Source organism: Nicotiana sylvestris, chromosome 6, assembly GCF_000393655.2.
Source record: "Nicotiana sylvestris chromosome 6, ASM39365v2, whole genome shotgun sequence".
Lineage (NCBI taxonomy): Eukaryota > Viridiplantae > Streptophyta > Magnoliopsida > Solanales > Solanaceae > Nicotiana > Nicotiana sylvestris.
The window spans coordinates 160,571,011-160,643,099 of NC_091062.1; the positions used below are offsets into that span (position 1 = coordinate 160,571,011).

A 72,089-nucleotide genomic window follows, 5' to 3' on the forward strand; every position below is an offset into this window, starting at 1 on the left:
ATGTCCCTGATGAGAACTATGAGAACCATGACACGATGATGCCCCACAATAACCTGGGCGAGCTGACTGAGCCTGCCTGAATGGACGGCCTCTGCCCTACTGGAACTGACTCCTCGAAGGAGCACTACTAAAGCTACCAGATCTCTAAGGCCTCTTGGCCACCCTCTCCACACTCCTGGTGACGAACAAACTCAATCTCACATGTGATATCAACAACCTCCTCGAAAGTAGCACCTGTCACCCTCTCCCTAGTCATGAGAATCTGAAGCTGATATGTGAGGCCATCAACAAACCTCCTGATCCTCTCTCGATCTGTGGGAACCAACCAGAATGTATGATGAGCTAACTCAGAGAACCGCATCTCATACTGCATCACAGTCAACTCTCTCTGACGTAAATGGTCAAACTGCCTGCGCAGCTCCTCTTGGCGAGACTATGGCACATACTTCTCCAGAAAGAGAATAGTGAACTGCTGCCAGGTAAGGGGTGCTGCACCAACAGGCCTACGCCTCTCATAAGCCTCCCACCAAGTGAAGGCAGCTCCAGAAAACTGAAAGGTGGTAAAAGCTACACCACTGGTCTCTAGAATACCTGCTGTACGAAGCATCCTCTAGCACTTATCCAAGAAACCCTGGGCATCCTCTCCCTCTACACCACTGAAGGTCGAAGGCTGGAGTCTACCAAACCTCTCTAATCGACGCTGCTCATCGTCCGACATAATTGGTACCACATACTCCTAAGCTGGTGAAACCGGCTAGGCTGGAGGTGCCCCCGGTGTCTGGAGTACCTGCACAACCTACTCAGGTGTGCGAGCAACAGGAGTATGAGTGCCTCCCCTGGCCTCAAAAGTAGTTGCGGCCGTAGTAACTGAGACCTCCTGAGCCAAATTGGTAGGCACTGATAAAATCTGAGCTAAAGCCTCCTAAAGGCCTGAAATCACAATAGGCAAAGCTAGTGCCTGAGCTGGTGTTGCTGTAGCTTCCACAATCGGGACCTGATCCTGAACTGGGGCAGCTGGTGGATCTACAGGTGCTAACCTAGCTACGCTGCCCCTACCATAGCCTCGACCGTGTCCTCGACCTCTAGTGGCCCCAACTGGTGGTACTGGTGGTCGTCCATCCTGCCCGGTAACACGTGTCCTCACCATCTGTGAGAGAATGGAATAACAAAAGTTTAGTACTCGGATCAACAAATTCGCACGACAAGAATTTTAAGAATATAAAGTTTTTCCTAAAGGTTCTGCAGCCTCTCGAGGATAAATACAGACGTCTCCGTACCGATCAGCGAGACTCTACTAAACCAGCTCAGGACTCGTGAGACCTATGTAACTTAGGCTCTGATTCCAACTTGTCACGACCCCAAATGGCCAGTCGTGATGGAGCCTATCACATTACTAGGCAAGCCAACCTAACCATTCATCACAACCCCTTTTCTTTTATAAAGCCATTTTTCTAACACGAGTCTAAATACCAATTTTCATAAGAAGTATTTGAAACAACTAAAATGTGCAGAAATAAATAAAACATAAGACAACACAGCCCAAACATCTGGTGTCATGAGTCTAGAGCCTCTAATACACAACCAACTGTCTAATACATCATAAGTATAAAAATGCAAAAACGAACAAGATAGGAAGGAGGAAAGAATGGCTGCGGATGCCATGCAGCTACCTTGCAATCTCTGGCAACCTCTAAAAATGCTGAGGACTCTCACTCTGCCACTCGGGCACCTGGATCTGCACACAAGTACGCCAACTCAGTAAGTAACTAAAGTAAACAAGGTCTGAAAGCAGTGACAAGCAGTTAAAAATCATATAAATGAATAAACAATAGGATAACAGATCAAATTCCACAATTTAAAACCAGTTCTATCATAAAATCGTCAATTTCAGTTTAAATACTTGAAATCATATACTTAGCAATTTTTCAATAGAGGCTTATTTTAAAAGAAGAGTGAAATCAGTGAAAACTATCATAAATGGGCCCCTCGGGCAAGGTATCACTCAGAACATGGCCTCTCGGGCAGCCTCTCAGTCAATCGTGCCTCAACTCTCATCACTCAGTACACAATCTCAGCACTCACGCTCATTAATATCTCATAATAATAATAATAATAATAATTATAGTAACCGTTGCGGCGTGTAGCCCGCTCTATAAATTATAGTCGACTACGCTCACTGGGGGTGTACAGACTCCGGAGGGGCTCCTACAGCCCAAGCATCGTATCACTGCGGCACACAGCCTGATCCAATATATATATCACTGCGGCGTGCAGCCCGATCCATATAAGTATCACTACAACGTGCAGCCCGATCCATAATTCATACATATATAAATATCCTCACCATTAGGTTCTCTATCTCTCTCAGTCATTAGCCTCATAGCCTCTCGGGCACAACAGTAGAAATTAGGGAACTCAGTCCAAACAGTCCTCACATTTAAGAAGTAGAGTGATAAAACTAGTTTTAAAAAATAAATAGGTAAAACATGACTGAGGATATGCTTTCAAATAAGTAGAGTGAGGAAAAACAGTAAAAATGTCCCCAAGGGTCTCAACAGGTCGTCACAAGGCCCCAAACATGGCCTACATCCCATAATATAGTATAAATGACTAAAGTACGGAATATCATAAGGTTCCAAATCAAATACGCAGCTTAATAGTCGATACGGGACGGACTAAGTCACATTCCCTACCGGTGCACGCCCAGACGCTCGTCACCTAGCATGTGCATCACCGCATTTATCGAAACAAGTCAAATACCGGGGTTTTGTACCTTCAGTTCCATATTTACAATGGTTACTTACCTCAACCGGTGAAAATACTACTCCGCGACGCCTTTGCCTCTCGAATCGGCCTCCACTCACGTCGAATCTATCTAAAATCAGAATCACGCGTCAAAATATTCTAAGGGAACGAAGCCCAAGCGAAAATAATAAAATTATACCAAAAATCTCGAAATTGGCCAAACCCGATCCCCGGGCCCACATCTCGAAACTCGATAAAAATCATATCAACAAAATCCTTATCCTCCCACGAGTTCATTCATACCAAAATCATCAAAATCCAACCACAAACAACCCCTCAAATCCCAATTTCTAGGTCTCCAATTTCAAGCCCTAGTTCTTCAATTTTAGGCTTAATTTCCATGATTAATTAGGTAGATTTCACATTAGAATAGAGTTTTAAGTCCACGAATCTTACCTCCAAGTGATTCCCCTTGAATCCCTCTTTAATCCTCTTCAACAAGCTCCAAAAATGATCAAAAATGGTGGAAATAAACCCCAAATTGCAGACAAGACGACTATTTAAACATTTTGCCCAGGCCTTATTTCTTTCTTCGCGAATGCAGTCAAAGCCTCACGTTTGCGAAGCACAATCTAGCTTTGACCAAAAATCCTTCTTCGCGATCACGACCTTCCCATCGCGAACGCGATGCTTTCCTCAGGCCACTCTTTGCGTTCACACCCCATCACTCGCAATCGCGATGAACAATTTGACCTCGAACCCAACTGACCACTTTCCTCTACGCAACGCGATCCCCTTCATGCGAACGCGATGAACAAACACTCAGCCCTTCGCGAACACGAAGGATTAACTCCTAGACTTCATCAACTGAACCTTCGTGAACGCGAGGACCCACTCGCGAACGCGAAGGTCAAAATTTTCTGCAATACACAACAATTTTTCTGCAATTGTAAACATCATGAAATGGTCCGATTGACCATCCGAAACTCATTCGAGGCCCCTGGGACCTCAACCAAGTATGACACCATATCCCATAACCTCATTCAAACTTGTTGCAACCTTCGAAACGCTCAAAAGAACATCAAAACACCCAATTCGCATCGAATTCAAGCCTAGGAATTCCAAAATCTTCTAAATTACGCTTTTGATAAAAAAACCCAACCAAACCACGTTCTAATGACCTGAAATTTTTCACACACATCCCAAATGAAACAACGAAACTATTTCAACTCTCGAAATTCCATTCTGACCCCTATATTAAAATCTCACCTATCAACCAGAAATCGCCAAAAATCTAATTTCGCCAATTCAAGCCTAAATCTACTCCGGACTTCCAAAACTCATTCCGATCACGCTCCTAAGTCCCAAATCATCTCTCAAAGCTATTTGAACCATCAGAACTCATATCCGAGACCTCTAACACCTAAGTTAATATCCGGTTGACTTTTCTAACTTAAGCTTTCTCAAAAGAGACTAAGTGTCTCAAACCTTACTAAATTCTTTCCGAATCCGAGCCAACCAACCCGATCACATATAGAGTCGATAGACAAAGAAATAAGAAGCAAAAATGGGGTAAACGGGGCGGTAACTCATGAGACGACTGGCCGGGTCATCACACTACCCCTCAGATGGTAGCCCTCAATCCTCTGAGCAATCTCCACTACTAGGTGATAAGGAGTCCCCATCACCACCTCTTGGGACATGATGCCCCTAATGCTAGAATACAACCCTGCAATGAACCTCCACACCCTATCTGCATCTGAAGGAAGTATCATCAATGTATGGCGGGATAACTCAGAAAACCTCACCTTATTGTTAGTCATGGACATCTGACCCTGCTCAAGCTGCTCAAACTGATACCGCAGCTCTTCCCTCTCAGAGGGTGGGATATACCTATCCAAGAATAACTGTGTGAACTGACCCCAAGTGATGGGAGGAGAACCTGCAGGCCTGTCAAGAACATAGGACTGCCACAACCTACGAGCCCTGCCCTCTAGCTGAAAAGTAGTGAAGTCAACCCCGTACGACTCCAATATCCTCATGTTTTGCAGTCTATCCCTACACCTATCAATGAAATCTTAGGCATCCTCATGATGCTCACCCCAAATACAGGAGGGTGAAGTCTAATCCATCTATCTAATAACTTTTGTGGGTCCCCATCCGCAACTGGTCTGGGCTCGGGCACCACTACAGCAACTGGCTGAGCCCCGTCCGCGGGTAGTGCACGCGGAGTCTGATATACTGCAGCTGCATGACCAAGAGCCTGAGTAATAGGGGTCTGTGCTCCCCCTCCTGCCTGTGATGTAGCTTGATCTGCTAGAAATAAACCAGCCTGAGTCATGGTGTCCATAAAGCGCAACATACGGCCCATGACCTCCTAGAAACCCGGTGCTGTCATAAAGTCCACCGGGGTAGGCTCAGCTGCCGGCACCTCGCCCTGCTCCTCAATGATAGGATCTCCTGCAAGATCTGCTGGTGGTGCTACTGGGACAACTCTGGGATGCCCTCGTCCCCTACCTCGGGCCGGTGCCCTCCCCCGGCCTCGGCCTCTAGCAACGGGGGGAGCAGCTCCTCCCGGGTCTGGAACATCAGCTGCGCGTGTCCTCACCATATGTGAGAGAATAGAAGAGGGAAATTTAGTATACAAACCACTGCACGATAGGAAATGAATAAAGAGTAGTTTTCTAACACCCTATAGCCTCTCGAAGATAAATACAGACATCTCCATACCGATCCACAAGACTCTATTAGGTTTGCCCATGACTTGTGAGACCTACGTTAACCTAGTGCTCTGATACCATGTTTTTATGACCCATTTCCGTTATAGGTCATGATGGCACCAAATACCATTGTCAGGTAAGCCAACGCGGAAATACAAATAAATGTTCATTTTACTTTACCAAAACAAGTACTACAATTGCTAAACTTGAAGTTAAAACAAGTGATAATCAGTAATGTACCCAAAATAATTATACAATTCCCAAAAGAATAGTCTACTAATGTGTGTGCCAAGACCTGGTGTCACAAGTTATGGGCAACTAGTAGAATATACAAAAGAATAAATCTATCCTACTGTCCGGAATAGAATAGACAGAAAAAAATAAAGAGAGACTCCATCCAACTGCTGAACGGAACATGAAGGGAGAGCATCTCATCGTGGAAGTCTCGGACTATGACCAAGGATGCGCACTAGACTGATAGCCAGATGTACCTACCTTAGACCCTATTTAATTAAGTACAGAAGCATAGTATGAGTACATAAATAATATGTACCCAGTAAGTATCCCGTCTAATTTCGAAGAAGTAGAGACGAGAGGTCTACTTGATACTTACTAGGGTCAAATAATATAATAAAGTGTTATGCTAAGCATGAAAGTCACGAGTAAATAACAGTTCGTAGCAAGAGGTAATAAGTCATGACCTTAATAATATCACAGTTAGCCTTTTACATTTCAAAACATTTAACAAGGCAAGTCATGAATAAGATTTCACATAGATATCATGCACACATTATGTCGAGGTCGACGGCCCGATCCAACAGAAAAGACAACTGTGCACTGCTAGAGGGTCGAATGGGGCGAACCATAGATACATCTATTTCTATCGAGGCGATCGGCCCGATCCACAAATATCAATTGTCATCCAGAAAATACATGAAGGCACACTTATATTCAAATAAATTCATGCAAGGATTCAACAAGTTCATACATTTACTTATGTTCATTTCCAATTAGCATATCCTAAGCGATCACATTTCCAATATTCGCAAATATGGCATGATACGGGTCTTAAACTACCCGGACAATTAACATAATAGTAGCTATGCACGGACTCTCGTCACCTAGTGCGTACGTAGCCCCAGCATTTAGTGGCAAATTATTCAATTATCACACCTATGGCGATAATTCCCTCTTACAAGGTTGGAAAGGAGACTTACCTCGCTCCAAAGTGTACTTCCAAATACCAAGTATGAGCTCAAACTCTCAATTTGGAGCCGAACAATCCAAAACTAATTAAATGAGGTAGGAACTAGTCAATACAAGCTCACAAGATCGCAGTCTAACTATTAAAGCAATTTCCCAACCTTAAACACAAGTTTTCTAAAATCTGACCCCGGGCCCACGTGCTCGAATTCCGAAATTTTTCGAAGAAAGTTGTTCTTTATAACCTAAGGATCAATAATATATGATTTCTAATTCATTTCATAACAAATTTTGTGGTTAAATCCAACTTTTATCAAAACCCTAGGTTTTGCGCTAATCCCATGATTTTACCTTAATCTTTGTGTGTTAATCTACCCAAGACTCAAGTATTAAACTAGAAATAGGTAGGATAAACTTACCTCAAGATGCTAGGTGAAAGTCCTCTCTCAAGAGCTCCAAAATCGCCCAATGGGTGAGTGAAAATGGCCAAAATGGCTTAGAGCCCGTATTAAATGAAGCTCAGTGCTTCAGTGATTTCCGCATCTACAGTCAGGGGACTGCATCTGCGGTCCCGCTTCTGCAAGAGAAAGGCCGCCTCTACAGAATTGGCCAAGCGAGCTGGAACCGCTTTTGCGGTTTTTGAAGCCGCTTCTACGCAGCCACTTCTGCAGCTTTGGTTTGGCCGCATCTGTGAGAGGATGACCGCTTCTGCGGTCTCGCACCTGCGGCTGACCAACCGCAGGTGCGGTTATAATAGAAACCTGAAGCTTCATCTCTTCCCAAGTTTTCCAACTTCACTCGAGCCTCGCCCGATTGTCTCTCGGAGCCCCCAGGCCCCGCCCGAACATACCGGCAAGTTTAAGATTATAAAACGGACTCGCTCAAACCCTCGGAACACCCGAAACAACGCTAAATATAAGAATCACCCCCTAAAACCAATTAAATCCAACTTTTGAACAAGTTCTTCAATTCCCTCATAACATGCTGAAACGTACTTATACTACTCGGATTGACACCAAATTTTGAGGGCAAGTCTTAAATGTTATATTGGACATGCACCGGGCTCCGGGACCAACACACGGGCCTGATACCAACATGATCAATCATTAGTTAATTTCTTTAAATCCTTAGAATTTCAATTTAACAATTTCTAATAAAAATTCACTATTTGGGCTAGGGACCTCGAAATTCAATTCTGGGCATACGCCCAGATCCCATATTATCCTACGGACCCTCCGGGATCGTCAAAACACAAATCCGGGTCCGTTTGCTAAAAATATTGACCAAAGTCAAACTTAGCCTTTTAAGAAAATCTTAAGGAGTCAAATGAGCCTATTTCAATCCAAACTCTTTCAAATCCCGAACCAACCATCCCCGTAAGTCGTAAACTAGTTAAAGCAAGCACGGTAAGTTTTATTTAGGGGGGCGAGGTTCTAAGAATCAAAATGACCGGTTGGGTCGTTACAATATTGGCCCAGCTCTTTTAAAACACTTAAGGGCCTAGTCTGTCTCCTCAAAAAGGCTTTCAATTAGCAGCCCCTTTATAATGCCAAACTTAGTTTAAACATGATCCCTCGTAGTTTACTTTAGGCATATAATTAAATCATCACAACTACGGGTACGTCTCATGTAGTATGGTTGTGATACCTAATTTCAAATTAATTTTAAATACGAATATCTGTAGTTCGCTTAGTTGAATGCATTTCCTTTGAAAGAAATTGAGGCGTGCCACTCACACAATTGAATCATCTAATCTATGGCCCTCATATTAATTTTATAACTTAGTGTAGAAAACACTTTGAACACTCGTAGTTTGCTTTAGCCACGATTATAATAAGATCATCATGGCTACTGGTACGGTTTTCGTGACGTAGTTATGGTACATAATTTTCAAATCTGGGGGTACATTTATGTGACCCGGCCATAACAACTAATAATGCTAATAATTAAGCATGTTGTATATCGTGGGTACGGTTTTCGTGACATGATTTGCAATGTGTACAAAACAAACAAGTGTACAACAATCGTAACTTGTTCCAGAATAATTCCTTAAATAATTAAAAGCGGTTAGAAAGTTAAAAAATGCACGTAGGTTTTAAAAATGTATTAAATCAGATAATTAGGCCAATAATAGTAATTGAGTGACCGTGCTAAAATGCATAATACCTTTTTCCGGGTTAACATAATTCCTTACCCGAATTTTTGTGTTTCGTGGACTGTAAAACAAAGTCAAACTTCCTCGATTTGAGAATTTAAACCGGTAACATGAGACACCATAAATTATCCTAAGTGGCGAATCTGAATTTTATATAAATAATCCCGTTTCGATTTTGTCACTTTAATTGAAAAAACTCCCTTATACCCCTTCCAGGGTAGAAAAAGGAGGTGTGACACACCAAATCTTGCACCATTATAGTGCATGAATAGTGTTGCACCAAATTTGGTGTAACATTATTCATCAACACCAAATTTGATTTATTATATTTTATTCATCTTTTTATTTTTTGTACTTTTAATTTATCATATATTGTGTATATAATTAATTTTTATATTAAGATCTTTATAATTTTAATTTTATATCCTATTTTTTGATATATTAATTTTTGTATATATTATATTTATATAAAATTATAAGTAAAATTTTATTATTATTATTATTATTATTATTATAATTGTATAAAAAGAAATATAATCATTATTTAAAAATGAAAATGCAAATGTAAGATATCTAATGTTGCTAAAATTGAAAATCACCAATTTGAATAATTTTTAGCTCGACACAAAAAAATTAAGGATAAAGATGTGCATTTTGCACTTCGTAATACATTAATCGAGCATTTATGGGAGAATAAAGGCGAAAGTTGAATATTTATGTGGTACTTAAATTAAATTTGACTATGATGTAATATTTATTTAATTATCTTTTATCAATGATTTACCTTTAGTTGATTTATCCGTTAAAATAATTTTGTACTAAATGATTATATAAGTGGTGAATGTGAATTATATATGATAAATATGGAAAAAAAGAAAAAAGATAGAATTTTTTTGAAGGAAATAAAAGATAAAATTTAAATAGAAGATAATAATATAATATAGAAGAGAGAGAAGAAATATTTTTTTTTGGTGTAAAAAAATGGTGTAATGGTTGGAATAAATTTGATGTTACACTATTTTGGTGTGAAATTTGATGTTAGGGTTGGAGATGGTCTTTTAACACATCCTTTTTTTACACTAAGACAACCATGTAAACTTTCATGTAACATCTGCCCAAATTACCACCTAAAAACCACCCTTTCCTCCATAAAAGTTGCCATGTAAACCCCCCTAAAATAGCAAAAACGCAGCTGGACAAAACAATCTCAAAAGAACCCAAATCCCAGCAAAAATGCATCTGAAATACTGCTGAAAAGACTTCCATTAAAGCAGCTTCAATACCCACGAAAACCAGCACCAAAACCATCTTTAAACTACCTAAAACCACTCAAAAACAGTCGAAGAAAACAGCCGTGTAAACCAACTTCAAGACCACTCTTTTTCTCCAACTTTCAACCATTAAACTGAGCCTAAACCTACTGGAAACTATCACAAACAACCAGTTGCAGCTGGTGTCTTTCTTTTGAGGTCTATTCTTTATTTGCCTTACATGGTCATCAAAGTTTGGTCGTGTTTGAGATTTCGTTCGAGGTGCTGACGAGGTTTCCAGTCGAGGTTATTCTTGAGGCTTTTAGTCCGTAAGAGGCATTTCGTTTCGATATTTTGCAACAATGCTCATTGAGGTTCTTTCTTTACTTTACTCTTTCTTTTAATTTTGAATGTGTTCTTGTAATTATTTTAGTTGAATGAACATAACAAATTTGATTCTCTGTCTTGCCTTTGGTATAATTGTTTGAACTAGTCTATTCACAGAAGTATCTTTTTGTTGGTTATTATTATACTTTGTCATGAGTTTTGAGTTTTTCTCCATATTTATTCATTATCTTTCCTTGATATTAATCCATGGTAGTTTACCGTTCTTTTGGATGTAAGCATAGACGTTGTAACGATCCAATTTGTCATTTTAAGAATTTACATCCCGTTCAACGGCTTAAGGTCTCGAGAAGCTTTGTACTGTATATTATGGCTTGCGTGTGTGGTCGAATTTGGTTTTTAGATGATTCGAGATTAAATTGAAAGAACAATCCTTACTTTTAAAGCCTAAGTGAAAAGAGTTTACCAACGACTCCGGAATAGAGTTTTGATGATTTCAATAGGCTCGTATGGTGATTTTGGACTTAGGCGTATGTCCGAATTTGGATTTGAAAGTCCGTAAGACAATTCAGCACATTTTGGCGAAAATTGAAAAGTTGAAGTTTTGAAATATTTATGAATTTGACCGAGGGTTGACTTTTTTGATAAGGCGTTCGAATTTGATTCTGGAAATTGGAATAGGTCCATTATGTCACGTTTGAATCGTGTGCAAAATTTGAAATCATTCTGGATTGATTTGATATGTTTCAGCACGAGTTTTGTAAATTGGAAAGTTTAAAATTTAAAAGAAGGATTTGGTCGATTCGTAGTTTTGGATGTTGTTGGTGTGATTTCAGGCCACTAACAGGTTCTTGTCAGGTATTGAGACACTTTGGTATGCTTGGACAGTGTCCCGGGAGCCTCAAGTATATTTCGGGATGATTTCGGACCAAGCTGGGCTGAGTTGCTATTGTTGGTTTGCTGGTGCTGTTCTTCGCGAACGCGAAGGGTCTCACGCGTTTGCGAAGAAGGAATTGAGTTGGGGCCTTTGTGTTTTAAGCGTCACGATGGGGTGGTCGTGTTCGCGAAGTGTTGGACAGGGGTCCTCCGCGTTTGCGATTGCCAGGTCGCGTTCGCGTAAGAGAAGCTGGCCTGCCAGGGGAAATTTGCCTACCCATTCGCGAATGGGCAGCCGCGTTCGCGAAGGGCAGGCTGGTAAAGCTTCGTGTTCGTGAGTCCTTCCTCGCATTCGCATAGAGGAACTGGCAAGCTGAAGCAGGTTGTGATTTGCGAACGCGAGGGCAGTGCCGCGTTCGCGATGAAGAAATGTCTGGGCAGAACATAAATTCGGGGGTTTGGTCATTTTCTTCATTTTAAATTTTTGGAGCTCGGTTTTGGGAGATTCTGGAGGAATTTCAATGAGTTCGTCTTGGATAAGTGTTCTATATCCGAAAGTGATTATATTTCAGATTCTATGGTTATTTTATCAATTATTACTGAATCAAATGGAAGAAATTGAGAAAATTTGTAAAACTTTTCAAAAACAAAAAATAGAGATTTAGAGGACGATTCGTTATCAGAATTTGATAATTTATTATGGTTGAACTCGTATCGGAATGCGTGTTCTAGTTTCATGAAAATTCTATCGGGTTCCGATATGGGGCCCCCGGGTTGACTTTCGGGTTGACTTTTTAATGTGAAATTAAAGTCGACATTTTATTATCCGGAATTATTTTCGATGAATTTTAATGATATTATGTAATAAATTTGGCTAGATTTGGGCCGTCCAGAGGTCATTTCAATCAAGAAGGCTATTTTGGAATATCGGACTAACTTTGTAAATGTAAGTATCTTGCCTAACCTTGTGTGGGGGATTACCCCTTAAGAATTGTGTCTTATGTGAATTTGTGTAATGTGAAAGCCGTGCACGCAAAATGACAAGTACGTACTCGGACTTATATGTCAAAGATTCTATAGGTTTAAAATATAATGCATCTTTTATGTATTTATCTGAAAATTTATTGGCACATTGTTATACCTTTATTTGCCATGACCACTATTGCATACCTTGTTACATGTACATTCTTTACTTGCCAAGTTGCTCTTATATGCTTATTTGGAATTTTTACCACTTTGCCCATTTCGTGAATACTTTTATTTTCAAGTTGCCCTTTTTGTGGAAACACTTTTATAATTGATTTTTAACTGAAATTTATTTAAATGAGAATTTTAGTTATAAATAGGCATTAATCCGTTTACTTGAGATTGTGATTAAATGAGATGTTATTTCTTGCTGAGTTACTTTTCAGTTCATGTTGTTGTCATTGAGACTTTGTGTATATTGTGGTTGAGCCGTGAGCTCGTTATCGTGAATAATACTGTTTTTGTTGATTTTTTTTGGCATGTTTTAATGTTTGGGCACTTGAGGTGCGATTTGTGATATGTTTTGATATTGATACGCATGCGGTGGTATAAGGTCTGGGTGTTGAAATGCATGCGGTGAGATAAGGTGGGCTTGATATGCGTGGCTAGTAGGGGAATTACTATAAGCCATGCGGTATGATAAGGTAGGCTAAAACGCGGGATGCTATCTTAGGAAAAATAATTTTTTAATATGTTTTTGATATGTTCATAAAACGAGGCGGTACCATGGGAGTGCCTTTTTAATATGTTTCTATTGTTTTGTTTATTTATAATTTGGGACTACAAGGCGGTACCTCGGGAGTGCCCTTGTTGATATTTCTCTATTGGTGCACTTGTGTTTGGTTGTTTTGTTCCGTGTTATAACATCAATTGTTTTCTTCTGTGACGCATTAATTGCATTAATTGGTTGTTTTCTTCCGTGTTACCTCGGGAGCCTATTGTTTCCACTTTTGTTGTTGTTTTCCCTAGTGTTGCTGAGCCGAAGGCTTGTGTGGTTGTGGTATTGAAATTATTTTTAAGAAATGCATGTTCGTTATGTTTGTTATATATTTTGAGTAACTTTCCTTGAAAAAAAACTGGTGTTCAAAATGTCCCAAAACTCTGCCGAAATTTTGAAAAAAAAGAAAAAGAAATTTTTAAAAAAAAAAGAAGAGAAAAAAGGGTTAGTCTCAAATGGATTATGTTTTTCTCATCTTGTCCAAACTGGCCAAACTACGCGGGTTTGATTTTCACTGGATGTGAGATACGTAGGCAACCCTCATCGGGTCCAGCCCCGTTTTTGAAAATTTTAAAAAATGTGAAGTGTCGTCATTTTGTTATAAATAAAAGTGGGTGATGCCAATAGCCAAGTGTCCCGACGGGACGCCGAAAGGTCATTTTTGCAAGAATAGCCATCGATGGTTTCTTTGACAGTTTTAGCCACTAGCAAAACACAACCCTAAAATCTTCCCTTTCGAAGTGCTGAAGGGCCGTATTTGAAAAAGTAGCCTTGATTTATTTGAATTTTTGCAAAGTGAACTTTTTTTTATTTTTTATAAGCTTTTGAATAAAAACTCACTTTGTTTTAACCAATCACCTTAATCTAAATGTGCAGAATGAGCACGAGTCAAAATTTACCAATGAAGGTCATGTCCAAGATTCCGTTGGAGCTACACATGTGGTAGGAAGATTTGGGTGTGCAAGGACGAGACACGGTCAACCATTACTTGGGGGAGCTCATTGGGTTACTAACGATCAGGCCTAGAGGAGACATAATAAATGCACTAGTGACATTTTGGGACCCAGCTCACAACGTTCTGCATTTCTCGGACTTTGAACTGACACATACTTTTGAAGAGATAGCGGGTTATGCTGGGAGTACCAAGGGTCTAAGACATAAATAACTGGTCGCTCCAAGGGCCGTCACCCCTCACAAGTTTCTGGTTTTGTTAAAGATAAGAAGGCAGTCCAGTATGCAGATTTAGCACCTAGATTTTCCACGCTACACTTCATATACCAACGGTATGGGAATGTAAGAGGACTTGACAACCCGGAAAATGGAATCTGTAGCAAAGGGAACCGATCAAAGTGGGAAGAGTATAGGTGCTTCACTTTCATGGTGGCCTTCTTGGGTCTTCTAGTGTTTACCCGGAAGGATGGGAATATTGATCTACAAGTAGCTGGAGTCGTCAATGTTTTGATTACCAATGCCAAGAGCACCCTCGCCCCTATGATAGTATCTAAGATATACCGAGCTCTCATGGCTTGCAAAGTCGGGGTAGATTTTTTCGAAGGGTGCAATTTGCTACTACAAAAGTGGATGATTGAGCATCTATGTCATCGTCCTCGATATATGAATTACGGATCTACAAGAAAAGGTTGCACTGAAGAGTTCGGCACAAGGGTCTCAGGGTTCAAAATGCCAGAAGGGGTTGGAGAGTGGATATACCGCCTTCGTTCTATAACAGCAGGGCAGATAGAGTGGACACTGGGTTGGCTTCCTGTTGAAGAAATTGTGTATATGCCTGGAACCGGTCCTTACTTCCTCCTAATGGGCCTTCGAGGCATCCAGCCTTATGCCCCATACCGGGTGTTGAGACAATTGGGAAGATGCCAGATAATGCACCCGAATGAGGATCTTAGTGTTCATGCAGTTGAAATCCACTCTGATGGCCAATTTCGTGAAGAAGTAGTTCGTCATATTTGGAATGAGTGCCAGTATCTGACAGCAAACACCCGAGTGCGTGACTTGTCCAAAGGCGAGGTCTCACCTGATTATCTTGCTTGGTATAGAAAGAAGGACACTGCAAGGGCCAAACCTGAAAGGCCAACCAAAAAGCATCACATCCAGGAATTTGTTGAAGCGTCGCAGGAACAATAAGCCTGGTTGACCAAAGAAAATGAGTACAGGGTCACCATAAGCAAGTCAGAGATCTTCAATTTGAGAGTGATTTTCAAGCCACTCCGGATGAGGGTGAAAATAAAATATTGGCACAAGAAAATGAAGCCCTCCGAGCCCAAATCCGAAAGATAAAAATAGCAGTTGAGAACCCTGCCAGGAGTGAAAAGGATGAGAAACTTATAGACAGCCTTAGGCGGAAAGTATGTGACTATGGGTTCGATTTGGAAAAGACCGAGGGCGAACTAGCAAAGGCCTGGGCAAAGTTATCCAGGAATTCGGAGGAACGGGCATGTTTCATTCAATAGTTGAAGGAAAAATATGACAAAGGAATCATGGGGTTGGAGAAAAAGATCAATACCCTTGAGAATGAAATGTCCAAGCAAGCAAAGAACTTCAAAGTGGAAAGAGAACACTGCTATGCCTTGATGTCACACCTAGAAGAGGATCTGCAACAATTACAAGAGCAAAATCATACGGCCACACAAGTTTTGAAGGCCAGATCTCAACAAATTAAACGTCTGTTACAGGAGAAGGGCGTCATCAGGGAGAAAGTTAGAAGGATTGCTGACTATATTGCGATGAAGTGCAATGAATATGAGGACATGACCAGGTCCATGTTCTTCGCTGCAGTTATGATTTTTTTCCGTCAGATAATGGATGACCTATATCGCCTCCAAGAAGATATGGCACATAGGCCCGCAGCGAGACCGACTGATGTCCCGCGGGCCCTTGGAGCAGTAATTAAGGCACTTATGTATTTCTGATTTTGTTTTTCGAGTCTGTATATAAAGTTTCTTTTGGGAGTCTATTGGTCCACTCTCGAGTCTGTATTTTCAGTTTAATTTCGAAACTGCTAGTCCACTTTCGAATCTGTGTTGCAGTTTCTTTTAGAGTCTGTTAGTTTTTTATGTTTAAGTCTGTAGGATGGAGTTTTTGTAATAGAGGAAAATCAGAATGTTTTTATTTTATGAAATTTGAAAACCCAAAAATATTTCTTTCTTTTATTTCGCATTTACCCCCTAAACTACGTAATGATCTGATTCATGCGGCGTCATGATACGTAGGCAGTCCCCATAGGATTCGATCATAACCATAAAATGAAAAAGAAAAAACAAGAGAGAAAATAAAAAGAAAAGAAACTGAGTGAAAAGAAAGAATGGCAACACAAGAGAATAAAAGCAAGGCAACAAGAACCAAGTGGGAAAATCAATAGTGATTGAAAAGGGAAATAGTGAAAAAAGAATAAAAACGAAAGAGAAAGAGAAAGTGGAAAATGAAAAGAGTTTCTTAAGGCCGGGATGAAACATGCAACCGTTCAAATACATAGTGGAAACTTTTAACTGTTTAGGTGCATTGCATCTCAAACATGTGGTTGTCTATCTGTTAAAATCTTAAACACTAACAAGTGTGCTATAGTCATTGAGTCTAGGAAGTTGGTTAATTTGTTCGGCATTCTGGCAACCCACCTATACAATACCAGGTTTAAACACAAGGTGATCATGGCTGGCAAATAATTGGACGCGAGTGTTATTGACCCGCCGAGAGAGGAGGAGGAGTCTAAGCCCGGTCTGAAAGAGGAGTTACATAAGCTGAAGCACCAAATGGTCAAAATGTACCAGGCATGGATGAAAAGGCTTCCTCCACCATCATACCCCGCCAACCCTGCTTTCATCCCACCAATGGCTCAATCTCAAGAGCCCCCCGTTGTTGATTTATCCCCATAATACGCACCAAGCTTCACCACTTACCACTATTATCATGGCACCACTTCCCAAACTATCGAAGCTCCACCAGCCAAAACAACCAAATACCCCCCTCCGCCAGCCACCCCTGTCTTCGTGGCACCTCCCCTAGCTACACTCCATCGATCTTCCAGTGAGCTGGTATTGCGAGACCAAGATAACCAGTACTATGCACCAGAGCCCACCGTCAAAGTCCCAGATCACTACTCATACACTCCCCAATTCGAACTTCCTATCAAAATTGAGAAGCTACCTAAACACGAAGCAAGAGGAGATATTTAGGAAAGTAAAGAGCTTGGAGCAGTCGCTGAGGAATATACAAGGGTTAGGGGGCCAAGTGAGCGTGACTTATAAGGACCTATGCTTGTTCCCTGATGTCCAGCTACCTGTTGGATTAAAAATGCCCAAGTTCGACTTGTATGATGGGAACGGAGACCCCGTAGCCTACTTGAGAGGATTTTGCAGCAAAATGAGGAGAGCCGTTAGGAAAGATGAACTGTTGATGGCACATTTTAGCCAAAATCTGAGTGGTGCAGCATTGGAGTGGTACACCCGCTAGGACAACAACAGGTGGTACACTTGGGATGACTTGGCTTAGGCTTTCGCTCGACATTTCTAGTTCAACGCAGAAATTGTCCTAGATCGCCTATCTTTGACTAAGATGGAGAAAAAGCTCGGTGAGAGTTTTAGGGAGTATGGTTTCCGGTGGAGAGAACAGGAAGCACGAGTCGACCCCCCAATGATGGAAGATGAAATGGTGGATTGCTTTCTTCAGACCTTGGAGCCTACTTACTTTGGTCATCTGGTCTCAGCCGTCGGTAAGTCTTTCAATGGAGTGGTGAAGATGGGAGGAATGGTAGAGGAAGGACTCAAGTCGAACAAGATCATGAGTTACTCTGCCATCAAAAAAACCACAAAAGCGATCCAGAATGGCACCGGGGGCATGTTAGGGAAAAAGAAGAAAGAAGATGTTGCTATGGTCTTCTCAAGATCGTGGCCTGGCCCAAGGGGTATACCGCACTATTACACCTACCCTCGACCCCAGCCTCAAACCTACACCCAAACTCCATATAATCCACCCCAACACTACTTCCCACCACTAGACCTTCAGTATTCAGTCAGGACACCCCAATACCATGTCCATCACACACAGTCAAATGCTCAACCCCCTCCTGACTTGCAATGGCGTGCACCAACTCCACAAAATACTTACCCACCTCTACAAACATACCAAAACCCTACTGGTCCAAGCTTTAGCCCCAGGACGGAGTATAGAAAAGAAAGGCAACAGTAAAAGCGGACTTTCACCCCGCTTGGAGAGTCTTACACCAGTCTATTTCAGAGGTTAAAACAGTTGGGCGTTTGAAGGCCGATTGAGTCAAAATTACCAAATCCCCCTCTGAAGAACCTGGATTATTTCCTCAGATGTGTATATTGTTCTGACGCTCCGGGGCATGACACAAAAAAGTGTTGGCATTTGAAGAGCGCCATCCAAGAGCTTATCGATACAAACCAGATTGAGGTCCAAAGCCCAGAAGCGCCCAACATCAATAAAAATCCATTGTCAACCCGTACCAAAACACATATGATTGAGATAGGGTATAAGGATGGGAAGCCAGAGAAGCCTTCGAAGTCTGCCATGATGATCTGCGCTAGTGAAAGTAATTCAGTCAAAACTCCAGTTGTTACAAAATCAAAATCTTCGATAGTTGAGGGGTTGACAGACAAGCTAAGCAAGCTCGATGCTAAACCGTCCGTGGTAGGCGTGACGGGATCTCTAGGTGATGTTGACACAAAACAAGGAAAGCCAAAGGTGGTCGTTCCGGGGGTAGCAAGTAAGCCTGTCATAATTGTGGAAGGAGCTCGCACGACTCCTACTATCATAAACCTATGACCTAGCTGTTGGTAGATGACACCAAGGTCGTCCCGTGGAACTACAAGCGAATAGTAGTAACTTATAAGGGAAAAGAGTGGAAGAGGATGTTAATAAGACCCGGGGGTTGACTCGTTCGGGGAGATACTTTGCCCTAGAGGAATTAGGGAAGGCTAACCCACTCAAAGATAGTCCAATTCTAGCGAAGAAACCAGTCACCGAAGAGGTGGCGGAAGAAATTTTGAGAAAATGAAGGTGCAGGATTACTCTATAGTGGAACAATTGAGGAAGACCCCCGCTCAGATTTCTCTTCTATCATTGTTGATACATTCAGACGAGTACCGCCGGGCCCTCATGGAGATTCTGAATGAAGCTCATATCTCTGACAAGATCACAATGAACCATTTGGAGAAGATTTCAAATAAGATATTTGAGTTAAACAGGATCACCTTCTCGTATGATGAATTTCCTGTAGAGGGTACATAGCACAATTGGGCTCTCTATCTCACAGTAAAATGCAAAGATTCTGTGGTCACAAGGGTGCTAGTTGACAATGGTTCTAGTGCAAACATTTACCCTCTCTCCACTCTGCACAAGTTGAAAATTAATGCTGAGAGGATCCATAAGAACAATATATGTATCCGAGGTTTTGATAGAGGGGGAAAAGATTCTGTTGGTGATATCATGCTCGAACTGACAATAGGACCAGTTGAATTTACCATGGAGTTCTAGGTATTGGATGTGGCCGTCTCTTACAATTTGCTGCTGGGTAGGCCTTGGATACATGTTGCAAAAGCAGTCCCGTCTTTTTGCACCAGATGGTAAAGTTCGAGTGGTATAGACATGAAATCATTGTGCATGGTGATGAGAACTTATGTGCTTACAATGATACATCCATCCCATTTATTAAGGCTGAAGATGATAAGGGGCCTTGGGTGTACCAAGTTTCCGAAATAGTGTCAGTTGAGAAGGTTCCGGAAGGGGAATACATTCCAGGTCCAAAGCTAGCTCCTGCGGCCGTCATGGTAGCAAATGAAATGTTGAAGAATGGTTTTGTATCGGGTAAGGGTCCGAGCGCATCTTTGCAAGGTATCGTGCAACCAGTGTCGCTATGTGAAAATCTGGGTACATTTGGTTTGGGGTTCAAGCCCATAGGGGATGATGTGAAGAAGGCTAAAAAGTTGAAAAAGAAGGCATGGTCGCTCCCTAAGCCTATCCCACGCCTCTCCAGGTCTTTCCTCAAGTCAGGGGTAGTGAAGCGTCCGGTGGCAGCAGTTCCAAATCCTGTGGTTGACTTCGATGAAGAGTTGGTTGAAAGCTTTTAGAGTCTATTTGATGAGGTGAACATGGTTGAAATTGGGGAAGGTTCCAACAATTTAGACGTGCAATTTATTTGGCCGAAAGTGAAGCTTAACCATTGGAATGTTACTCCTCTCCCTACTCGGAAGGAGTCTTGGTAGCTTGCTTTGTTTTCCTTTTTATTATCTGGATAATTCCAGGGTTGTAATTCAGATTTTTACTTTTCCCTTGTTTTGATGTACAAACCCTCCTATCCTTTATTTTCAATGAAATGCAATTTCCCTTTTTCCATTACTCATGATAGTATTATTTTTGTCTTTCTTTGTACAATTCTTTTTATGCTGGTTTCAATGACATGACATGCGTGAGGAATCTTCGGCCAAGTCTTAAAACCCAATCTAACTCTGAAATAATAATCCAAGAAATAGAGTGTGATGATGAAACAGAATATGATGAAGATGAGGCATTTGAGGAAATTAGTAAAGAACTAAATCATTTTGAAGAGAAACCCAAGCCTAATCTTAATGAAACTGAAGCAATCAATTTAGGGGATCCAGATAATATCAGGGAATCCAAGATAAACATGCACTTAGAACCACAAATCAAGGAAGAAATAATCAAAGCACCGTTCAAATATAAAGACATTTTTGCATGGTTATATGACGACATGCCGGGTTTGAGTACTGACTTGGTAGTTCACAAATTTCCAACTGACCCAGCATTCCCTTCCGTCAAGTAGAAGTTAAGGAAGTTTAAGACTGACATGAGTGTGAAGATCAAGGAAGAAATCACAACAATTAGATGCAAAGGTCATTCGAGTCACGTGGTACCCCACTTGGTTAGCTAATGTTGTGCCAGTACCAAAGAAGGATGGTAAGACCAGGGTGTGCGTTGATTACCGTGACCTCAATAAAGCAAGTCCAAAGGATAATTTTCCATTGCCGAATATCCACATTTTGATTGATAACTGTGCCAAGCATGAGATCAGGTCTTTTGTAGATTGCTATGCCAGGTACCACCAGATTTTAATGGATAAGGAAGATGCAGAAAAGACAACGTTCATCACACCCTGGGGAACGTATTGCTACAGGATAATGCCATTTGGTTTGAAAAATGCTTGGGCAACTTACTGTCACGACCCCAGTTCGCCCTCCGTGAACTGTCATGACGGCACCTAGTCTCTATGACTAGGTAAGCCTAACAAGTGCGGAAAATAAATGGAAACTTGCAGAAATATAAATTAAAAGACAGGAATAACCAAAAGGAAAATGATATATAAAATGCCGTTCGGCCTATACAGCAGAACATCTCAAAATCCTACAACACTATCCCAAAACCCGGAAACTCACGGGAACACAAGCTGAGAGAAAACACTACAAGGTTTTAATTCTCCGGAAGGTCTAACAAGAACAAAAAGTACGGAAGGCTAAATACTAAATGCCGGAATATAGAGAGACTCCTCGGTCTGTGGACGCGGCAGATATATCTCGAAGTCTGGTAGAACCGCCTCACCTCAAGAATGGTAAGCCTGAGTGGAGGTACATGGATCTGCATATGAAAAACATGCGCAGAAAGGGCATGAGTACACCATAGCGGTACACAGTAAGTGCCAAGCCTAACCTCGACCGGGTAGTGACGAGGAAAGTCAGGGCCCTACTGAGGTTAATAAAAAATAAAATGACAGGATAACTAAACAGTAAAACCGAGAATCTATATTAAGAATCTATGCAGTATAATAAGAGTACAATAACAGAAACAGAGAAAAAGGTAACTACAAGGAAATACTACACACAACAAGGGTAATAATCGGGGATCTTTTAGTATCCCGAGGATCTATCGGTATCCTCAATATATGCCAGGGATCTCTTGGTATCCCGAGGATCTCTTGGTATCCTCAATATATGCAAGGGATCTCTTGGTATCCCGAGGATCTATTGGTATCCTCAATATATGTCAGGGATCTCTTAGTATCCCGAGGATCTCTCGGTATCCTCAATATATGCCAGGGATCTCTTAGTATCCCGAGGATCTCGGTATCCTCAATATACGTGCCAGGAATCTCTTCGTATCATGCACCTCAGTCCAGATCATAAATACATACATGGGATCTCCGGGGATGCCGTCCCGTAGTTCCAAATTAAAAAACACAACAGCAATACAAGAATATTAAATTAAATGGTATTTTTATACTAAGTAAACAGTTAATTCTAGCCTAACGTGCTTCACATAATGCAATTAAGGTAGTTTAAGCAAATAGACAATTAAGTCAACTAAACATGCTTTTCTAAACTAACATCACGCTAAGTTGCAAGTAGAATAAAACAGGAAAAAGAGGAACTCAATGTAAATATTTAAAGTAAAATCGGATTTTCAGCAATTAGCTCAAGTACACACTCGTCACCTCATGTACAAGGCATTTCAATTATCAAATATCATATCCTAAGGGGAAGGTTCCCCACACAAGGTTAGACAAGCCACTTACCTCGAACCAGCTGAAAGTCAACCCGGAACCACACTCTTGCTACGAGTACTCGAATCCAAATGACCCAAATCTATTCAATTCAATCACATAATGTAAATAACACTTCAAGTAACTGATTCCATAATTAAATTCTAAGCTAATACGCGAAATAATGTAAAATAACCAAAAAGGCCCCTCGGGCTAGCATCTCAGAATCGGGTAATATTTATATTTTCAGAAACCTCGTACTCTTACGAGTCTATACATAACAAGAATACTGAAATCGGAGTCCAAATGCCCCTCAAATCCTCATTTAAAGGCCTCTTAAACTCAAGCCTAATTACCCATTTTTCCCAAATTTCTCACCACTAATTAGGTCTTTAATCACATAAAACGAGTTATGAAGTCAAGGACGTTACCTCCAAGTGATTCCCCTTTGTTTTTCCTCAAAAATCTCTCTCAAAAGCTTCAAACCCAGATGAAAATGGTGAAAGAATCCCTCAAATTCGCGAAGGCAGCTATTTATATGTTCTGCCCAGCGATTTCCGCATTTGTAGCCCCAGGACCACATCTGCGGTCCCGCTTCTGCGGAACAAGTGTCGCATCTGCAATTTTCACTTAAGGACCCAGCTTTCGCATCTGTGGAACTCTAACCGCAGGAGCGGTTCCGCTTCTGCGGACATCTCACCGCATCTGCAGTTCCTGAGGAAAATCCCAAATTTCTCTTCTGCGGTCCTCTACGCCGATTCTGCGGCTCTGCATCTGCGGTCCCCAAACTGCAAATGTGAAAATACCAGAAGAACAACTGCTGCAACAGCTTCACTCCAAAATTTCCTCCATCAACCATCTGAATTCATCCGGAGGCCCCCGGGACTCAACCAAAGGCATCAACATATCCTAAAACCTTATTTAAACTTGTACAAATCATTAAAATTACTTCAAACAACATCAAAACAACCAAAACCCATCTGATTCAAGCCTAAGTTTCTAAAATCTTCCGAATTCCGCTTTCGATAAAAAACCCAACCAAAACATGTCCGAATGACCTGAAATTTTACACACATATCCCAAATGACATAACGGAACTGCTGAAACTCTCAGAATTCCATTCCGACCCTTGGATCAAAATCTCTCTATCAAACCGGAAACTTCCAAAATTCAACTTTCGACATTTCAAGCCTAAATTAGCTACGGACCTCCAAAACATAGTCCGAACATGCTCCTAACCCCAAAATCACCCAGCGGAGCTAATAGAACCATCAGATTTCCATTCTGAGGCCGTTTTCACACTGTTCCAACTACAGTCAACTTTCCAACACTTGAGCTCTCATTTAGGGACTAAGTGTCCCAAAACTCCCTGAAACTCAAAGCCGAACATCCCGGCAAATCAAAATTGCAGAAATAAACTTGGGGAAAACAGGTAATAGGAAATCGAGGCGTTAATTCTTAAGATGACCGTCCGGGTCATCACATCCTCCTACACTTAAACATTCGTTCGTCCTCGAACGAGCATAGAGACATATCTGAAGTAGTGAAAAGATCAGGGTAACGGGTGCGAATATCCTGCTCGGTCTCCCAGGTCGCCTCCTTGACCGGCTGACCTCGCCACTGAACCTTCACTGATGCAATGTTCTTTGACCTTAGCTTTCTAACCTGTTTGCCCAATATTGCCACAGGCTCCTCAATATAAGATAGATACTTGTCCAACTGGACTGAACTAAAATCCAACACGTGCGACGGATCACCGTGATACCTCCGGAGCATCAAAACATGAAATACCGGATGAACTCCTACCAAGCTGGGAGGTAAGGCAAGCTCATAAGCAACCTCCCCACACGCCTCGATATCTCAAAAGGGCCAATAAACCTCGGACTCAACTTCCCTTTCTTCCTGAATCTCATAACGCCCTTCATAGGCAAAACTCAAAGCAGAACCCGCTCTCCAACCATAGAGGAAACATCACGAACCTTCCGGTCCGCGTAACTTTTTTGTCTGGACTGGGCTGTACAGAGTCTATCCTGAATCACCTTAACCTTCTCTAAAGCATCCTGTATCAAGTCTGTGCCCAATAGTCTAGCCTCAACCGGCTCAAACCAACCCACCAAAGATCTACACCGCCTATCATATAAGGCCTCATACGGCGCCATCTGAATGTTGGACTGATAACTGTTGTTGTAAGCAAACTCCGCCAATGGCAAGAACTGATCCCAGGACCCTCTAAACTCAATCACACAAGCATGAAGCATATACTCAAGAATCGGAATAGTGCGCTCGGACTGTCCGTCCGTCTGAGGGTAAAATGCTGTATTTAACTCTACCCGAGTACCTAACTCATGTTGAATGGCTCTCTAGAACCGTGATGTGAACTGGATACCTCTATCTAAAATGATGGAAACCGGGATACCATGCAGACAAACAATCTCCCAGATATAGATCTTTGCCAGCCGCTCCGAGGAATAAGTAGTGCACACAGGAATAAAATGAGCGGACTTGGTCACCCGATCCACAATCACCCAAATAACATCGAACTTTCTCAAAGTCTGTGGCAGCCCAACTACAAAGTCCATGGTGATCCGCTCCCATTTCCACTTTGGAATCTCTATCTGCTGAAGCAATCCACCCGGTCTCTAGTGCTCATACTTCACTTACTGACAGTTGAGGCACCGAGCTACAAATCCAACTATTTCCTTCTTCATCTGCCTCCACCAATAGTGTTATCTCAAATCCTGATACATCTTCGCGGCACCCAGATAGATGGAATACCGCAAACTATGGGCCTCCTCTAGAATTAACTCTCGAAGCCCATTAACATTGGGTACACAAATCCGACCCTGTATCCTCAATACCCCATCATTACCAATAGTCACATCTCTGGTATCACCATACAGAACCTTGTCCTTGAGGACAAGCAAATGAGGGCCATCATATTGCCGCTCCCTAATACAATCAAATAAGGAAGATTGAGAAACCACGCAAGCTAGAACCCGACTGGGCTCCGAATGATCCAATATAACAAACTGGCTGGCTAAGGCCTGAACATCCATCGCCATAGGCCTCTCTGATGCTGGTAAATAAGACAAACTCCCCAAACTCTCCGCCCGGTGACTCAAGGAATCAACCACTATATTGGCTTTGCCCGGGTGATACAAAATAGTGATATCATAGTCCTTTAGCAACTCTAACCACCTCCTCTAGTGCAAACTCAGATCCTTTTGCTTGAACAGGTGCTGCAAGCTCTGATGGTCAGTATAAATCTCACAGGGAACACCGTATAAGTAATGGCGCCAAATCTTCAGGGCGTGAACAATGGCCGCTAATTCAAGGTCGTGAACATAGTAGTTTTTCTCATATATATTCAACCGTTTGGATGCGTAGGCAATCACCCTACCGTCCTGCATCAACACCGCTCCGAGGCCAATCCTCGAGGCATAACAACACACCGTATAAGACCCCAAACCTGTAGGCAATATCAAAACTGGGGCTGTGGTCAAAGATGTCTTGAGCTTCTGGAAGCTCATCTCAAACTCCTCCATCCATTGAAATAGAGCACCCTTTTGGGTCAACCTGGTCATAGGGGGTGCAATCGATGAAAACCCCTCTACAAAACGACGGTAGTAGCTAGCCAAACCAAGGAAACTACGGATCTCTATAGCTGAGAACTGTCAGGGCCAACTCTGCACGGCCTCTATCTTCTTTGGATCCACCTGAATACCCTCACTCGATACTACGTGGCCTAGGAATTCCACTGAATCCAACCAACATTCACATTTCAAGAATTTAACATATAACTTCTTCTCTCTTAGAGTCTGAAGAATAGTCCTCAGGTGCTGCTCATGATCTTCATGACTCTGGGTATACACCAGAATATCATCAATAAAGACAATGACGAACGAGTCAATATATGGCCGGAAAACACTGTGCATCAAATGCATAAAAGCTGCTGGGACATTGGTCAGCCCAAATACCATGATAAGGAACTCGTAATGACCATACCGAGTTCGGAAAGCAGTCTTCGGGATATTTGGCTCCCGAATCTTCAACTGATCTTAACCTGAGCACAAATCAATCTTAAAAAACACCCATGCGCCCTGAAGCTAGTCAAATAGGTCATCAATATGAGGCAAAGGATAATGGTTCTTCACTATATCCTTGTTCAACTAGAGATAATCAATACACATACGCATAGAACCATCCTTTTTCTTCACAAACAAGACAGGAGCACCCCAAGGTGAAATATTGGGTCGAATAAAACCCTTATCAAGCAATTCCTATAACTGATCTTTCAACTCCTTCAACTCAGGAGGAGCCATGCGATACAGAGGAATAGAAATGGGTTGAGTTCCCGGCAACAGATCAATACCAAAATCAATATCTCTATAAGGTGGCATGCCTGGAAGATCAGCTGGAAGCACATCGGGAAAATCCCATACTACTGGAACTGAATCAACTGAAGGGGTATCAATACTGATATCTCTCACATAAGCTAAATATGCGTCACACCCCTTCTCAACCATAAGCTGGGCCTTAAGAAAAGAAATAACTCAACTAGGAGTATGATCTAGAGTACCCCTCCAGTCAACACGTGGTACACCTGGCATAGCTAGTGTCATGGTTTTGGCATGACAATCAAGAATAGCATAATGGGGCGACAACCAGTCCATGCCCAAGATAATATCAAAATCAACCATGCTGAGCAACAATAATCAGCTCTGGTCTCAAAACCACTAAGAGCAACCAAGCACGACCGATAGACGTGGTCCATAATAAGAGAATCTCCCACAGGAGTAGAAATATAAATAGGGGAACTCATAGAATCCCGAGATACACCCAAATACGGAGCAAAATAAGAAGACACATAAGAGTAAGTAGAGCATAGATCGAATAGAACTGATGCATATCTGTGGCAAAATAATATAATACCTGTGATGACAAAATCAGAGGAAACATCCTCGGTACAGGCAGGAAGGGCATATTATTTGGCCTGGCCTCCCCCTCGAGGGCAACCTCTACCTCCCTAACCTCTAGCTCTAGCTGGCTGAGCAGGTGGGGTAGAACCTGGAGCTGTAATCATATCCTGAGAACTCTGCGGGGCACACTGTGGCTGAGAAGTCTATGGAGGTGCACTCTTCCCAAGTCTAGGGCAATCCCTCACCACGTGGTGTGTGTCACCACACTCAAAACAAGCTCTAGGAGGAAGTGGTGGCTGTGACTGGCTCGGATTGGGTATGCTGGACTAACCTCGGAAAGCACCCCGTATAGGAGGTGCTTTAGAAACCGGAGGTGCATAATAAGGTTCCTAAGGTCTAGGAGGAGCTGGAATACCACTATATGCTAGAAGAGCTGAATGAACAGGGCGACTCATATAACCCCCTACCATGACGACCTGGAGTTGGGGTACGGGCACCAGAATAATGGCCCGACTCTCGAGACCTCTTGGCCTCCCTCTCCTCTTTCTCCCTAGCATGCATACCCTCAATCCTCATAGCAATGCTCACCACCTGCTGATAAGAAATATTCATCTCCAACTCACGAGCCATGATAGATCTGATGCTGGAAATAAGGCCCTCAATAAACGGGTGAACCCTCTCGTGGACAGTAGAAACCAAGGCTGGTGCATGCCTAGCCAGACTGGTGTAACGGATAGCATACTCCGAAACAGTCATAGCACCCTGGCGCAATTACTCAAACTCTGTACGCCATGCGTTTCTGAGGCTCTAAGAAATATACTCCCTCAGGAACGGATCTGAAAACTAAGCCCAAATCAGTGAAGCAGCCTCATCTAAATTATCTAACTCGTAGGTGTGCCACCACATATAGGCGGCTCCTCGAAGCTGGAAGGTAGTGAAAGAAACCCCGCTCGACCTTGAGATACCCATGGTATAGAGAATTCGGTAACACTCATCAAGAATTCCCAAAGAATTCTCCAATGATAGACCACTAAATAAAGGAGGCTTGTACTTTTTTAACCTCTCAATCCGCAGCTGCTCATCCTCGGAAGCCACTGTCCTGTCCTCGGGCTACACTGGCACTGCACGCGGTACAAGAATAATCTCAAGGACATACTTACATGCACTCGCTGCTTAAGAGTGCGGGCGGCGGGAGTTTGTGCTCCTCCCCCAGCCTGAGATATGGCTGCAGCAAGGGGAAGCAACCCTGCCTGAGCCAAGGTGGTGTACATGCTCATGAACTATGCCAAAGTCTCTTGAAACGTTAAAGTAGTAGTAGCAGTAGGCGTATCAGGTGCCTGGACTCCAACTGGAACTGCAGGTGGTATGTCGGCAGCAGCTCGCGCAGGTGCTTTGGCTGCACCACGTACGCGTCCCCGACCTCTACCCTAGCCCCGGCCTCTAACGGCTACAGTAGGGGGCGTGGGTTCCTGATCATCTCGAGTAGCACGTGTCCTCACTATCTGTGAGAGAATAGAAGATAGAAGTTTAGAATTGTGATGTCAAAATATCGCACGACAAGGAAATCAAATGAAGTGAAAATTTTCCTAACAGTGACATAGCCTCTCGTAGATAAGTACAGACGTCTCCGTACCGATCAGCAAGACTCTAATAAACTGGCTTGTGATCTGTGACTCCTATGAACCTAGAGCTCTGATACCAACTTGTCACGACCCCAGTTCGCCCTCAGTGAACTGTCGTGATGACACCTAGTCTCTACGACTAGGTAAGCCTAACAAGTGCGGAAAATGAATGGAAACTTGCGGAAATATAAATTAAAAGCCAGGAATAACCAAAATGAAAATGATATATAAAATACCGCTCGGCATATACAGCAAAACATCTCAAAATACTACAACACTATCCCAAAACCTGGAAACTCACGGGAACACAAGCTGAGAGAAAACACTACATGGTTCTAATTCTCTGGAATGTCTAACAAGAACAAAAAGTACGGAAGGCTAAATACTAAATACTGGAATAGAGAGAGACTCCTCGGTCTGCGGACGTGGCAGATATACCTCGAAGTCCCGTAGAACCGCCTTGCCTCAAGAATGGTAAGCCTGAGTGGAGGTACCTGGATCTGCACATGAAAAACATGCGCAGAAATGACATGAGTACACCACAGCGGTACTCAGTAAGTGCAAAGTCTAACCTCGGCCGGGCAGTGACGAGGACTGTCAGGGCCCTACTGAGGTTAATAAAAAATAAAATGACAGGATAAATAAGCAGTAAAACTGAGAATCTATATTAAGAATCTATGCAGTATAATAAGAGTACAATAACGGAAACAGAGTAGAGGCAAATACAAGGAAATACCATGCACAACAAGGGGAATAACCGGGGATCTCTTAGTATCTCAAGGATCCCTCGGTATCCTCAATATATGCCAGGGATCTTTTGGTATCCCGAGGATCTCTTGGTATCCTCAATATATGCCAGGGATCTCTTGGTATCCCGAGGATCTCTCGGTATCCTCAATATATGCCAGAGATCTCTTAGTATCCCGAAGATCTTTCGGTATCCTCAATATACGTGCCGGGAATCTCTTGGTATCCCGCACCTCAGTCTAGATCATAAATACGTACAGGAGATCTCCCGGGATGCCGTCCCGTAGTCCCAAATTAAAACACACAGCAGCAACACACGAATATTAAATTAAATGGTATTTTCATACTAAGTAAATAGTTAATTCTAGCCTAACATGCTTCACGTAATGCAATTAAGGAAGTTTAAGCAAATAGGCAATTAAGTCAACTAAACATGCTTTTCTAAACTAACATCAGGCTAAGTTGCAAGTAGAATAAAACAGAAAAAAGAGGAACTCAGTGTAAATACTTAAAGTAAAACGGGGTTTTCAGCAATTAGCTCAAGTACACACTCGTCACCTCACGTACAAGGCATTTCAATGATCAAATATCATATCGTAAGGGGAAGGTTCCCCACACAAGGTTAGACAAGCCACTTACCTCGAACCGGCTCTACGTCAACCCGGAACCATGCTCTTGCCACTAGTACTAAACTCCAAATGGTCCAAATCTATTCAATTCAATCGCATAATGTAAATAATACTTCAAGTAACTGATTCCATATTTAAATTTTAAGCAAATACGCGAAATTATGTAAAATGACCAAAATGCCCCTCTGGCCTACATCTCGGAATCGGGTAAAGTTTAAATTTTCAGAAACCTCGTACTCTCACGCATCTATACATAACAAGAACACTGAAATCGGAGTCCAAATGACCCCTCAAATCCTCATTTAAAGTCCTCTTAAACTCAAGCCTTAATTACCCATTTTTCCCAAATTTCTCACCACTAATTAGGTCTTAAATCACATAAAACGAGTTATGAAGGTAAGGACGTTACCTCCAAGTTATTCCCCTTTGTTTTTCCTCAAAAAGCTTTCTCAAAAACTTCAAATCCGGATGAAAATGGTGAAAGAATCCCTCAAATTCACGAAGGCAACTATTTATATGTTCTGCCCAGCGATTTCCACAATTGCGGCCGATGCGGTCCCGCTTCTGCTGAACAAGTATCGCATCTGCGATTTTCACTTAAGGACCCAGCTTTCGCATCTGTGAAACTCTAACCGTAGGAGCGGTTCAGCTTCTGCGGACATCTCGCCGCATCTGCGGTTCCTAAGGAAAATCCCAAATTTTGCTTCTGCGGTCCTCTACGCCGCTTCTGCGGCTCCGCATCTATGGTCCCCAAACTGCAAATGCAAATATACCAAAAGAACAGCTGCTGCAGCAACTTAACTAGAAAATTCCTTCGTCAACCATCCGAATTTATCCCAAGGCCCCCAGGACATCAACCAAAGGCGTCAACATATCCTAAAACCTTATTCAAACTTGTACATACTTCAAAACACTTCAAACAACCTCAAAACAACCAAAACCCATCGGATTCAAGCCTTAGTTTCTAAAATCTTTCGAATTCCGCTTTCGATCAAAAACCCAACCAAAACACGTCCGAATGACTTGAAATTTTGCACACACATCCCAAATAACATAACGGAACTACTGAATCTCTTGGAATTTCATTCCGACCCTCGGATCAAAATCTCGCTATCAAACCGGAAACTTTCAAAATTTAACTTTCGGCATTTCAAGCCTAAATTAGCTACGGACCTCCAAAACACAATCCGAACACGCTCTTAACCCAAATCAGCCAACAGAGCTAACAGAACTATCAGATTTCCATTCCGAGGCCATCTTCACACTGTTCTAACTATGGTTAACTTTCCAACACTTGAGATCTCATTTAGGGAGTAAGTATCTCAAAACTCCCCGAAACTCCAAGCCGAACATCCCAGCAAATCAAAATAGCAGAAATAAACTTGGGGAAAGCAGTTAATAGGGAATTGGGGCGTTAATTGTTAAGACGACTGGCATGGTCTTCACACTTACATGAGGGCAATGACTACCGTGTTTCATGACATGATACATAAGGAAATTGATGTCTATGTGGATGATGTGATCATCAAGTCAAGAAAGCAGTCCGACCACATCGGAGACTTGAGAAAGTTTTTCCAGGGGCTCCGCAGGTACAATCTTAAGCTCAATCCTGCAAAGTGTGCATTTGGTTTTCCGTCTTGAAAACTATTGGGATTCATAGTCAGCCGGCAAGGCATTGAGCTGGATCTGTCAAAGATCAAGGCTATCAAAGAATTGTCATCCCCAAGGAATAAGGCTGAGGCAATGAGTTTGCTCGGGCATTTATACTAGATCAGCAGGTTTATTGTTCAACTCACGACAACTTGTGAGCCCATCTTTAAGTTGCTGAAGAAGGATTCTGCGATCAAATTGACTGATGAGTGCCATGAGGCATTTGATAAGATCAAAGTGTACTTGTCGAACCCACCTGTGTTGGTCTCGTCGGAACCTAGGAGACCTTTAATTCTCTATTTGACAGTCCTAGATAATTCATTCGGTTGTGTGTTGGGTCAACATGACATCACCGGCAGGAAGAAACAAGCCATCTATTATCTCAGCAAGAAGTTCACATCCTATGAGGTTAAGTATACTCCCCTTGAAAGGACATGTTGCGCCCTAATTCCGGTGGCACAAAAGTTGAAACATTATCTGTCGTCCTACACTAGTTACCTCATTTCTCGCCTGGATCCTCTAAAGTATATCTTTCAGAAGCCTATTCCCACATGAAGATTTGTAAGGTGGCAGATTTTGCTCACAGAGTTTGACATCATCTATGTGACTCGAACCGCGATGAAAGCCCAAGTTTTGGCCGATCATTTGGATGAGAACCTAGTGTATGAATGTCACAACCCGGATTTTCCACCATCGGGAGTCGTGATGACGCCTACTAATGAGAGCTAGGGAAGCTAACTCTTAACTACTTTTATCTTTTATAAATTATTTCTTTTATCAAATATTTGTAATGGCATAAAAAATGACTGAATTAAATAAATATGCGGAAGTCTTAATTTAAAGTGACTGAATGTAAATGCGGAATCCAACATAAATCTCTACCCAAGAACAGGTGTCACATTACTCACGAACTTCTAATAATACTGAATACAATCGTCTGAAAGAAAATAATAAACTGTTTGTCTCGAATACAATGAGATAACAGACTAAAATAATAGAAAGAGGAGATGTCGGGCATGCGGACGCCTTCAAGGCTACCTCGGTGTCTCACTAGTCTGACTGCTCACACCTGCGCTATTGCTACTGCTGTCCGAAACCTGTATCTGTGCAAAAGATCACAGAGTGTAGTATCAGCACAACCGACCCCATGTGCTGGTAAGTGCCTAGCCTAACCCCGGCGAAGTAGTGACGAGGCTAGGACCAAACAATCAAATAAACCTGTGCAGTTCAAGTATACATATATAGACAACAAAGGAAGTACTGGAAGCAACCAATCAATGTGGGAGGGGAAACATGTTGTGGGGAGGTAACAGTTTCAAATAGAAATATTCAATAAAAGAAGGAGACAACAAAGTCATAATATCAACAAGTATCAAAAGGAATCAACAATTTGCATGGCATCACCTTTCGTGCTTTTACTTTCTTCCTCACCCAAGCAATATATAAAATAAAACTGTACACGGCATCACCCTTCTGACTTTTACCCTCTTTTCTCACAATATAATCAATAAATATCAGTACGGAATGGCACATCGTACGACACGACATCACTCTTCGTGGTTTACACTCTTTCCTTACCATATCAAACAATACACGACATCACCTTTTGTGCTTTATCACTCTTCCTCAGCCAAACAACAATCACAGATAAGGGCCAAGGAAGTAAACTGGATAATAATCGGGATTCCAATAAGGGCACAACAATTAACAATAAAATTCCCGACAAGGAATATATCAGCAATTCCACAATTATCTCGGCAAAGGAATAATTCAATAATTCTTTCTCTTTCTTTCATTTCTTACTTAGTAATTCATTTTATAACTTGAACCAACGCTCCTCAAATATTAAATATCACCATTTCTTTCACATGCACTTAACAACATATAGAAGTCATCATTTAATCATGGAAGATATAACCAAATTCGAACATTCATGATATAAGGACTTACGATCATGCTAGACACCAACGTATAGATACTCATCACCATGCCTATACGTCGTACTCGACAAATAGCAAGTAGCAATTAAGACTCAGCTCCTATTCCCTCAAGCTAAGGTTAGACCAATCACTTACATCACGTTGTAACCAATTCAAAATTCCAACAAGCCTTTGCCTCGCGAATTCGTGCAGGATATTCTCAAATCTAGTCATAAACAATTCGATTAAGTCAATAAAAATTATAGGAATTAATTCCATATGAAATTCTACATTTTCCATTTATAATTCGAAATTGCACTAAAAATTCTTCCGTGGGGCCCACGTCTCGGAATCCAAAAAAAATCACGGAATATGAAGCCTCATCCAACCACGAGTCGAACCATACCAATTTTACCAAAATTTGACGTCAACTCGACCCTCAAATCTTTAAATTAAACCAAGAGGGTTTTCAAGATTTTCCCAGTTAAAATCACCAATTAAATGCCAAAACTAGTAATAGATTCGAGTAATCTAACCAAATTAAGTTAAGAACACTTACCCCGTTGTTTTCTCTGAAAATATCCCGAAAATCGCCTCTCCCGGAGCTCCAATTTGCTAAAAATGGAAAATGGGTTACATTCTGCCCAGAATGTTTTCGGGGTTACTGTTCACGCGTTTTTACTGTTCATGGGGTACTGTTCATGGCTACTGCTCATGGGGGTACTGTTCACGGGGTACTATTCATAGGTACTGTTCACGGGTACTATTTCTGCAATTTTCCTAAGTTCGAAATCACTCTGAGACACTCCCGAGCCCTCGAGGCTCCTAACCAAACACATACACTAACCCAACAACATCCTACGAACTTAACCGTGCAATCAAATCTCCAAAATAACGTCATATACCACGAATTAAGCTTTAAAATCCAAGAATTCTTTCAAATTTCATAAAACATCAAATTTTCCATTTTGAGTCCGAAACACATCAAACGACGTCTGTTTTCAACAAAACTTTACCGAAAGTTCTTAAACCATATATAAGATTTGTACCGGGCGCCAGAACCAAAATACGGGCCCGATACCATCACTTTCTAATCAAATTTCATTTTCTTTTTCCTTAAATATTTTTAGAAAACAATTTTACTCAAAAATTCATTTCTCGGGCCTGGGACTTCGGAATTCGATTCCGGGCATACGCCAAAGTCCCATATTTTCCTACGGACCTCCGGGGATTGTCAAATCACGGGTCCGGGTCCGTTTACCCAAAATGTTGACCGAAGTCAAATTTATTCATTTTAATATCAAAACTTAGCAAATTTTCACAGAATTTCATATTTAAGCTTCCGACTACGCACTTGGACTGCGCACGCAAATCGAGGCGACTGTAAATGAGGTTTTCAAGGTCTTAGAAGCTCGGAATGGATAAGAAAATAACCATTCGTCCTCGAACTGACAAAAGAATGAAGTACCTAAGTCAGGGAATAGATGAGGATAACGGCTCTGCATGTCGGACTCGGACTCCCAGGTCGAAGCCTCAAGAGGCTGACCTCTCCACTGAACACGAACAGAGGAGAAACTCTTGGATCTTAACTGACGGACCTGCCGGTCTAGAATAGCCACCGGCTCCTCCTCGTAAGCCAAGTCTTTGTCCAACTGGACAGTGCTGAAATCTAACACGTGGGATGGATCGCTGTGATACTTCCGAAGCATGGATTCATGAAACACTGGGTGCACGGCTGATAAACGCAGTGGCAATGCAAGTCTATAAGCCACCTCTCCGACTCGATCAAGAATCTCAAATGGACCAATGAACCTAGGGCTAAGCTTGCCCTTCTTCCCAAATCTCATCACGCCCTTCATAGGCGACACTCAGAGCAATACCCGCTCACCAACCATGAAAACCACATCTCGAACCTTACGATCTGTATAGCTCTTTTGCCAGGACTGAGCTGTACGAAGCCTATCCTGAATGATCCTGACCTTGTCTAAGGCCTCCTAAACCAAATCTGTACCCAACAACCGAGCCTCTCCCGGTTTAAACCATCCAACCGGAGATCGACACTGCCTACCATATAAAGCCTCATAAGGAGCCATCTGGATACTTGACTGGTAGCTTTTATTGTAGGCAAACTCTACTAAAGGCAAGAACTGATCCCATGAAACTCCAAAGTCAATAACACAAGCTCGGAGCATGTCCTCCAATATTTGAATAGTCCGCTTAGACTGTCCGTCCGTCTGAGGATGAAATGCTGTGCTCAACTGCACCTGGGTGCCTAACTCTCGCTGAACTGCTCTCCAGAAATGCGAGGTAAACTGCATGTATCGATCCGAATTGATAGATACCGGCACACCATGAAGGCGAACAATCTCCCGGATATAAATCTCAGCTAACCTCTCGGATGAATAGGAGACTACCACAAGAATGAAATGCGCTGACTTGGTCAGCCTATCAACAATGACCCAAACTGCATCAAGCTTCTTCTGAGTCAACGGAAGTCCAGTAACAAAGTCCATAGTGATTCGCTCCCACTTCCACTCGGGAAGCTCAATCCTCTGAAACAAACCACCAGGTCTCTGATGCTCATACTTAACCTGCTGACAATTCAAACACCTAGCCACATATGCAACAATATCCTTCTTCATTCTACGCTACCAATAATGTTGCCGCAAATCCTGATATATCTTCGCGGCGCCCGGATGAATAGAGTACCGGGAGCTATAGGCCTCCCCTAAAATCAACTCCCAAAGCCCATCCACATTAGGCACACAAACTCGCCCTTGCAATCTCAAAACTCCATCATCATCTAAGGTCACCTGCTTGGCACCTCCACGCTGCACCGTGTCTCTAAGGACACACAAATGGGAATCATCAAGCTGCCGATCACGGATATTCCCAAATAATGAAGAACGAGCAACCGTGCAAGCTTATACCCGACTAGGCTCAGAAATATCCAACCTCACGAATCGATTGGCCAAGGACTAAACATTCAAAGCAAGCGGCTTCTAACTGACCGGAATATAAGAAAGACTGCCCATACTGACCGTCTTCCTGCTCAAAGCATCGGCTACCACATTGGCCTTTCCTAGATGATATAAGATAGTGATATCATAATCTTTCAATAACTCCAACCACCTCCTCTGTCTCAAATTCAACTCCTTTTGGTTGAACAAATACTGAAGACTCTTGTGATCCCTGAACACATCACATGCCACACCGTACACGTAATGCCTCCAAATCTTCAATGCGTGAACAATGGCTGCCAACTCTAAATCATGAACCGGATAGTTCTTCTCATGAATCTTCAACTGTCGTGAGGCATAGGCAATGACCTTTCCACCCTACATCAAAACTGCACCAAGCCCAATACGAGAAGCATCACAATAAACTTTATAAGGCCTTGAACCTGTGGGCAAAACCAATACCGATGCCGTAGTCAGATCTGTCTTGAGCTTCTGAAAGCTCGCCTCACACGCATTCAACCATCTGAACTGGGAACCCTTCTGGTTCAACCTGGTCATCGGGGCTGCAATGGATGAAATCCCCTCCACGAACCAACGATAGTAGCCTGCCAATCCCAAGAAACTCCGAATCTCTGTAGCTGATGCTGGTCTAGGCCAGTTCTTGACTACCTCAATCTTCTTCGGATCAACCTGAATACCCTTTGCTGATACAACATGACATAGGAATGCAACTAAACTCAGCCAAAACTCACACTTCGAGAACTTAGCATATAGCTGACTATCCCTTAGAGTCTGAAGAACCACTCTGAGGTGCTGCTCGTGCTCCTCCTGGCTGCGGGAATATATCCGAATATCATCAATAAAGACTATCACGAACAAGTCCAAATAAGGCCTGAACACTCGGTTCATAAGATACATGAAAGTTTCTGGGGCATTTGTCAGCCCAAATGACAACCAAAAACTCATAATGTCTGTACCGAGTGCGGAAAGCTGTCTTAGGGACATTGGATGCCCTAATCCTCAACTGATAGTAGCCAAATCTCAAGTCTATCTTGGAAAACACCTTGTCACCCTGAAGCTAATCGAACAAATCATCAATCCTCAGTAGTGGATACTTATTCTTGATTGTAACCTTGTTTAATTACCGGTAATCAATGCACATTCTCATCAAACCATCCTTTTTCTTTACAAACAACACTGGTGCACCCCACGACGAAACACTGGGTCTAATGAAACCCTTCTCAAGCAGGTCTTGAAACTGCTCCTCAACTCTTTCAACTCTGGCGAGGCCATGCAATATGGAAAAATGGAAATGGGCTGAGTGCCCGGAGCCAAATCAATGCAGAAATCAATATCCCTGTCGGGTGGCATACCCGGAAGGTCTAAAGGGAATACCTCAGGAAACTCGCGAACCATGTGCACAGAATTAATGGAGGGGACCTCAGCTTTGGAATCACGAACATAAGCCAAATAAGCCAAACACTCCTTGTCGACCATATGCTGAGCCTTCACATACGAAATAACACTGCGGGTAGAATGACTAGGAGTCCCTCTCCACTCTAAACGGGGTAGTTGCGGTAAGGCTAAGGTCACAGTCTTGGCATGACAGTCCAAGATAGCATGGTAAGGTGATAACCAGTCCATCCCCAATATAACATCTAAGTCGACCATATCTAAAAGCAACAAATCAACACGAGTCTCAAGACCCCCAATCACCACAATACAGGAACGATGAACTCGATCGACCACAATAGAATCACCCACCAATGTAGACACATAAACATGAATACTCAGTGCATCACTAGGCAGAACCAAGTATGATACAAAATAAGAGGACACATACGAATACGTAGATCCTGGATCAAATAGCACTGAAGCCTCTCTATCACAAACCAGAATAGTACCTGTAATGACTGCATCTGAAGACTCATCCTCTGGCCTGGCTGGAAGAGCATAGCATCGAGGCTGGGCCCCACCACCCTGAACCATATCTCTGGGACGGCCTGCAGTTGGCTGGCCTCCATTTCTGGCTGTCTGAGCTCCACCTCTATGACCTCTACCTCCACCTCTAGCACCTCTACCCCCACCTCTAGCTGGTTGGGCGGGACGTGGAACACTTGGTGCCGGTACCATGGCACGAGACCTCTGATGCTGAGAACTACCCGGTGCTCGAGGGCAAAATCTGGTAATGTGACCTGGTTCACCACAAGTGTAACAAGCTCTCTGCTGCTAACCATGTCGACCTAAATGAACACCTCGAAAACTCTGAAGCGGCGATGCACCGATAGGAGCTGGTGGTGAACTGTAAGGCTGCTGATCAGAATAGTGCATGTGAGAACCACGACCACCTGAAGTACCATGGGAAACCTGGAGAACTGACGGGAAGGGCCTGGGAGGATAGCCTCTACCATATGAATCTCTACCTCCAGACGAGGTACGACTAAATCTTCCTGAGTAACGAGGCCTCTTATCCGACCTATGACAACCTCCCTGTGACAGAACTATCTCGACTCAGCGGGCCACATTGGCCGCCTCCTGAAATATGATCTCACTCCCGGCCTCCTTGGCCATCTGAAGACAAATCGGCTGAATAAGACCATCAATAAACCTCCTCACCCCCCTCTCTCTCTCGGTGGGGAGTATGACAAGAGCATGGTGAGCTCGATCAATGAACCTGGTCTCATACTGAGTGACCATGATGGAACCCTGCTGGAGGCGCTCAAACTGCCTTCGACAGGCCTCTCTCTAAGTAACAGGGAGAAACTTCTCCAGAAACAACGCTGAAAATTGCTCCCATGACAAAGATGGCAACCCGGCTGGCCTAGCTAAGCAATAATCCCTCCACCAAGTCTTGGCAGATCCAGATAGGCGAAATGCAGCAAAATCGACCCTATTGGTCTCAACAATGCCCATGTTCCTAAGAACCTCATGACAGCTGTCTAGATAATCCTGGGGATCCTCAGAAGATGCACCGCTAAAAGTGGTAGTGAAGAGCTTAGTGAACCTGTCCAATCTCCATAAGGCATCGGCGGACATAGTCACTCCATCGCCGAGCTGATCCACTACACCCGGCTGAACCTCCATAGCTGGCTAAACCAATGGAACCTGAACCTGGGGAGCTACTGGCTCTGGAGTGCGCGTAGCAGGAGTCTAGGCCCCTCCTCCAGCTTGAGAAGTGGCTGGTGTTACTGGAAGCAAACCCGCTCGGGTGTCACTCTCCATGAGGCCCACCAATCGGACTAGAGCGTCCTGAAGAACTGGGGTGGCAATGAACCCCTTTGGGACCTGAGCGAGGCCCACCGGAATTGCCTGGGCTGGAACCTCATCATCAAAGTCAACCTGAGGCTCCACCGCTGGTGCTGCTGCTCTAGGATGAGCTCTGCCCCTACCTCGGCCTCTAGTATGGCCTCGGCCTCGCCCTCTTCCCCTCGTGGGAGCTGCTACTGGGGGATTAGGCTGCTGAGCGGTAGATAAGGAAGCACGTGTTCTCGCCATCTGCGAAAGAACAGAGTAGAAATTCAATTAGCATTGAGAAATAAAACCGCACGACAAGAAAGAACAATGTGAAGTTTTTCCTAACTCTGTAGCCCCTGGGGGATAAATACAGACGTCTCCGTACTGATCCCTCAGACTCCACTAAACTTGTCCGTGAGTTGTGAGATCTATGTAACATAGAGCTCTGATACCAACTTGTCACGACCCGGATTTTCCACCCTTGGGAGTCATGATGGCGCCTACTAATGAGAGCTAGGGAAGCCAACTCTTAACTACTTTTATCTTTTATAAATTATTTCTTTTATCAAATATTAGTAATAGCATAAAAAATGACTGAATTAAATAAATATGCGGAAGACTTAATTTAAAGTGACTGAATGTAAATGCGGAATACAACATAAATCTCAACCCAAGAACTGGTGTCACATTACTTACGAACTTCTAAGAATACTGAATACAATCGTCTGAAAGAAAATAATAAATTGTTTGTCTCGAATACAATGAGATAACAAACTAAAATAATAGAAAGAGGAGACGCCGGGCCTGCAGACGCCTGCAAGGCTACCTCGGTGTCTCACTAGTCAGACTGCTCACACCTGCGCTACTGCTGCTGCTGTCCGAAACCTGTATCTGTGTAAAAGAGCACAGAGTGTAGTATCAGTAAAACCGACCCTATGTGCTGGTAAGTGCCTAGCCTAACCTCGGCGAAGTAGTGATGAGGCTAGGACCAGACAATCAAATAAACCTGTGCAGTTCAAATATATATATATATATATATATATATATATATAGACAACAAAGGAAGTACTGGAAGCAACCAATCAATGTGGGAGGGGAAACATGCTGTGGGGAGGTAACAGTTTCAAAATAGAAATATTCAATAAAAGAAGGAGCCAACAAAGTCATAATATCAACAAGTATCAAAAGGAATCAACAATTTGCATGGCATCACCCTTCGTGCTTTTACTCTCTTCCTCACCCAAGCAATATATAAAATAAAACTGTACACGGCATCACCCTTTGTGCTTTCACGGGGTACTATTCATAGGTACTGTTCACGGGTACTATTTCTGAAATCACTCCGAGACACCTCCGAAACACTCCCGAGCCCTCGGGGCTCCTAACCAAACACATACACTAACTCAACAACATCCTACGAACTTAACCGTGCGATCAAATCGCCAAAATAACGTCATATACCACGAATTAAGCTTTAAAATCCAAGAATTCTTTCAAATTTCATAAAACATCAAATTTTCCATTTTGAGTCTGAAACACGTCAAACGACGTCTGTTTTCAACCAAACTTTACAGAAAGTTCTTAAACCATATATAAAATCTGTACCGGGCGCCAGAACCAAAATACGGGCCCGATACCATCACTTTCTAATCAAAGTTCATTTCCATTTTCCTTAAATATTTTCAGAAAACAATTTTACTCAAAAATTCATTTCTCGGGCCTGGGACCTCGGAATTCGATTTCGGGCATACGCCAAAGTCCCATATTTTCCTACGGACCTCCAGGGACTATCAAATCACGGGTCCGGGTCCGTTTACCCAAAATGTTGACCGAAGTCAAATTTATTCATTTTAATATCAAAACTTAGCAAATTTTCACAGAATTTCATATTTGAGCTTCCGGCTACATGCCTGGACTGTGCACGCAAATCGAGGCGACTGTAAATGAGGTTTTCAAGGTCTCGGAAGCTCGGAATGGATAAGAAAATAACCGTTCATCCTCAAACTGACAAAAGAATGAAGTACTTGAGTCAGGGAATAGATGAGGATAACGGCTCTGCATGTCGGACTCGGACTCCCAGTTCGAAGCCTCAAGAGGCTGACCTCTCCACTGAACACGAACAGAGGGGAAACTCTTGGATCTTAACTTATGGACCTGCCGGTCTAGAATAGCCACTGGCTCCTCCTCATAAGCCAAGTCCTTGTCCAACTGGACAGTGCTGAAATCTAACACGTGGGATGGATCGCCGTGATACTTCCGAATCATGGACACATGAAACACTGGGTGCACGGCTGATAAACTCAGCGGCAATGCAAGTCTATAAGCCACCTCTCCGACTCGATCAAGAATCTCAAATGGACCAATGAACCTAGGGCTAAGCTTGCCCTTCTTCCCAAATCTCATCACGCCCTTCATAGGCGACACTCGGAGCAATACCCGCTCACCAACCATGAAAACCACATCTCGAACCTTACGATCTGTATAGCTCTTTTGCCAGAACTGAGCTGTACGAAGCCTATCCTGAATGATCTTGACCTTGTCTAAGGCCTCCTAAACCAAATCTGTACCCAACAACCGAGCCTCTCCCGATTTAAACCATCCAACCGGAGATCGACACTGCCTACCATATAAAGCCTCATAAGGAGCCATCTGGATACTCGACTGGTAGCTTTTATTGTAGGCAAACTCTACTAAAGGCAAGAACTGATCCCATGAACCTCCAAAGTCAATAACACAAGCTCGGAGCATGTCCTCCAATATTTGAATAGTCTTCTCGGACTGTCCGTCCGTCTGAGGATGAAATGCTGTGCTCAACTGCACCTGGGTGCCTAACTCTCGCTGAACTGCTCTCCAGAAACGTGAGGTAAACTGCATGTCTCGATTTGAATTGATAGATACCGGCACACCATGAAGGCGAACAATCTCCCGGATATAAATCTCAGCTAACCTCTCGGATGAATAGGAGACTACCACAAGAATGAAATGCGCTGACTTGGTCAGCCTATCAACAATGACCCAAACTGCATCAAGCTTCTTCTGATTCAACGGAAGTCCAGTAACGAAGTCCATAGTGATTCGCTCCCACTTCCACTCGGGAAGCTCAATCCTCTGAAACAAACCACCAGGTCTCTGATGCTCATACTTAACCTGCTGACAATTCAAACACCTAGCCACGTATGCAACAATATCCTTCTTCATTCTACGCTACCAATAATGTTGCCGCAAATCCTGATACATCTTCGCGGCGCCCGGATGAATAGAGTACCGGGAGCTATAGGCCTCCCCTAAAATCAACTCCCGAAGCCCATCCACATTAGGCACACAAACTTGCCCCTGCAATCTCAAAACTCCATCATCATCTAAGCTTACCTGCTTAGCACCTCCACGCTGCACCGTGTCTCTAAGGACACACAAATGGGAATCATCAAGCTGCCGATCACGGATATGCCCAAATAATGAAGAACGAGCGACCGTGAAAACTAATACCCGACTAGGCTCAGAAATATCCAACCTCACGAATCGATTGGCCAAGGCCTGAACATCCAAAGCAAGCGACTTCTAACTGACCGGAATATAAGCAAGACTGCCCATACTGACCGTCTTCCTGCTCAAAGCATCGGCTACCACATTGGCCTTTCCTAGATGATATAAGATAGTGATATCATAATCTTTCAATAACTCCAACCACCTCCTATGTCTCAAATTCAACTCCTTTTGCTTGAACAAATACTGAAGACTCTTGTGATCCATGAACACCTCACATGCCACACCGTACACGTAATGCCTCTAAATCTTCAATGCGTGAACAATGGCTGCCAACTCTAAATCATGAACCGAATAGTTCTTCTCATGAATCTTCAACTGTCGCGAGGCATAGGCAATGACCTTTCCACCCTACATCAAAACTGCACCAAGCCCAATACGAGAAGCATCACAATAAACTTTATAAGGCCCTGAACCTGTGGGCAAAACCAGTATCGATGCCGTAGTCAGAGCTGTCTTGAGCTTCTGAAAGCTCGCCTCACACGCGTTCGACCATCTGAACTGGGAACCCTTCTGGTTCAACCTGGTCATCGGGGCTGCAATGGATGAAAACCCCTCCACGAACCAACGATAGTAGCCTGCCAATCACAAGAAACTCTGAATCTCTGTAGCTTATGCTGGTCTAGGCCAGTTCTTGACTACCTCAATCTTCTTCGGATAAAGCTGAATACCCTTTGCTGATACAACATGACCTAAGAATGCAACTAAACTCAGCCAAAACTCACACTTCGAGAACTTAACATATAGCTGATTATCCCTTAGAGTCTGATGAACCACTCTGAGGTGCTACTCGTGCTCCTCCTGGCTGCAGGAATATATCCGAATATCATCAATAAAGACTATAACGAACAAGTCCAAATAAGGCCTGAACACTCGGTTCATCAGATCCATGAAAGTTTCTGGGGCATTTGTCAGCCCAAATGACATAACCAAAAACTCATAATGTCCGTACCGAGTGCGGAAAGCTGTCTTAGGGACATCAGATGCCCTAATCCTCAACTGATAGTAGCCAAATCTCAAGTCTATCTTGGAAAACACCTTGTGACCCTGAAGCTAATCGAACAAATCATCAATCCTCAGCAGTGGATACTTATTCTTGATTGTAACCTTGTTCAATTACCGGTAATCAATGCACATTCTCATCAAACCATCCTTTTTCTTTACAAACAACACCGGTGCACCCCACGGCAAAACACTGTGTCAAATGAAACCCTTCTCAAGCAGGTCTTGCAACTGCTCCTTCAACTCTTTCAACTCTGGCGAGGCCATGCAATATGGCAGAATGGAAATGGGATGAGTGCCCGGAGCCAAATCAATGCAGAAATCAATATCCCTGTCGGGCGGCATACCCGGCAGGTCTGAAGGGAATACCTCAGGAAACTCGTGAACCACGTGCACGGAATCAATGGAGGGGACCTCAGCTTTGGAATCACGAACATAAGCCAAATAAGCCAAACACCCCTTCTCGACCATATACTGAGCCTTTACATACGAAATAACACTGCGAGTAGAATGACTAGGAGTCCCTCTCCACTCTAAATGGGGCAGTTGCAGTAAGGCTAAGGTCACAGTCTTGGCATGACAGTCCAAGATAGCATGGTAAGGTGATAACCAGTCCATCCCCAATATAACATCTAAGTCGACCATATCTAAAAGCAACAAATCAACACGAGTCTCAAGACCCCCAATCACCACAATACAGGAACGATGAACTCGATCGACCACAATAGAATCACCCACCAATGTAGACACATAAACAGGAATACTCAGTGCATCACTAGGCAGAACCAAGTACGATGCAAAATAAGAGGAGACATACGAATACGTAGATCCTGGATCAAATAGCACTGAAGCCTCTCTATCACAAACCAGAATAGTACCTGTAATGACTGCATCTGAAGACTCAGCCTCTGGCCTGGCTGGAAGAGCATAACATCGGGGCTAGGCCCCACCACCCTGAACTATATCTCTGGGACGGGCTACTATTGGCTGGCCTCCATCTCTGGCGGTCTGAGCTCCACCTCTATGACCTCTACCTCCACCTCTAGCACCTCTACCCCCACCTCTAGCTGGTTGGGCGGGATGTGGAACACCTGGTGCCAGTACCATGGCACGAGACCTCTGATACTGAGAACTACCCGGTGCTCGAGGGCAAAATCTGGCAATGTGACCTGGTTCACCACAAGTATAACAAGCTCTCTGCTGCTGAACATGTCGACCTAAATGAACACCTCGAAAACTCTGAAGCGGCGGTGCACCGATAGGAGTTGGTGGTGAACTATAAGGCTGTTGATCATAATTGTGCATGTGAGAACCACGACCACCTGAAGTACCATGGGAAACCTGGAGAGTTGACTGGAAGGGCCTGGGAGGATAGTCTCTGCCATACGAATCTCTACCTCCAGACGAGGTACCGTTAAATCTTCCTGAGTAACGGGGCCTCTTATCCGACCTATGACAACCTCCCTGTGACAGAACTATCTCGACTCGGCGGGCCACATTGGCCGCCTCCTGAAATATGATCTCACTCCCGGCCTTCTTGGCCATCTGAAGACAAATCGGCTGAATAAGACCATTAATAAACCTCCTCACCCTCTCTCTCTCTCTCTCTCTCTCTCTCTCTCTCGGTGGGGAGTATGACAAGAGCATGGCGAGCTCGATCAATGGACCTGGTCTCATACTGAGTGACCATGATGGAACCCTGCTGGAGGCGCTCAAACTGCCTCCTATAGGCCTCTCTCTGAGTAACAGAGAGAAACTTCTCCAGAAACAACGCTGAAAATTGCTCCCATGACAAAGATGGCAACCCGGCTGGCCTGGCTAAGCAATAATCCCTCCACCAAGTCTTGGCAGATCCAGATAGGTGAAATGCAGCAAAATTGACCCCATTGGTCTCAACAATGCCCATGTTCCTAAGAACCTCATGACAACTGTCTAGATAATCCTGGGGATCCTCAGAAGATGCACCGCTAAAAGTGGTAGTGAAGAGCTTAGTGAACCTGTCCAATCTCCACAAGGTATCCGCGGACATAGTCACTCCATCGCCGATCTGAGCCACTACACCCGGCTGAACCTCCATAGCTGGCTAAACCAATGGAACCTGAACCTGGGGAGCTACTGGCTCTGGAGTGCGCGTAGAAGGAGTCTAGGCCCCTCCTCCAGCCTGAGAAGTGGCTGGTGCTACTGGAAGCAAACCCTCTCGTGTGTCACTCTCCATGAGGCCCACCAATCGGACTAGAGCGTCTTGAAGAACTGGGGTGGCAATGAACCCCTCTGGCACCTGAGTGAGGCCCACCGGAATTGACTGGGCTGGAACATCATCATCAAAGTCAACCTGAGGCTCCACCGCTGGTGCTGCTACTCTAGGCAGAGCTCTGCCCCTACCTCGGCCTCTAGTACGGCCTCGGCCTCGCCCTCTGCCCCTCGTGGGAGCTGCTACTGGGGGATTGGGCTGCTGAGCGGTAGATGAGGAAGCGCGTGTTCTCGCCATCTGCGAAAGAACAGAGTAGAAATTCAATTAGCATTGAGAAATAAAACCGCACGACAAGAAAGAACAATGTGAAGTTTTTCCAAACTCTGTAGCCCCTGGGGGATAAATACAGACGTCTCCGTACCGATCCCTCAGACTCCACTAAACTTGTCCGTGAGTTGTGAGACCTATGTAACCTAGAGCTCTGATACCAATTTGTCACGACCCGGATTTTCCACTCTTGGGAGTCATGATGGCGCCTACTAATGAGAGCTAGGGAAGCCAACTCTTAACTACTTTTATCTTTTATAAATTATTTCTTTTATCAAATATTAGTAATAGCATAAAAAATGACTGAATTAAATAAATATGTGGAAGACTTAATTTAAAGTGACTGAATATAAATGCGGAATCCAACATAAATCTCAACCCAAGAACTGGTGTCACATTACTTACGAACTTCTAAGAATACTGAATAAAATCGTCTGAAAGAAAATAATAAATTGTTTGTCTCGAATACAATGAGATAACAGACTAAAATAATAGAAAGAGGAGACGCCGGGCCTCATAACGCCTACAAGGCTACCTCAGTGTCTCACTAGTCTGACTGCTCACACCTGCGCTACTGCTGCTGCTGTCCGAAACCTATATCTATGCAAAAGAGCACAGAGTGTAGTATCAGTACAACCGACCCTATGTGCTGGTAAGTGCCTAGCCTAACCTCGGCTAAGTAGTGACGAGGCCAGGACCAGACAATCAAATAAAGCTGTGCAGTTCAAATATATATATATAGACAACAAAGGAAGTACTGGAAGCAACCAATCAATGTGGGAGGGGAAACATGTTGTGGGGAGGTAACAGTTTCAAATAGAAATATTCAATAAAAGAAGGAGACAACAAAGTCATAATATCAACAAGTATCAAAAGGAATCAACAATTTGCACGGCATCACCCTTCGTGCTTTTACTCTCTTCCTCCCCCAAGCAATTTATAAAATAAAACTGTACACGACATCACCCTTTGTGCTTTTACTCTCTTTCCTCACAATATAATCAATAGATATCAGTACAAAATGGCACATCGTATGACACGACATCACCCTTCGTGCTTTACATTCTTTCCTCACCATATCAAACAATACACATCATCACCCTTGTGCTTTATCACTCTTCCTCACCCAAACAACAATCACAAATAAGGGGCAAGGAAGTAAATTGGATAATAATCGGGATTCCAATAAGGGAACAACAATTATTAATAAAATTCCCGGCAAGGAATATATCAACAATTCCACGATTATCTCGGCAAGGGAACAATTCAATAATTCTTTCTCTTTCTTTCATTTCTTACTTAGTAATTCATTTTATAGCTTGAGCCAACGCTCCTCAAATTTAAATATCACCATTTCTTTCACATGCACTTCACAACATATAGAAGTCATCATTTAATCATGGAAGATATAACCAAATTCGAACATTCGCGATATAAGGACTTACGGTCATGCTAGACACCAACATATAAATACTCGTCACCATGCATATACATCGTACTCGACAAATAGCAAGTGGCAATTAAGACTCAGCTCTCATTCCCTCATGCTAAGGTTAGACCAAACACTTACCTCGCTTTGCAACCAATTCAAAATTCCAACAAGCTTTTGCCTCGCGAATTTGTGCCCGAAATTCTCAAATCTAGTCATAAACAATTCGATTAAGTCAATAAAAATTATAGGAATTAATTCCATATGAAATTCTACATTTTCCATTTAAAATCCGAAATTGCACTAAAAATTCGCCCATGGGGCCAACGTCTCGGAACCCGACAAAAATTACGGAATATGAAACCTCATCCAACCACGAGTCCAACCATACAAATTTTACCAAAATCCGACATCAACTCAACCCTCAAATCTTCAAATTAAACCAAGAGGGTTTTCAAGATTATCCCAACTAAAATCACTAATTAAATGCCAAAACTAGTAATATATTCGAGTAATCTAACCAAAACTAAGTTAAGAACACTTACCCCGTTGTTTTCTCTAAAAATATCCCGAAAATCGCCTCTCCCCAAGCTCCAATTTGCTAAAAATGGAAAATGGGACAGAAGTTACATTCTGCCCAGAATGTTTTTGGGGTTACTGTTCACGCGTTTTTACTATTCACGAGGGTACTGTTCATGGCTACTATTCACGGGGTACTGTTCATGGGTACTGTTCACGGGTACTATTTCTGCAATTTTCCTATGTCCGAAATCACTCCGAGACACTCCTGAGCCCTCGGGGCTCCTAACCAAACACATACACTAACTCAACAACATCCTACGAACTTAACCGTGTGATCAAATCGCCAAAATAACGTCATATACCACGAATTAAGCTTTAAAATCCAAGAATTTTTTCAAATTTCATAAAACATCAAATTTTCCATTTTGAGTCCAAAACACGTCAAACGACTTCTGTTTTCAACCAAACTTTACAGAAAGTGCTTAAACTATATATAAGATCTGTACCGGGCGCCAGAACCAAAATACGAGCCCGATACCATCACTTTCTAATCAAATTTCATTTCAATTTCCCTTAAATATTTTCAGAAAACAATTTTACTCAAAAATTCATTTCTCGGGCCTGGGACCTCAGAATTCGATTCCGGGCATACGCCCAAGTCCCATATTTTCCTACGGACCTCCTAGGACCGTCAAATCATAGGTCCGGGTCTGTTTACCCAAAATATTGACCGAAGTCAAATTTATTCATTTTAATATCAAAACTTAGCAATTCACAGAATTTCATATTTGAGCTTCCGGCTACGTGCTCGGACTGCGCATGCAAATCGAGGCGACTGTAAATGAGGTTTTCAAGGTCTTGGAAGTTCAGAATGGATAAGAAAATAGGTGTTGACCCTTTGGGTCGTCACATTCTCCACCTCTAAAACAATCGTTCGTCCTCGAACGGACAGAAGAAGGAAATACCTGAGTCAGGGAATAGATGAGGATAACGGCTCCGCATATCGGACTCGGACTCCCAGGTCGAAACCTCAGGAGGCTGACCTCTCAACTGAACACGAACATAGGGGAAACTCTTGGATCTTAACTTACGGACCTGCCAGTCTAGAATAGCCACCGGCTCCTCCTCATAAACCAAGTCCTTGTCCAAACGGACAGTGCTGAAATCTAACACGTGGGATGGATCGCCGTGATACTTCCGAAGCATGGACACATAAAACACTGGGTGCAGGGTTGATAAACTCGACGGCAATGCAAGTCTATAAGCCACCTCTCCCACTCGATCAAGAATCTCAAATGGACCAATGAACCTAGGGCTAAGCTTGCCCTTCTTCCCAAATCTCATCATGCCCTTCATAGGCGACACTCGAAGCAATACCCGCTCACCAACCAAGAAAACCACATCTCGAACCTTACGATCTGCATAACTCTTTTGCCTGGACTGAGCTATACGAAGCCTATCCTGAATGATCCTGACCTTGTCTAAGGTCTCCTAAACCAAATCTGTACCTAACAATCGAGCCTCTCCCGGCTCAAACCATCCAATCGGAGATCGACACCGCCTACCATATAAAGCCTCATAAGGAGCCATCTGGACACTCGACTGGTAGCTGTTACTGTAGGCAAACTCTGCTAAAGGCAAGAACTGATCCCATGAACCTCCAAAGTCAATAACACAAGCTCGGAGCATGTCCTCCAATATCTGAATAGTCCACTCGGACTGTCCGTCCGTCTGAGGATGAAATGCTGTGCTCAACTGCACTGAGTGCCTAACTCTCGCTGAACTGCTCTCCAAAAATGCGAGGTAAACTGCGTGCCTCAATCCGAATTGATAGATACCGACACACCATGAAGGCGAACAATCTCCCGGATATAAATCTCAGCTAACCTCTCGGATGAATAGGAGACTGCCACAGGAATGAAATGCGATGACTTGGTCAGCCTATCAACAATGACCCAAACTACATCAAGCTTCTTCCGAGTCAACGGAAGTCCAGTAACGAAGTCCATAGTGATTTACTCCCACTTCCACTTGGGAAGCTCAATCCTCTGAAACAAACCACCAGGTCTCTGATGCTCATACTTAACCTGCTGACAATTCAAACACCGAGCCACATATGCAACAATATCCTTCTTCATTCTACGCCACTAACAATGCTGTCGCAAATCCTGATACATCTTCGCAGGGCCCGAATGAATAGAGTACTGGGAGCTATGGGCCTCCTCTAAAATCAACTCCCGAAGCCCATCCATATTAGGCACACAAACTCGCCCCTGCAATATCAAAACTTTATCATCATCTAAGGTCACCTGCTTGGCACCTCCACGCTACACCGTGTCTCTGAGGATACACAAATGGGGATCATCAAGTTGCCGATCACGGATACGCCCCAATAATGAAGAACGAGCGACCGTGCAAGCTAATACCCGACTAGGCTCATAAATATCGACTCTCACGAATAGATTGGCCAAGGCCTGAACATCCAAAGCAAGCGGCCTCTGACCAACCGGAATATAAGCAAGACTGCCCATACTGACCGACTTCCTGCTCAAAGCATCGGCCACCACATTGGCCTTTCCCAGATGATATAAGACAGTGATATCATAATCTTTCAATAGCTCCAACCACCTCCTCTATCTCAAATTCAACTCCTTTTGCTTGAACAAATACTGAAGACTCTTGTGATCCGTGAACACCTCACATGCCACACCGTACAGATAATGCCTCAAAATATTCAATGCGTGAACAACGGCTGCCAACTCTAAATCATGAACCGGATAGTTATTCTCATAAATCTTCAACTGTCGCGAGGCATAGGCAATGACCTTGCCACCTTGAATCAACACTGCAGCAAGCCCAATACGAGAAGCATCACAATAAACTGTATAAGGCCTTGAACCTGTGGGCAAAACTAATACCTGTGCTGTAGTCAGAGCTGTCTTGAGGTTATGAAAGCTCACCTCACACGCGTCCGACCATCTAAACTGGGCACCCTTCTGGGTCAACCTGGTCATCGGGGCTGCAATGGATGAAAACCCTTCCACGAATCGACGATAGTAGCCTGCCAATCCCATGAAACTCCGAATCTCTATAGCTGATACTGGTCTAGGCCAGTTCTTGACTGCCTCAATCTTCTTCGGATCAACCTAAATACCCTTTGCTGATACAACATGACCTAGGAATGCAACTGAACTCAGCTAGAACTCACACTTCGAGAACTTAGCATATAGCTGACTATCCCTTAGAGTCTGAAGAACCACTCTGAGGTTCTGCTCGTGGTCCTCCTGGCTGCGGGAATATATCAGAATATCATCCATAAAGACTATCATGAACAAGTCCAAATAAGGCCTGAACACTCGGTTCATCATATCCATGAAAGTTGCTGGGGCATTTGTTAGCCCAAATGACATAACCAAGAACTCATAATGTCCGTACTGAGTGCGAAAAACTGTCTTTGGGACATCGGATGCCCTAATCCTCAACTGATGGTAGCCAGATCTCAAGTCTATCTTGGAAAACATCTTGGCACCCTGAAGCTAATCGAACAAATAATCAATCCTTGGCAGTGGATACTTATTCTTGATTGTAACCTTGTTCAATTGTCGGTAATCAATGCACATTCTCATTGAACCATCCTTTTTCTTTACAAACAACACCGGCGCACCCCGCGGTGAAACACTGGGTCTAATGAAACCATTCTCAAGCAGGTCTTGCAACTGCTCCTTCAACTCTTTCAACTTTGGCGGGGCCATGCGATATGGTGGAATGGAAATGGGCTGAGTGCCCAGAGCCAAATCAATGCAGAAATCAATATCCCTGTCGAGTGGCATACCCGACAGGTCTGAAGGGAATACCTTAGGAAACTCGCGAACAACGGGCACAAAATCAATGGAGGGGACCTCAGTATTGGAATCACGAACCACGGGTACTATTCATGGGTACTGTTCACGGGTATTATTTCTGCAATATTCTGCAATTTTCCTAAGTCCGAAATCACTCCGAAACACTCCCGAGCCCACGGGGCTCCTAACCAAACACATACACTAACTCAACAACATCCTACGAACTTAACCGTGCGATCAAATCGCCAAAATAACGTCATATACCATGAATTAAGCTTTAAAATCCAAAAATTCTTTCAAATTTCATAAAACATCAAATTTTCCATTGTGAGTCCGAAACATGTCAAACGACGTTTATTTTCAACCAAACTTTACTGAAAGTATTTAAACCATTTATAAGACCTGTACCGGGCGCCAAAACTAAAATACGAGCCCGATACCATGACTTTCTAATCAAATTTCATTTCCATTTTCGTTAAATATTTTCAGAAAATAATTTTACTCAAAAGTTTATTTCTCAGGCCTGGGATCTCGGAATTCGATTCCGGGCATACGCCCAAATCCCATATTTTCCTATGGACCTCCCGGGACAGTCAAATCATGGGTTCGGGTCCGTTTACCCAAAATATTGGCCGAAGTCAAATTTTTTCATTTTAATATCAAAACTTAGCAAAGTTTCACAAAATTTCATATTTGAGCTTCCGGCTACGTGCCTGGAATGTGCATGCAAATTGAGGCGACTGTAAATGAGGTTTTCAAGGCCTCGGAAGCTCGGAATAGATAAGAAAATAGGTGATGACCCTTTGGATCATCACAATGAAGAATATGAGCCATTGAGGACTTATTTTCCTGATGAAGAGGTGATGCATATTAATGAGGTGAAGCAGGCTGAAAAGCCAGGTTGGAAACTTTTCTTTAATGGAGCCACTAACATGAAAGGTGTTAGAATAGGGGTTGTGCTCATTTCCGAAATAGGGCATCATTACCTTGTTACGACCCTTCTTCGTTTCTATTGTACTAACAACATGGCTGAGTACGAGACATGCATTCTGGGTTTAAGGTTAGCTGTAGATATGAGTGTCTAGGAATTCTTGGTCTTGGGAGATTCGAATCTGTTGGTGCACCAGATTCAGGGAGAATGGGAGACTCGGGATTTAAAGCTCATAGTATATTGACAATGTTTGCACGATCTTTCTTAAAGGTTCAGATCAGTAGAGTTCAGGCATATTCCTAGGATCCATAATAAGGTTGCTAACACTTTGGCTACCTTGGCATCAATGTTACACCATCCGGTTAAGGCTTATGTTGACCCTCTGCATATTCAAGTTCGTGATCAGCATGCCTACTGTAATGTGGTTAAGGAGGAACTTGATGGTGAACCATGGTTCCATGATATCCAAGAATATATCAAGACGGGGGTGTATCCGGTACAGGCCACAGGTGATCAAAAGAGAACGATCGACGTTTGGCTAGGGAATTTTCTTAAGCGGGGGAATTTAGTATAAGAGAACTCCAGATCTTGGACTGCTGAGGTGCATAGATACTAAACAAGCCACGACTATCATGACCGAAGTGCATGCCGGAGTTTGGGGGCCGCACATGAGTGGGTATGTTTTGGCAAAGAAAATTCTTCGAGCAGGGTATTATTGGCTCACCATGAGCATGGATGTCATTGGACCAATTAAGCTAGAGACGTCAAATGGGTACATGTTTATTCTGGTGGCCATCGACTATTTCACTTAGTGGGTTGAAGCTATGACTTTCAAATATGTGACCAAGAAGGAAGTGGTCGATTTTTTTCATTCAAACATCATTTGTCGATTCGGAATCCCCAAGGTAATCATCACGAACAATGGTGCTAATCTTAACAACCATTTGATGAAAGAAGTATGTCAACAGTTCAAGATTACGCATCGAAATTCCACCCCGTATCACCCCAAGGCAAATGGAGTTGTTGAGGCGGCTAACAAGAACATAAAGAAGATACTTCGAAAGATGGTGCAAGGTTCAAGGCAATGGCATGAAAAGTTGCCTTTTGCTTTGTTGGGGTACCGCACTACTGTTCACACTTCAGTAGGTGCAACACCTTATTTGTTGGTATATGATATTGAAGCAGTTATACCCGCGAAGGTTGAAATTCCATCTCTTCGAATTGTTGCTGAAGCTGAAATTGATGATGATAAATGAGTTAAAACTCGATTAAAGTAGTTAAGTCTGATTGATGAGAAAAGACTGGCGGCAATATATCATGGTCAATTGTATTAGAAGAGAATGACAAGAGCATACAACAAGAAGGTTCATCCCCGGAAATTTGAAGTGGGTCAACAAGTATTGAAATGCATCCTTCCACATCAGGCGGAAGCTAAAGGCAAGTTTGCCCTAAATTGGCAGGGGCCATTCATTGTAACAAAAGTATTGTACAATGGTGCTTTGTATTTAACAGATATAGAAGGAAAATGTGTAGATATGGCTATCAATTCTGACGCAATCAAAAGATATTATGTATGATTTCTTTGGTTTGTCTATTTGTGTCATTTGTACTTGGCATGTTTTGAAGATTGGAATGACGAAGGAATTTTATTCTGCTATCTAAACACTTTATCCTTTGTTACCCCTTTTGAGCCTTATTTATTTTCTTTCATACCCCTCTTTTGGAATCAGAATTAGAGTTTAGAAACACAGATATAGAAGATATAAATAAAAAAAATAGAAAAAAGAAATAGAAAAATGAAAAACAAAGTAAGGTAAAAGAAAGAAAAGAAAAATAAGGAAAAAAAAAAGAAACAAAAACAAAGCAATTCCTATGTCTTGAACTACGTTCGACCTGATTCCTTTTAAGGATACGCAGGCAGCCTCATGGTTCGGTCCCATCAAAATAAAAATTCAAAGTTCCCCCGGCAAAGAAACTGGGTAGAAGTTGTGGTTTTTTGTAAGAGATCAGATTCCAAAAGTTGTAATTCTGAGCCCGTTTAAGCTGTTCTTGAGCCTTTATGATACCCTTTCTTTCTAACCCTATCCAAAAGCCTACATTACGTTCCAAAAATGACCTTTCGATCAATCTTTGAGGAGTGCCAAGTCAAGAAAGATAGAGATATGCTTCACATCAGGGGCAAGACTCCGTTCTACACAAGGAAAAATGAATAAATGAGAGAGTCTTATTGGTGAAAACCCTCACGGGCACCATAAGGCGATGAAAAGCTGAGAGAAAACTAAAATGAGAGAGTCTTATTGGTGAAAATTCTCGCGGGCACCGTAAGGCAACAATGAGTCAAAAGATGAAAAAATGAGAGAGGTTTGTTGGTGAAAACCCGTCAGGGCACTGCAAGCCGAATGAGGCTCGTAACTTTGCAGAGAGATTTGATTATAGAAAATCCCGATTTCGAAGTATGAAGATGGGGCACAAAATGAAATATGATTAGATAAACGGTCTGGGCTGATTAGTCCAAAATGCATGTCATGATCATTGGTACCAGCTGCTTCGCTCAGATAAGTCTCTTTTCCTTTTCTTCCTCAAACGGTCATCCTGTTTCGATTTTTTTTATTCCTAACTCTTGAGGTCACTGCATTTCATTTTCTTTTGGGGTCTACTTCTCTAAGCCTTTTCCAATGTTAGCCTTGTTAAGAAAGCAAGGAAGGATTTCAAAGCTTATTACCAACTTTCAAATTGCACAAAGAAAAGTATGGCCAAAGCATACCAGAAATAGCATAATGCAAAATGGAAAATAAGGTGTTAGTGGAAGTTCAAGTGGTCGAGTGGTTTTGTGAACTTTGGGGAAACACAGATGTTCAAATTGGAAGTATAGAAATGTAAAACAGCAGGATGAGTGTGGGGCATTCGGGTCATTCAGGGTCCAGTTGTTGAGGTTCAATCAGAAGTTCAAACAATTTTTTGCCAGTCCAAGGCAGCTAATCAGAACAAAGCATGGCAATGGAAAGGCCACCTTCAGCAAGAATTCCGCAAATTAACCACCACATTTTCAAACTGATAAAATTTTCCTTGATTGAAACAGGGGTAGAAAATTTCGTTTGTTCCAGAGGAACTCTTCATGAGGAAAGCATGTGCCAGACAGGTTCGGCCGTAAATATTTAGGACCCTCCTGGATTATGGGATGTAATTTAAAATTTTCAGGACCCTCCTAAATAATAGTATGTAGTTTTAAGTTGTCAGGACCCTCTTGGATAATAGAGTTTATTTTCAAGTTCTCAGGGCCCTCGTGGATAATGGGATTTAAGTTTAAGTTTTCAGGACCCTCCTGGATAATGGGATTTAGTTTAAGTTTTACCTTTAGGAAATAGAATTTAGCTTTCAAGTTTTCATTCTTAAGATGATTCAACTTTGGTTTTTAGGACCCTCCTGGATAATGGGATTTAGTTTTTAAATTCTTAGGGTTCTTTTGGATAACATGATTCAATTAACACTCTTAGATGTTCCCGGCACAAAACTGGGGCAAAAATGTTTCTTTGTTTTGTCCTTTTTGTTGTAATGACAGGCGCCCACCTGGAGAACAAGGGAATACATTTCAAGTTTTGCATCAGGCACCCACCTGGATAACAAGGGAATATAATTGATGTTTTCCATCAGGCGCCCACCTGGATAACAAGGGAATACATTTTAAGTTTTAGCATCAGGCACCCACCTGGATACCAAGGGAATACATTTCAAGTTTTAGCATCAGGCGCCCAACTAGATAACCAGGGAATACATTTCAAGTTTTTGCATCAGGCGCCCACCTGGATAACAAGGGAATACATTTAAAATTTTAGCATCAGGCGCCTACTTGGATAACAAGGAAATACATTTCAAGTTTTTGCATCAGGCGCCCACCTGGATAACAAGGGAATACATTTCAAGTCTTGGCATTAAGCACCCATCTGGATAACAAGGGAATACATTTCAAGTTTCGCATTAGGCGCCCACTTGGATAACAAGGGAATACATTTCAAGTCTTGGCATCAGGCACCCACCTGTATAACAACGGAATACATTTCAAGACTTGGCATCATACTCCCACCTGGATAACAAGGGAATACATTTCAAGTTTCACATCAAGTGCCCACCTGGATAACAAGGGAATACATTTCAAGTCTTGGCATCAGGCGCCCACCTGGATAACAAGGGAATACATTTTAAGTTTTCGCATCAGCCACCCACCTGGATAACAAGGGAATACATTTCAAGATTTGGCATCAGGCGTCCACTTGGATAACAAGGGAATACTTTTCATGTTTCACATCAGGCACCCACCTGGATAACAAGGGAATACATTTCAAGTTTCGCATCAGGCACCCACATGGATAACAAGGGAATAGATTTCAAGTTTTGCATTAGGCGCCCACCTGGATAACAAGGGAATACATTTCAAGTTTTAGCATCAGGCGCCCACCTGGATAACAAGGGAATACATTTCAAGTTTTCGCCTCAGGCGCCCGCCTAGATAACAAGGGAATACATTTCATATTTTGGCATCAGGCGCCCACCTGGATAACAAGGGAATACATTTCAAGTTTTCGCATCAGGCGCCTACCTAGATAACAAGGGAATACTTTTCAAGTTTCGCATTAGGCGCCCACCTAGATAACAAGGGAATACATTTCATGTTTTGGCATCAAACGCCCACTTGGATAACAAAGGAATACATTTCAGGCGCCCACCTGGATAACAAGGGAGTACATTTCAAGTTTTAGCATTAGGCGCCCACCTGGATAATAAGGGAGTACATTTCAAATTTCAAGTACATTTCAAGTTTTGGCACCTACCTAGGCACCTACCTAGATAACAAGGGAGTACATTTCAAGTTTTGGCATCAGGCGCCCACCTGGATAATAAGGGAATACATTTCAAATTTTTCATCAGGTGCCCACCTCGATAACAAGGGAACACATTTCAAGTTTTTACATTAGACGCCCACCTGGATAACAAGGGAGTACATTTCAAGTTTTGCATCAGGCGCCCACCTGGATAACAAGGGAACACATTTTAAGTTTTTGCATCAAGCGCCCACCTGGAAAACAAGGGAATACATTTTTAGAATTCAATTCGAGTTAGCAACAACAAAAGCTCGCCTCGAGAGTGTGAGTTAATAGTTCAACATGCACGACAGAACTACAGAAGTTTCAAGATCAAGTTTGAATATATATAGATAGGATTCTGGTAACTTATAGATAAGAGTTTAGCCTAGCTTCTTTTCCTTTTGTTTCGGTGTAATAAGGAGTTCAACAAGCAATAGCAGCGACATCAACAGTGAAATCACAACTTCTCGGTAGTCCCAGCTACCAAAACATCCAAAACTACACTGACCTGATTCTTTTACAGCCAAGGATATGTAGGCAACCTCGGAAGTAGGGTTCGACCAGACTTTTCAAAATTGCTTCCCATGGAGTATCCAAATGGGCAAAAATTACTCGTATTTTCTCACTTTATCTTTGCCCAGAACCTCTTCATGTTACCGAGCAAAGAGGGGCAGTTGTGAGCACATGATTTTTCCCCTATGAAAAATACTCCTACAAATTAAATAAATAGATTTTCCCAAATAGTTTGCAATTTTATCAGATTTTTGTAGAATTTTGATTAATTATTTGCATTTTTGTGCACATCTAATTCTGTTAAAATCATAAAAAATGTTAAAAATATCATGCATTGTATTTAGATTTTGTTTTCATATTTTAGGATCAATTAGTTAATTAATAACTTTAATAAAAATCACAAAAAAATATATCTTTCATTTTTACATTTTAGCCTTTAATGCTAATTTAGTAATTTTCTTTTCTTTGATTTAGGATCAACTAATTTTGTAAATATTATAAAAAGATAATTAGTTTAGTTTTACAAATTAGATTAATTTAGGATTTAATTTGGGATTTTAATTAATTAAAGAAAAAATAAAAAGAGAAAAGAATTTGAAGAGGGCTTAATTTGGCCTTAAAATTAGGCCAGAGTTCAAAATTAACCCAAATTCCCACCAACCAGCCCAATCTCCCAACCCCTTACCTGATCCAACCCCTTCTCACCAAAACGACCGCATTTTTCCAACCTTCAATCACAGTCGTTGGATGCTCTTGATCCAACGGCTCAGAACTTGATGCCCTAAAACTATTTATATGTCGGAACAACCCCCAAACCCTAAATTTATTCCTCACTTCCATCTTCCTCTCTCTTCAAATCCCAACCCTAGCCACCCCAAAATCTTCATCACCGGCAACCACCTTAACACTACCAAACGACCTCCAAATCCGCCCAAATCCCCACCCAGACTACTCACATCCACCTCACCACTAAGCCACCATTAATCTCCCAAAAAATCAAACAGATTGTTTCAAATTTCAAATCTAGGGATTCCAGAAAAAAAAAACCTAATTTTTCTTTTTCGATTTTTCTCACAAAAATCCGGCTCGCTTTGATTGAAAACTTACGTTAATAGATTGCTCTCAACAACAACAATAGATTGATGATAGTTTTAATTCATTCCGAGATCATCGGATTTGGGTAGACTCGTCGAATTTCAGTCCAAACTCATTGGTTCTGTCCACCCATCGGAGTTCATCATCATTATTTCTTCTGGGTCTGGTTATGGGGTAAGGTCTCTTTCTGTTTTTTCTTCATCATTGTCTTCCCATTTAGCTTGAATGGTTCCAACTTTAATTTGATCTTAGGTTAATTTTAATATTTGTTAGAATTTGATAAGTCTTCATTTCAGTAGTTGGTTTAATAAGTTTTTAACAATTTCCCATTTGATGAGATTCGCTTAGTGATAGATTTTTTTAGAATTTCTAATGTTAGTTAATGTTAAATATATTGAGGGTTAATTTAAAAGTTTGATTGCTTAATAATCTGTTCCTTTGATCCTTTCTTCCGTGTTAATTCTTGTCTTGTGGTGTTGGTTCTAATTTGTAAACGAATTGGAATTATAGGGGGTTAATTGAACAAATAAAAACTTAAGGGGTTAATTTGGGAAATAAAAATAGGATTTTTAGATAAGGTTAATGTTAGAAGTTTCTAGAATTTGGGGTAGCTGGCTCTATTTGGCCAGCAAAAAAATGCTTAAACCAATAAGAGGCTGCCAGCTGTCCCATTTCTGTTAGAAAGATGCTTTTAGGGGCTGCCAACTGTCCCATTTCATTGGCATATAAAATAGATCCCTCCCCTTCACTCCAAACCTAACGCTCTAAAATAGCTACTGGCTCCACATCATAAGTAAAATCATCATCTAACTGAACCGTGTTGAAATCCAAAATATGAGACGGATCCCCAATATACTTCCGGAGCATAGAAACATGAAATACCGGATGCACACTCGACAAGCTGGGTGCAAGGCAAGCTTATAAGCCACCTCCCCAATCCTCTGAAGTACCTCAAATGGCCCAATGAACTGAGGACCCAATTTACCCTTCTTCCCAATCTCATAACACTCTTTATGGGCGAAACCTTCAACAAGACCCTCTCACCAAACATGTAGGACACATCTCGAACCTTTCTGTTAGCATAACTCTTTTGTCTCGATTGCAGTATACGAAGCCTCTCCTGAATCACCTTCACCTTGTCTAAAGCATCCTGCACTAAGTCCGTACCCAATAGTCTAGCCTCACCCGGCTCGAACCATCCAACTAGAGATCTACACCGCCTCCCTTACAAAGCCTCATATGGAGCCATCTAAATACTGGACTGGTAATTGTTGTTAAAAGTAAACTTTGCGAGCGTTAGAAATTGATCCCATGACCCTTCGAAATCAATGACACAAGCGTGCAACTTGTCCTCCAATATCTGAATAGTGCGCTCGGACTGCCCGTCCATCTGAGGGTGAAAAGTTGTGCTCAACTCAACCTGAGTACCCAACTCTCGCTGCACAGACCTCCAAAACTGTGAAGTAAACTAAGTGCCCCTATCTGAAATGATGGAAATTGGGACACCATGCAAACGAACAATCTACCAGATATAGATCCTTGCCAACCGCTCTAAAGAATAGGTAGTACACACAGGAATGAAGTGTGCGGACTTGGTCAGCCGATTCACAATCACCCAAATAGCATCGAACTTTTTCAAAGTCCGTGGGAGCCCAACTATGAAGTCCATGATGATCTGCTCCCACTTCCACTATGGAATATCCATCTGCTGAAGTAAGGCACCCAGTATTTGATGCTCATATTTCACCTGCTGACAATTGAGATACCGAGCTACAAATCCCACAATGTCCTTCTTCATTCTCTTCCACCAATAATGTTGTCTCAGATCTTGATACATTTTCACGGCACCCATATGAATGGAATACCGCGAGCTATGGGCCTTCTCCAAAATTGACTCCCGAAACCCATCTACATTGGGAACACATATCCGGCTCTGCATCCTTAACACTCCATCATCACCAATAGTCGCATCTCTGGTATCATCATGCTAAACTCTGTCCTTAAGGACTAGCAAATGAGGATCATCATACTAGCGCTCTCTGATGCGATCAAATAAGGAAGACCAACAAATCACACAAGCCAATACCCGACTGGGCTCCAACATATCCAACCTCACGAACCAATTAGCCAAGGTCATGATGGCGTCTATCGTGAAACAAGGCCAGCCATCACGACCGGGTTCGGCTTAAAATGAAGTAGGAATGTGTCAGCTGGCCTTGTCTTCACAAGAGATGCCATCACGACGGGGTCCGGGTTTAAGGTTATGACAAGTTGGTATCAGAGCCTAGGTTACATAGGTCTCACGAGTCATGAGCAGGTTTAGTAGAGTCTCGCGGATCGGTAAAAAGATGCTTGTATTTATCCTCGAGAGGCTGCAGAACTTTTAAGAAAAACTTCATATCCTTGAAATTCTTGTCGTGCAAATTTAATGATCCGAGTATTAAACTTCTGTTATTCTATTCTCTTACAGATGGTGAGGATACGCGCTACCAGCCAGAATAGATGACTACCAGTACCACCAGTTGTGGCCACTAGAGGCCGAAGACGCATTCATGGTCGTGGTAGGGGCAGGGGTGTGGCCCGCACAACAACTAGGGCAGCACCTGCAGATCCACCAGCCTCTCCAGTTCAGGATCAAGTCCCAGTTGTAGACGCTCAAGCAACACCAGCTCAGGCACCAGCTATGCCCATTGTAATTCCGGGTCTTCAGAAGGCCTTGGCTTAGATTCTATCAGTTTGCACTGGCCTAGCTCAGGTGGTCTCAGTTACTACAGCTGCAACTACTTCTCAGGCCGGGGGAGGCACGCAGACTCTCGCCGCTCACACACCTGAGCAGGTCGTTTAGGGACTTCAGACGCCGGGGGCGCATCCAGCCCAACCGGTTACAGCTTCTTAGGACTATGTAGTTCTTGCCATGCCAGAGGACGAGCAACATAGGTTGGAGAGGTTTGGTAGACTTTAGTCTCCGATTTTCAGTGGTGCAGAGGGCGAGGATGCCCAGGGTTTCTTGTATAAGTATCAGAGGATGCTTTGTACAGCGGGTATTCTAGAGACCAACAAGGTTGCTTTAACTGCTTATCAATTTTCTGGGGCCGGCTTCACTTGGTGGGAGGCTTTTAAGAGGTGTCAGACTGTTGGTGCAGCACCCCTTACCTGACAGCAGTTCTCCGTTCTCTTTCTAGAGAAGTATGTACCGCAGTCTCGTAGGGAGGAGTTGCGTATGCAGTTTGAGTGGTTGCATCAGGGAGAGATGATTGTGACACAGTATGAGATGAGGATCTCTGAGTTAGCTTGTCATGCCATTTGGTTGGTTCCGGTAGATAGAGAGAGGATTAAGAGGTTTGTTGATGGCCTCATCTATCAGCTTCGTATTCTCATGACCAGGAAGAGGGTGACTGGTGCTACTTTTGAGGAGGTGGTAGATATTGCTCGTGAGATTGAGTTAGTTCTTAGCCTGGAGCGAGAGGAGAGGGAGGAAAAAAGGCCTCGGGGATTTGGTAATTATAGTGGTTCTCCACCAAGAGGTCAGTTTCAGCACGACAGAGGCCGTCCATTTAGGCATGCTCAACCATCTCGCCTAGGTTTTCATGGGGCATCATCGGGTCATGGTTCTCACAATTCTCATCAGAGCCAGTCATCACTTATTGACCTTCAAGCCTAGAGTCCGTCCCGTGCTCCATCAATTCAGGGCTCTTCTATGCCAGGTGCATCATCTAGTCATTACGGTGCTAGGGGTTCCCTTCGGTCCCCATGTCCAACACTTGGGAGTTGCTATGAGTGTGGAGAGATGGGTCATATGTGGAGGCAGTTCCCTCGTCGCCTTGCGGGTTCATCTCAGCAAAGGAGTTAGCCATCGGCTTCAGCCCTAGTTACTTCACTACCACCCACCCACCCAGCTAGGGGTGGAGGTCAGTCAGCTAGGGGTCGCCCTAGAGGGGGAGGCTGATCAGGTGGTAGTCAGGACCGTCTCTATGCACTTCCATCTAGACCCGATGCTATTGCTTCCAATGCTGTTATTGCAGGTATTGTTTCAGTCTGCCGCAGAGATGGATCTGTATTATTTGATACCGATTCCACCTTTTCTTATGTGTCATCATACTTTGCTCGTTATTTGGGTATGTCACTTGTTCATGTATCTACCCTGGTGGGCGATACTGTTATTGTAGACCATGTGTACCTGTCGTGTATGGTGACTATTGGGGGTCTGGAGACCTGAGTGGATCTTTTACTATTATGTATGGTGTATTTCGATGTTATTTTGGGCATGGATTGACTATTTCTATGTCGTGCTATTCTGGATTGTCATGCTAAGACAGTCACATTGGCTATACCAGGGTTGCCACAGATTGAGTGGTAAGGTTTGACTGATTATGTTCCTAGTAGAGTAATCTCATTCTTGAAAGCCCAACTTATGGTTGGGAAAGGTTGTCTTTCGTATCTAGCCTTTGTGAGGGATGTCAGTGCAGAGACTCCCAATATTGATTCTATTCCAGTTGTGAGGGATTTTTCTGATATGTTTCCTACAGACCTGCCGGATATGCCACCAGATAGGGATGTTGATTTTGGTATTGACCTGGTGCCAGGCACTCAGCCCATTTCTATTCTACCGTATCGTATGGCACTAGCGGAGTTAAAGGAGCAGCTTTAGGAACTCCTTGATAAGGGGTTCATTCAGCCTAGTGTGTCACCTTAGGGTGCGCTGGTTCTATTTGTGAAGAAGAAGGATGGCACTATGAGGATGTGCATTGATTATAGTCAATTGAACAAAGTAACAATTAAGAACAAGTATCCTTTGCCTCGCATTGATGATTTATTCGACCAGCTTCAGGGAGCGAGAGTGTTTTCCAAGATTGATCCCATTCAGGTTATCACCAGTTGAAGATCAGGGACTCGAATATTCTTAAGAAGGCTTTTAGGACCCGATATGGTCATTATGAGTTCTTGGCGATGTCTTTTGGGCTGACCAATGCCCCAGCAATGTTCATGCATTTGATGAATAGCGTGATCCGACCTTATCTCGACTCGTTCGTCATAGTCTTCATTGATGATATTCTGGTGTATTTGCGTAGCCAGGAGGAGCACATGGAGCATTTGAGAGTTGTGTTGTAGAGATTGAGTGAGGAGAAGCTTTATGCAAAATTCTCCAAGTGTGAGTTTTGGCTCAATTCAATGGCTTTCTTGGGTCACACGGTATCCAGCGAGGGTATTCAGGTTGATCTGAAGAAGATAGAGGTGGTTCAGAGTTTAGCAGGCTATTATAGCCGGTTTGTTCAGGGATTCTCATCTATCGCATCGCCTTTGACCAAGTTGACTCAGAAGGGTGCTTCATTTGTATAGTCGGATGAGTGTGAGGAGAGCTTTCAGAAGCTCAAGTCAGCCTTGACCACAGCTCCAGTGTTAGTTTTGCCATCAGCTTCAGGTTCATATACCATATATTGTGATGCTTCAAGAGTTGGTATTGGGTGTGTATTGATGTAGGAGGGTAGAGTTATTGCTTGTGCTTCTCGCCAGCTGAAGCCCCATGAGAAGAACTAGCCCGTTTATGATTTGGAGTTGGCTGCCATAGTTCTCATATTGAAGATCTGGAGGCATTACTTATATGGTGTGTCTTGTGAGATGTTTACTGATCATCGTAGCCTCCAGCACTTGTTCAGATAGAAGGATCTCAATTTGAGGTAGCGGAGGTGGTTGGAGTTGCTAAAGGATTATGATATTACTATATTGTACCATCCGGGGAAGGCCAATATGGTGACCGATGCATTGAGCCGAAAGGAGTGAGTATGGGGAGTTTGGCATATATTCTAGTTGGGGAGAGGCCTCTTGCAGTTATTATTCAGGCCTTGGCCAATCAGTTTGTGGGGTTAGATATTTCGGAGCCCAGTCGGATATTGGCTTGTGTGGTTTCTCGGTCTTCCTTATATGATCGCATCAGAGAGCGCCAGTATGGTGATCCACATTTTCTTGTCCTTAAGGACAGAGTTCAGCATGGTGATGCCAGAGATGTGACCATTGGTGATGATGGGGTGTTGAGGTTGCAGAGCCAGATATGTGTGCCCAATGTGGATGGGCTTCGGGAGTTGATTCTGGAGGAGGCCCATAGCTCGCGATATTCTATTCATTCGGTTGCCACGAAGATGTATCAGGATTTGAGGCAGCATTATTACTGGAGAAGAATGAAGAAAGACATTGTGGGATTTGTAACTCAGTGTCTCAATTGTCAGCAGGTGAAATATGAGCATCATAGACAGGGCGGCTTGCTTCCGCAAATAGATATTCCAGAGTGGAAGTGGAGAGGATCACTATGGACTTTATAGTTGGGCTCCTACGGACTTTGAAGAAGTTCGATGCTATTTGGGTGATTATGGATCGGCTGACCAAGTCCGTGCACTTCATTCCTGTGCGTACTACCTATTCTTCAGAGCGGTTGGCAGAGATCTATGTCTGGGAGATTGTTCGTTTGCATGGTGTCCCAGTTTCAATTATTTCATATAGGGGAACTCAGTTTACTTCACAGTTTTGGAGGTCGATGCAGTGAGAGTTGGGTACTCAAGTTGAGTTGAGCTCAACTTTTCATCCTCAGACGGACGGGCAGGCAGAGCGTACTATCTAGATATTGGAGGATATGTTGCGTGCTTGTGTCATTGATTTCGGAGGGTCATGTGATCAGTTTCTTGCAGAGTTTGCTTACAACAATAACTACCAGTCGAGTATTCAGATGGCTCCATATGAGGCTTTGTATGAGAGGCGGTGTAGATCTCTAGGTAGTTAGTTTGGGCCACGTGAGGCTAGGCTATTTGGGACAGACTTGGTGCAGGATGCTTTAGAAAAGGTAAAGGTGATTCAGGAGAGGCTTCGTACAGCGCAGTCGAGACAAAAGAGTTATGTTGATAGGAGGGTTCGGGATGTGTCCTACATGGTTGGTGAGAAGGTTATGTTGAAGGTTTCACCCATGAAGGGTGTTATGAGGTTTGGGAAAAAGGGTAAATTGAGTCCTCGGTTCATTGGGCCTTTTGAGGTGCTTCAGAAGATTGGGGAGGTGGCTTATGAGCTCGCTTTGCCACCCAGCTTGTCGAGTGTGCATCCGGTATTTCATGTTTATATGCTTCGGAATTATATTTGGGATCCGTTTCATGTTCTGTATTTCAGCATGGTTCAGTTGGATGGTGATTTGATTTATGATGTGGAGCTAGTAGGTATTTTGGGTCGTCAGGTTCAAAAGTTGATATCAAATGATATTGGTTCAGTGAAAGTGCAGTGGAGAGGTCGTCCCATGGAGGAGGCTACCTGGGAGACCGAGTGGGAGATGCGGAGCAGATATCCTTACCTGTTTGAGGCTTCAGGTATGTTTCTTGACTTGTTTGAGGACGAACGTTTGTTTAAGAGGGGGAGGATGTGACGGACGACCCGGCCAGTCATTTTATGAGTTACCGCTCCGTTTCCCCCATTCCTGCTTCTTATTGCTTTGTTTATCGATTCTATGAGTGATCGGGTTGGTTGGCTCTGGTTCGGAATGGATTTGGTAAGATTTGAGACACTTAGTCTCTTTTGAGGAAGCTTAAGTTGAAAAAGTCAACCGGATGTTGACTTATGTGTTAGAGGGCTCGGATGTGAGTTCCGATGGTTCGGATAGCTTCGGTAGGTGATTTGGGACTTAGGAGCACGGTTGAAATGTGTTTTGGAGGTCTGGAGTAGATTTAGGCTTCAATTGGCGAAATTGGATTTTTGGCGTTTTCCGGTTGATAGGTGAGATTTTGATTTCGGGGTCGGAATGGAATTCCGAGAGTTGCAGTAGTTTCGTTGGGTCATTTGGGATGTGTGTGCAAAATTTTAGGTCATTCGGATGTGGTTTGGTTGGGTTTTTGATCAAAAGCGGAATTCAGAAGATTTTGGAATCTTAGGCTTGAATCCGATGTGTTTTGGTTGATTTGATGTTGTTTGAGGTATTTTGAAGATTGGTATAAGTTTGGATGGTGGTATATGATGTGTTTACGCTTTTGGTTGAGGTCCCCGGGGACTTGGGGTGAGTTCGGAAAGATTTGGAGTTGGTTGTAATAGCTGAAGTTTCCCATTGCTGTCATAACTGCACTTGTGACTAGGGGACCGCAGGTGCGGTCTCGTAGAAGCGAGATTTGTATCGCAGAAGCGGAAATGGCCTGGGAAGGTAGAAACCGCAGAAGCAGTTGAAGAACCGCACCTGCGATGGCATAGGTGCGAATTGGGCATCGCAGATGCGAAAGTGGAGGATATATGTGATGACCGCAGAAGCGGTTTATTGACCGCAAAAGCGGTACTGCAGAAGCGGTAAATTGGCCGCAGGTGCGAAATCCCTGGGCCAGAAGGTATAAAAGCATTCCTTCGCAATTTTTGAGCTATTCCACCATTTCTAAGTCAGTTTTTGGAGCTTTTTGGGCAATTTGAAGATGGATTTCATTGAGGTAAGGATTTTGGACCTAAAACTCTTTCCTATGGTATTATTTCACGGATTACGACTGTAATTAATGGAATTAAGGGTTAAAAATTGGGAAAACTAGGGCTTGGTATTGGAAACCTAGACTTGAGGGTTTGAGGGGCCATTTGTGGTTGGATTTGGTACTTTTGATATGTATGAACTCGTGGGGAGATAAGGAATCTATTGATGTCAATTTTATCGAATTTTGAGACGTGGGCCCGGGGGTCATGTTTTGGTATTTTCGGGATTTATGTTGTAAATTGATTATTTTTGCTTGGGCTTCATTCTCTTAGCATATTTTGACGTCGTGATTCTGATTTTGGATAGATTCGACACGAGTTGAAGCCGATTTGAGAGGCAAAGGCGTTGCAGACTATAGTTTGGACCGGATTGAGGTGAGTAATGATTGTAAATTTTGTCTTGAGGGTATGAAACCTCGGATTGCACATCGTTGTGCTATATTGAGGTGACGCACACACTAGATGATGAGCGTGAGGTCGTGCACTATTGGGGATTATGACTTAGTCCATCCCGAATGATTTTTTACCGCGTATTTGACGGAAAACTATTTGCTATCATCATGTTTTGGACTGAATGACATATTTGGGTCTCGTTCCAACTATTTGAACCCTTAGGGGATTTTGACTGATATTTCCTCACTGTTTTGACTTTATACTTGAACTCAGTCATGCTATATTCTACTATTTTCATAACTCAGCCATGTTTACCCTGCTTTAACACTTAAAATGATATTTTAAATGATATTTTGAGCTGAGCATCATGTTTTATTGTTGCCCGAGTGACTTGTGAGATTCGAATTAAGTAAGGCTGATGGCCTATGTTGTGAGGAAACACTGATTATGATTATGAGGCCGATGGCCTGAGATTTGTACGCCACGAGGTGGCTTATTGTTATGAGGTCGAGAGTCTGTTTGATTATCCCACGAGATGGCTTGATATTGCGCTTGGGCCGTAAGGGGCCGCTCCGGGAGTCTGTATACCCCCAGTAAGCGCGGGTACCCATTGTGGTGTGAGATATAGCCCGAGGGGTTGGTTATTGTTCCATGTGTTGCCAGGGGGCTAGTTATTGTTCCATGTGTTGCCCGGGGGCTGATTCTGTTGGTATTGTGCCCGAGGGGCGATTCTTTATGTGTTTACCTTTTTTAGTTGCCTGTTTTTTACTTGCTTAACTGCTTAAAAGGGATTTTAAGAAGCTTAAACTGAACTGAAGAGACTTTGCATATTTTCATTGTTTCATTACTTTTACTGGCTTTTACTGTTTCCTCATAGCTTGTAATCTTCCTTTACGTGATTTCTTATTACTCAGTCTGTATTTATTATTATTACTCACTAAGTTGGAGTACTCACGTTACTCCTTGTACCTCGTGTGCAGATTCAGGCACTTCAGGTCCTGCTGGCGAGGGTTGAGAGCATCCAGCAGATTTCAGAGTTCACGAGGTAGTTGCTCGGTATTCGCAGTTCCGTGCTTCTCCCCCTATCTCATTTCTTTTCTCTTATTAGTGTTCTGTAATAGTTTGAGTAGACTCTTTTAGACTCGTAGTATTATTATATATGCTCATGACTGGTGACACCCCGATGTCGGGTTGTGTTGGTTTTGATTCCGCAAATTATACTGTTACACCTTATCTATTTGGGATATTTATTATGTTTAAGACTTAATACTTATTATTTTAATTGCTTAAAATGAATTGGGACGGTGTCAGCTGGCCTTGTCTTCACAAGAGGTGCCATCACGACTGGGTCCGGGTTTAGGATCGTGACATTTTACCACTTTGACCATTTCGTTAATACTTTTATTTTCAAGTTGCCCTTTTTGTGGAAATACTTTTATAATTGATTTTTAACTGAAATTTATTTATATGAGAATTTTAGTTATAAATAGGTATAAATATGTTTACTTGAGGTTGTGATTAAATGAGATATTATTTCTTGCTGAGTTACTTTTTAGTTCATGTTGTTGTTATTGAGACTTTGTGTATATTGTGGTTGAGCCATGAGCTCCTTATTGTGAAGAATATTGTTATTGTTGATTTTTTGGCAAGTTTTAATATTTAGGCACTTGAGGTACGATTTGTAATATGTTGTGATATTGATACACATGCGGTGGTATAAGGTCTGGGTGTTGAAATGCATGTGGTGAGATAAGGTGGGCTTGATACGCGTGGATAGTAGGGAATTACTATAAGCCATGCGGTATGATAAGGTGGACTAAAACGCGGGATGCTATCTCAGGATAAATAATTTTTTAATATGTTTTTGATATGTTCTTAAAACGAGGCGGTACCTTGGGAGTGCCCTTTTGATATGTTTCTATTGTTTTGTTTATTTATAATTTGAGACTATAAGGCGGTACCTCGGGAGTGCCCTTGTTGATATTTCTCTATTGGTGCACTTGTATTTGGTTGTTTTGTTCCATGTTATAACATTCATTGTTTTCATCTGTGACGCATTAATTGCCTTAGTTCGGCGTAGCTATTCCTTTTTTTTTCTTTAGTCGTCTCATTCCTATTGTTGTCACTTTTGTTGTTGTTGTCCCTAGTGTTGTTAAGCCAAAGGCTTGTGTGGTTGTGGTATTGAAATTCTTTTTAAGAAATGCATGCTCGTTATGTTTGTTATATATTTTGAGTAACTTTCCTTGTTGTTTCGATGAGGTATTTGATGTACTTGATATTTCTTGTTGATTTGGCTTGCAGTAGTACACTTGCACATGCCTACAACATAACATACTACTTATACTAACTCATGAGTACGAAACTTGACATTTATTGATTATGTCCATATACTCTGGTATTATCTGTTTCATGTTGAGATTATGAGCATGTGACTATGGCAGGTAAGTTATATTATTGACACGTGATTATCCATTCGGATCCAAATATTGATATTATTGGCACGTGAGTTGTCCGTGCAACACATGAGTTGTCCGTACGGATCCACATATTGATATTATTGGCACATGAGTTGTTTGTGCATCCCGTGAGTTGTCCATGTAGATCTACATATTAATATTATTGGCACGTGAGTTGTTTGTGAGATTTTTGTTTAAGATGTGGCACGAGGTGTCGTGGGTATATGATGGTGGGTTGAGACCTGTGATTTATTATTATGAGATGAGGTACCA

General features: G+C 42.7%; 2 protein-coding genes and 1 pseudogene across 2 annotated transcripts; all 3 read right to left on the reverse strand.

Moving 5' to 3' along the window:
- Window positions 1–25,735: 25,735 nt before the first annotated feature.
- On the reverse strand, window positions 25,736–38,693 carry LOC138871566 (uncharacterized; annotated as a pseudogene).
- A 6,294-nt stretch (window positions 38,694–44,987) lies between these two features.
- On the reverse strand, window positions 44,988–45,407 carry LOC138871567 (uncharacterized). The gene has a single exon (XM_070149452.1). It carries the CDS (start codon window positions 45,405–45,407, stop codon window positions 44,988–44,990), a length of 420 nt encoding a protein of 139 aa, XP_070005553.1.
- A 321-nt stretch (window positions 45,408–45,728) lies between these two features.
- Window positions 45,729–46,866, reverse strand: LOC138871568 (uncharacterized). The gene is made up of 2 exons (XM_070149453.1): window positions 46,429–46,866; window positions 45,729–46,334 (listed from the first exon to the last, which is right to left on the reverse strand). Exons 1-2 carry the CDS (start codon window positions 46,864–46,866, stop codon window positions 45,729–45,731), a joined length of 1,044 nt encoding a protein of 347 aa, XP_070005554.1.
- Between the last annotated feature and the right edge of the window lie 25,223 nt (window positions 46,867–72,089).

Excerpts from the sequence above, each read along its gene's own strand:
- LOC138871568 (XM_070149453.1), bottom strand. The coding sequence starts at position 46,866 with ATGGAGGTTCAGCCGGGTGTAGTGGCTCAGATCGGCGATGGAGTGACT. Across the intron at positions 46,335-46,428 it reads ATCGAGCTCGCCATGCTCTT|ATGGCCAAGAAGGCCGGGAG; the intron begins GTCATACTCCCC and ends ATTTGTCTTCAG.
- LOC138871567 (XM_070149452.1), bottom strand. The coding sequence starts at position 45,407 with ATGGACTGGTTATCACCTTACCATGCTATCTTGGACTGTCATGCCAAG.